Below are 69101 nucleotides of genomic sequence, written 5' to 3'. Positions count from 1 at the left end.
GAAAGATGGGTTTCCCCTTCACACACACTTTTACATCAAAAAGAGCCATTAGGTTCCCAGAATTAGGGGTGACCTTAACATGACCTTGAGATATGCCAAGGGCTGGTAGGTGTGGAGGATATTTCTTTGCATTTTATCTAACCCGGCAAGAGCTTTTTCAGAGGACTGTTCAGACTTGAGAGGGTAAAAGTATTCCAGTGGCTTCCTTGCAGATCTGAGGAAGGAGATATCCCCTTCCACAGGGTGTTTTGAGCCTCTCCCAGCAGGGAAATCTGAGCTGGAGACTTATCTTGAGTTCCACCACTAGGGGGAGTTACTACCCCACAGCAAGGCCCCAAAGTCCTTCTGAAGACACCTGACGGTGTTCCCCTCCTCAGTACATTGGACACCTGAAACAGGGACCTCCCGAGGTCAAGATCTTGTACTTGTGGTCTATGAGACCTATTTGTGGCAAGAGTGAGCAGGCTGCCCATAAGGCTGAATGTGTGTTCTTTCCAAAGTTTCTAAGCACAGACCTATTAAAGACAGTAGCAATAGAAGCCACAGTAACAGTTAAAGGCAAAAACTACACCCAGTCCTGAGGTTTTTACATGATGGTTTTGAGCCTTGGTTTCTTCCTCTTTATAGGCAGTAGCCACCTTGAAGGGTTACTGTTGCCATGCTGCAGCCTGTGTAAAGAATTCATCACGAAGCGCAATGCCCTGGGTTCAGTCCCCAGCTCCGAAAAAAAAAAAAAAAAAAAAAAAAAAAAAAAATTCATCACAAGGGCTGGGAGATGGCTCAGTGGTTAAGAGCACCACTTGCTCTTCCAGAGGTCCTGAGTTCAAGTCTCAGCAGCCACATGGTGGCTCACAGCCATCTGGGATGGGATCCGATGCCCTCTTCTGGTGTGTCTGAAGACAGCTATAGTGTAGTCACATACATAAGATAAATAAATTTAAAAAAATTCATCACAGTAACTGGCACATAGCCATCGACCAAAAAAGGCCTGCTGGCATCATTCACACTCTAAAGAGATGGCATTGCTCCCATGCTCTGACCACTGATTCCTTCTTGGTGGCTTGATTGTCCCCAAGGTGATGTCTTTGACCTCTTCTTCAGATCTCTCTTGCTTCTGTACCCTAGTTATTGGTGTCTAAAGAACGTGTCATTGGATTCTCTGGCCACCAGAGGGCAGATGAGCCACTTAATAAGTCAAATAGGACTCAACTGAAGCAGACTGTTCGCGGCCAGGGGTGGAATCTAAGTTGAGATAGAGAGGACTGTGGTTACTGTCGCCACCAACTTCTTCCAGTTCCGTCCTTTCTTTTCCCACTTTATCCCCACAAAATAATAAACGAAGGTAAAGAACAGACAGCACTCCCCGTCTCCTGACATCATGGTGTGTATGGATCTCTGAGCATGTGCTCAGAGAGAGAAGACACTGAACAAGTTTCAAGAGTCAGATCTGACCCGTTGGCTTTGCTGTGCAACGTTTTTTCACGCTCACGTATCCCAGCATGCAGTGCAAATCCCACCTCGTCTCTCCAGGGTCCTTGAGTCCCTGCACCAGATGTTGAAACTGATCAGGCCGCTGCTGTGTCCAGCAAGGGCCAGTTCTCTACTTGTGCGTGTTGGAGCCTGCGGTCCAGCAGTCCTCAGACGCTCAGCCATAGGACGCTCTTGCCTCATGAAGAGAAGGAGGCCTGAGAACTTTTGCTTATGTAAATTATAAGGAGCTGCTAGGCGTGATGCTGTAGCAGCTGTAATCCCAGCACGGAGGAGATGGGAGCAGGAGGGTCAAGAGTTCAAAGCCGGCCTAAACTACATTGAGAGTCTAAGACCAGCCTGAGTTAGGTGAGACACTGTCTCAAAAAAGAAAACAAAATGGCAATGTTCGTGATATTAGAAATCAAAACCGGGGTTGGGGATTTAGCTCAGTGGTAGAGCGCTTGCCTAGCAAGCGCAAGGCCCTGGGTTCGGTCCCCAGCACCAAAAAAAAAAAAAAAAAGAAAAGAAAAAAAAGAAATCAAAACCAAGGAATTTAGAGTACATATCATTACCCTTTCTGAATATAATAAAATGAATCTACTTGACAGTAATTTAAGCAATTGTTATTAAAATGACCACTCTTTGGAGCAGCATTATAGTTTAATGACGAGGAATACTGTTTTCCAAAGGTCTTCAATGTTGTGCTTAACAAAAGCCAGTTGGACTCTCTATCAGCTTTTGTGTTCAACCTGGCATGATATCCCAAGTCGTCCTAGAAGCATCTTTGGGGGAGGGGAGGCACTATAAATTTAGGAATAGGAATAAAAAGGTAAAGAGCGTCTTGGTAGTGTTATTATGAAAGGAACTGAAAACAGTTGCTATTGCAGAGTCTCCGAGACCCACAGGGGCCCAAGACTACCCCTTGGGGCCTATGCTGTACGCTTTCTGAACACCGCCCCCTGAAGAACCACCCCCCCTTGTTCTTTACCTTATAGTTTCCTAATAAGACAACTTTTTGCTCCTTAAATCTCCAGCTCAGTCTTCATAGTTTTCCCAGATTCTCTCTTGACCTTTGTTATCCTGTACTCCTGCCCCACCCCGCCTGCCCCACCCCTCTTGCCGGCTTTGGGTAAAACTCACACTTTCACCGCGCCATAGAAGAAAGGGCAGCATGTGTTTTGAGCTTGTTTACCAGACTGGAACAAAGTAGGGCTTCCATAGATCCAGCCGAACGTGTGGATGGGTGAACATGGCATGGCTGCCCACTTCTGTGAGCATCGGAAATAGCAACTTTTCCACAATAAGCATCGAGTGTTAACAGTGTCGCAGGTCTGTAATTCCAATGCTCCAGAGGCAGGGCAGGAAGATTCCAGGGGTCAGGATAGCCGGAACTTTGTGCAAAGAGGCTTTCTCAAAACCGACCAACCAATCAACAAACGATTTGCTGAGGTCCCTTCGAGAAAATGAAATAGAAATGTTTATGCAAATGTGAATCCTTCCCTTGAACTTGGGAAAGTGGAGAGTTAAGTCCATGAGGCTTAAAATCCAACAGGCCCACGACCTCTTCATAAAACCTCTCCCGAATCTCCTTTCTTCTCTCTTTGACCAGATCGGATCTGACAATGTATCTTAGGCTGCTCAAGTCCTTTGGCTCCTCCTTTTGTCCTCCGGTATTCTCTATTTCCTTTTCAGATTTGTTTTATGGGCATGCATGCTTTTGTCTACACGTGCCTATGTGCACCATGCATGTGCCTGGTGCCCAAGGAAGTCAAAAGAGGACATCGCATCTCTTGAGACTGGCTGTGGGTCCTGGGAATCAAACACGGTTCTCTGCGAGAACAAGTGTTCTTAACCTCTGAGCTAGTTCTCCAGCCCCATCTACTATTTGTGATTACCTCGCCAGGTATCCTCCAAAACGTAGGTAGGTGTTGAGGGGATGGAGCGAAGGCTAACTCTCCTGCAGTTCAGCCTTTGTGCATTCGTCGGGAACTCTTTGGTTCAGTGTTGAAGACAGCACGAGTGAGGGAGGGGCAGGTAAAGAGAATGTTTGGAAAGATTAGATCCTCTGCAGGAATGTGGGGAGCTTGTCAATGCTAGCAGGGCCCATCTATTAGGCCCCAAGTCTATACAAATACCTGTAGAATTAGACCAGATCCACGCCCAGGATGAGAATCCAGGTTTATTGGGTCCAGGACACTCAAGAAGGGAAAGTCAAATATTCGATCTCAAGCTGCAAATCACCTCTGTGCTGGACTCCGGGGAGAAAGGTCAAGCCTCCTAGGTCCTAACCTGCTGAGAAAGGAAGATGGAGGGAAATCCCAGGCAGCCCTGGGCAGAGTTCTCATCTAGACCCCAGAGGAGAACAGCCAACTTGACGGTCCTTATTTCCACTTTGGAGGAGGAGAGTTCTCCTTTCTTCCCCTTGCACTGATATCCAGTCCCAGGACTCAAAGACCCATGCTACCCTCACCCAAACCCATTTAACTGAAATCCCAGCAACCATCTGTGGAAACCCGGCAGCCGATAGAACAGGTGCTCCACCCTGGCCAGCGTCCGGCTACCCTTTCTCCCTCTGCCTTCTAGCACGGCCAGGCAGATCAAGCCATCTTGACAGGGGACCCCAAAGCCTGTCCTGGCAAGGTCTAAGAGCCGAAGGCAACCGAACCAGACATGAAAGGTGGGGCTCCTTTGTGTTTGCCCCTACTCCAGTGCCCTCTCCAACCCAGGAGCCCCAGAGGCTCAAGGGAGTGGATTCTGAATCACCCCTGGGTGATAAAAGGGGGATGGGGGAAATTAAAAAAAAAAGAGAGAGAGAGATGGGGAGAAGCCAGCTCCATTTCCTCCCTGATAAGAGCCCCACCCTGAGGCACTGGCTCCCTGTTTTCTGGGCTTGAGGGGCTGTAGCAGAGACCAAAGAGGGTGGCAGATGGAGTTTAGTGGCTCCTGTTGTGTTGCAAAACTTTTCCTGGGGAGATGCCCCACATACATCTACTCACCCTAGATAAGGAACCACAACAGACCAACTCCAGACACCACCCAAATCCAACTTGGTGAACCAATGAGTTTTATTCAAGTTACAGGAATATGGGTAAAGGGTTACTTACAGGGGTAGAAATGACTCAAAGATAGCTGCATCATCAAAGTCCACCCTAGCAACAGTTCACAAAGTTGGGAACCTAGAGCACTTGCCCAACCGGCAGACAACCTAAAAAGTTGGAGAATGTCCTTTCTTGTTGCCTCAGTTGGTCTGAACTTTTCCTAAGCAGCTCTACTAGTTATTGCCTCTTCCTGGTAGCCTTTCTTGCTTGAGAGTCCTCTTTGAACCCTGGCAGGGAAGGGCATAGTGAATCTAGTCAGTTTCAGGGACTTCCTGAAGCTGTTTTGTTGTTGTTTACCTCCCTTCTTAAGCAGCTCCCTGGAGGACAGAATGTTTTAGTCTTGGAGAGACTGATATACAACACCTGCACAATCCTTTGCCCTGGAAGATCTCCAGTCGTTGTTTGGTTGTTTGCTGGTTTAGTTGGTAAATGCCCACTATAGGTCTTCCTACAGTAAGCTGAACATGGTACTGGGCCATGAGGACCACTTAGGCAGATAAGTTCTGTGGTCTTATCAGCCCTTTCTCTACCTGTCTCTCTAGTCTTGGTCAGAAAAGTCAATTAGTGGATGAGGGCATGGGCTTCCAGAGTTGGTCTTCCTGGGCCAATGAGATGGCCATCAAGCCTGATGACCTGAGGCCAGTCCTTGGGACTTACATGGTAGAAGAAGAGAATAGAATCTTATAAGTGTTTGCTGCCACACTTGTGCTGTAAGCATGCATGCCTGCTGCCCCCACCCCTGACTCTCTTCCACTCCCATACACATAAATCCCAGCAAAGGCAGGTGAATTATTCCAGAATCAGAGCAGGGGCAGGTGTGTTCAAGGCCAACCTGACAACATATCAAGTTCCAGGCCAGCCAATGCTACAGGGAGACCCTGTCTCCAAAAAAAAAAAAAAAAAAAAAAAAAAAAAAAAAAAAGGTGGCTATCTTGGTAGCATCTAAGTGACCTTGGGGGGGGGGAGTGGCCATCTTGGTAGCATCTAAATGACCTTGGGGAAATGGCTTGGGCTCAGTTTGCTCACCTGTAAATGTCAACACAGAGTCTTTACAAAGACAGCATAAGAAGAATTGTGGCATGACTCTCTGGTAGCTTTGTCTAAGCAGCAACACACAGGGGCAGTATGAAACCAAGCCCCACCTATACTCAGGGAATGTTCTCAGTCTCTTCTGTAAAAACCGTCACTGTTCTCTGAAGAAAGGTACCTCCATAACTAAAAGCGGAGCGCCATGTATCACGCCTAGTCTGTCCGTAAGTGCTTGAGGGATGCCAGCCTTGACTGTGATGTTTTCCTCATTCCCAGGGATGCGCTCCTCTAACCAGTCATGCCTTCCTTCCAACCAGCTGCCACTAGCTCCTCCCCCATACTAGGTTCAGAGGAATCAGGAGCTGAAACTCACAAGTTCCACCCTCTAAGACGCTCTTGTCACCCGTCCTGGACGCAGGGCATACACGGTGCCATACCATGTGCACTCCAGAATCAGAGTAGGGGCAGCCTCTGCAGAGGCTGGAAGATCTTGGTGGTGGAGAACTTGCCGAGGGGGGTATCTGGCCCTGACCACTGTTATCTGTGTGTCATTATCTCCTCCCACAAAGCCTTCTCCACCCATAACCCCCAACCGAGATGACAGACCAGCAACTGTCTCCAACCGCTCTGATTCGGGGACAAGGCTCGACCCTGTCCCCACTGCCACAGACTCCATGGCCACCCCGCCCTCTGCCACACTTATTGAGAACAGGTTGGCTGTCTCTCTGGGAATGAAGAAGCTATCGAGGAAGGAGACACCCCAATATCTAGGAGACCAAGGGCCGGGATGGCCGGGCTCTCTGACAGAAGTTGTCTGCTCCTCCTTCATACAGGGCTCTCTTTTCAGCCTTCCTGCTGCTGCTTCTGCAGTGTCTCCCTTCTCAAGCTGCTCTCCCCCAACCTGGAGCCCTGAAGCTGCACACCTGGCTCCCACATCAGATAACCCAACCACAGTAGTTCCCCTCACCCGACCTGCTCCCACCCTCTCCTCACCCCTCACCCTCTTCCTCCCCTGCTCTTCTACCCTCTAGCTTCTGATGAGCCTAGATAGCCCTAGAGAGGGTCAAGGAGACTCAAAGCCCCTGGTGGAAAAGGTGGGGTGAGAGTCAACCCCGATCAGCGTGTGCACGTGGTACACGCGGATGGAAACGTACACTGGGTCACTTGGAAACAGTGATGGGGAAGGGACCCCAGCCCAGGCCTTAAGGTACGAAGAACAAACCAGATACATTGAGGGGGTGGGGACTCTCAGAAAAGCACAGCCCTTGGAGCTGGGACAGGGCGGGGGTGAGGTGGGAGGGGAGCTGGGGTTTCTACATCTTCTGATTCTAAGTAAAGAAACTTACTGTCCCTTTCCCATGGATTCCTGGATTCCTGGGCTCATCTCAAGCTCGAAGGCTAGAGGTCTTCCCATTGGAGATACCTGAGACCAGGGTTGAAGCCCAGACAGAGTCTTGGGCAGAGAAATAGGGAATGTATTGTGGAGTCTCCTCAGCCCTCCCCCCCAACCCTGAGTGGAGGCCCCATCTCTATGTAGGGAGAGGGGCTTCCACGGAGCGTGTTGGCGGCTGCAAGACATTGTAAGGAGAGCATTGGGATTTGAGAATAGGAGACCAAGCTAGCGGGGTACCGGGACTATCGGTGGGGACTGGGACTAGCGGGGGACGGGGACTTGTGGGCGCCTGGGAGCTGGAGGTTGGAGGTTTTAATGTCTCTTGACAACAAATGAATCACAGGCAAATGATGTGGAAAGGGCGGTGAAAATAAAGACGTGTTATTCAAGGCCCCAATGTGTCTGCCGAAAGGCGCTGAGCGGGGAGGAACCCAAGGCTTCTTAGGCCGGATGGTGTCTGTAGGTGGGGGCCCAGGTAGAGTTCCTGTGGGGAACAGCGAGGTGATGGCTCACACACATCTCCCGTCACCTTCAGGGTGATGTGAAACAGCAGGTGGTCAACCACAACCAGCCAGCCCTTCCCCCAGAGCCGTGGAGCCCTCCAATCCCCTCAGCTCCTTGGTGAATCCCCCAACCCTTCCCTAAGCTTGCTGTAGCCGCTACTCAGACACGTGACACACCCACCGTTCCTCAGTACCTGCTCTGCCCCGTCTCTCTCAGCTCACGCCCCGGCTCTGTCCTCAATAGTAGCAGCAGGGACAACGAAGTTTCATTTTCTGCCTACATCTTAGGACCTAGAGCAACCAGGTTGGACCCAGCAGGGAGTCTGGGAGAGTACTGGGCCAATCCCCCTTGCTGTGGGCTTTCTGCCATCAAGAGAGTGAAGCTCGCATCCTTGGTGCTAGGATAGGAGGACTGAGCTGAAGAGGCAGACATTCTGAGTGAAGGAACCCATAATCTCTTGTAGCCAAATGCAGGCTTTGGTGAGTCTTCACCCTGTTTCCATGGTGTTAAGAGGTTTTAATGAATGAGAAAAACGTGTACACTCATATTGCCCTGCAGCCCCATTAACTGCTTCCCCTTTATATTTATTTATTTCGTTTCTCCTTTCCATTTCAGAAAGGGTCTCTCCATACAAGCCGGCCTTGAACTTGGAACTGTTCTGACTGCGGCTCCCGAGGGCTGACGTCACAGATGTGCACCAACCATGTCCAGCTCTGAGTGTGTCCTCTTTTTTTCTTTTTTTCGGAGCTGGGGAGCGAACCCAGGGCCTTGCGCTTCCTAGGCAAGCGCTTTACCACTGAGCTAAATCCCCAACCCCTGAGTGTGTCCTCTTAACCCCTTGCTGTGCTCCTATGTTTTTAAACAGTTTCCATCACAGGGCACATACGGCTCTGTATTCTCCCACGATGCCATATCACATTCATAAACATCTTTTTCACAGCTTCATAATTTTCTACTAAGTGGAAATACCGTACTCCACTTCATCATTTTTCCAACTGCATGTTCATATTCAAATTATTTCTAATTTTCCGCATTACGAATAGCTCGACGTTGAGCGTGACGGTGTACATCCCTAACTTTTGACAACAGAGACTTGGCTCAGAGGTACACTTGGGTGGGGTAACTCAGCAACGGGGGCTGGGGAAATATCTCTCATAGTTCTCACCATATACTGCCAAGCTGACTTCAAAGGCGGTCTGCCACCGCTAACAGCAAGCACATGCCACCGACCTCCCTGGCGTTTGAAATGGCACCCGCCTTCTCTTTGTTTGATTGGCATTATTTCGAGCGCCTTCGGGGTGAGCATCCCCTGACTTTGTGTGTTTCCTCTTTCCCTGAAGAGTCTTTTTTCTGTGCTTTGAACTTCATTCTACTAATGCTTTGGGGCTGCCTATCAATTTGTGTGCTCTCTCTGTGGGAAAGGTTTTTAAACGCTGTCAGCTGAACGACTGCAAATCTCTCCTGCACATTCTCTCTCCTGCACATTCTCTCCCCTCTCAGGATGCTGACCCGGCACTACTTGCTCTATGTCGGTTTCTGCCTGTTCCTCTCGGCCTCCCCCCAACCCCCAGCTTCCATTCTTCAGCCTATTGGTTTTATTTGGTCCCCACTTCTGGGCTCCAGAGCACGACTGTCTCCTCTAGATCTTCGAGTGTCTTCCAGGCACCTCAAACCATTCCACATTTCCCCACAAACCTGTCTCCCCGTGGAATTCCCTAATTCACTTCAGTACCTTTAGTTTGGGGCTATTTGGAGAAGGGAAAGAGGAAGTGGAGGCTATCATTGGTCTCTAAAGATTTGTTTATTTTCTTTGTATCAGTTTGCCTGCATACATTTAAGTGCAACTCCAGTGTGCCTGGTGCCTGTGAGGTTAAGACATTGGATTCCTGGACCTGGGTGATAGGCAGGGGTTAGCAGTCATGCAGCTGCTGGGAACTGAACCAGGGTCCTCTGGAAGAGCGGCAAATGCAGCAAGAACTTTTAACTGATACGCCCTCTCTCCAGACTCAGGCTAGTGTCCTTAGAGAAGCAGGGTCCTCCCAATCTTCAGCCCAGAGGAAGAGGCCAGGGAAGGGGATGCGAATGCCAGCTGCTACGTGACTCAGTTTCCCTGCTTGCATAGAACTGATCTCATCATTAGAACTGATCTCAGGTCTAGAGAGGTGAACAGATGTTGAAGGCAGATGACCAGCCACTCTACTAAAGCAAACGCCACCACGACACTGACCTTGCCAGCTGCCTCCTGGGTTCTTTCTAAGGGACCTAGGGCTTAAGGTCAACGTCATAAAACTGCGTTGTCCCTACAGTAGCCACAGACATAAGGACCAGCCAGAACTGAAATATGTTGTAAGTCAAATGTACACCCTGGATTTCAAGGACTTGGTAGGAAAAAAGGAAGACAATCGTTTTCTCTTTTGGTTATATGAGATGACACTCCCAATGCATAGTAAGTAAACATACAATTAATCATCTATTTCTGAACGTGTAGGTATGGCCACTAGAATATATAAAGTTGCACGTGCTGCCTTTACTCTGCTTCTACTAGATGGATCCGGTCTAGACCATCCAGCAGGGGAAACACGGGCTAAAAGCCAAGGAGCCAGTGATGACCCAATGGATTTGAGTACCAAGCTCCCTAAAGATATGGGCCAGGCAAAGCACCCACTAGATGCCTGCAGACTCTTAGTACCCAGCTTCCCCCACACGAAGCAGAGCAATACGTTTGCTGGGAAATTCCTTCCAGCCTGACTTGCTTCTGAGCTGGAGCTTAGCTTCCTGGAGTCTGCCCTGTGCACAGCTCCAAGGGTTACCCTAGCTTTCTATCTCCTCGAAGCTCACAGGTTAGTTCTCCAACATTCCTCTTAGACCAGGTCCTGCCTCTCTTCAGCCTCCTTTCCAGAAGGCTGGAGGCGTCTTTCCTCCTGTCTGGAGTCCCCAGTCCCAGCCACTTGAAATTCGTCTCAGCCTACCTACAAGCGTTAGGGGTGGAGGTGAGCTCACCTTGACCCTGGGCCTCCAAATACACCACTTGAAGCTTAGGTACATTTTGTGCTTGCTCCATGCCTAACCTTTTTGTCCACTGGTCGGGAATAGAAAGGGAAGAGAAGTGGGTAGAGAGGAGACAGGCACACTCCATTAGGCACCCTTTCTCCTCATTCCTGCCTGTGCCCAGCTGAGCCACGGGAGGGCAGGGACTAGGCCCATCTGCCTGCGCAGCCTGCCCCTCCCTCCAGCCTAGCTGACTCCACCTCTCCCAGGTCCTGGCGGGGATCCTAAGGCTCCAGGCAAGTGGGGGGAGGGGAGCCACTCCTACTTTCCCAGCAACTGCCACTGCCTCTTCCTGTTTTGCTAAAACTCTGGCTCTGGACCCAAGTGGGAGGGGGACATTGCCTGTAGCTCCTGCCCCCCAAAGGTCAACCTGGTTCCCTTGGCCCTCTTAGCTGGTTATTTATAACCCCCTAGGCCCTGCTGAGGAACTGGCCCTCTCCTCCCTCAAATGTCAGCAGCTGTGGCCATTGCCCTAGGGATGAAGCCAGATGCGCAAATCACTCCAGATGTGCAGTGCCACATTTTGGAGAAGAAGCCAGGCGCCTTCTACAGTTCATACCGTGTCCCTTGAGTCTGCCCCAGGCTCCCTTCAAGGCCAAGAAAATCCCTGAGTATCTCAGGAGGGTCAGAAATGTATCAATGTTTCTATTTCGCTAACCTTCCTAGGCTACTTTGTATACCCCAGAACCTGCTGGAGTAAAGACCCTCCAGACTGTTTGATTCACTTGTAAATATTCGTTCAGGACTCATCTGATACCGACTTTGTGGGGAGACACAGACTGAGGGAGACAGAAGAGACAAGAAAGCGCGTCCTTCTGTTCCTGACGTTGGCATCCACACTCCAGCCTTAGCACAGCAGAGCATGCGTCAGGCACTGTGTTCAGCACTGCACGTCCTGATCGCCACAGCCCTAATATGGCAGCACTTCTGGCCCCCGTCTACAGAGAGGGAGCCAAGCCTCCTCCAGGTTAAACAATTTGCCTTAGATACTGGAGAAGAGACCAACTCTAAGCCAGGCCTCCAAATCTTTACTCTTAGCTACAGTACAGCACCTCCATGTCTTTCCACAGTCCTCTATGTATCCTCAAATGCTCAGGGAAACTCCGGAGCCCTAGTTTCAGGGCTCCTAAAGAGGTTGTCTATACTGAGCCTCCCTTACGGTTACCCCATGGGCCCAGCAGGAGAGAGAGACCTGGCAGGGTAGGGACTGCTAGACTCACCGTTAAGCCTCTCCTCTGATAACCAGGGCCCAAGGGACCAGTGATTCTGATCCAGCCTTCCTTGATCCAACACTCAATGGCCTGATGAACTGGTGGAGCCCGCTCTGTAAGCCACTACCTCCTCTGTTGCCCACGTTGCTGGCATCCATTGCTGTTGTGGGCATCCTTCTGAACTGTGGGTTCTTTTTGGATGATGATGGCTTCCTCATGGTAGGTGGCTGCTTATCCTGCCTCTGCAAGGGTTTCCTGAAGTATGCGACAGTAGATCTTTCTGTGAGCAGATGGAGAAGAGCCTCTCTTTGCGGCCCCCATTACACTGACACACACAAATACAACTCAAATACACACACACACACACACACACACACACACACACACACACACACACGGGGAAGAACAAAAAGAATGTCCCCACTGGGCAAGAAAACCTCTCCTCTCTCCTACATTCTGAGGCCATGGCCCACAAAGAGGAGATCTGTACAGAACGGTCTTTCTCTCCAGTCTATGCAACCACTAGGAACAGAGGGTCATGCTGGGAGATATGACAAGGCCAATGTCAAGTAGGCCAGTGGGTGGACCACAGTGTCCCTGCAGGGGCCCACTGGAGCGAGTAATTGCAAACTGGATGCAGAAAGGTATTTTGCAACTCAGATGGATTCCTTCTCATGATTAGAGTATGGCCCAGTGGCTGCCTCCCTGACCGTAATCTCTCCTGGCACTGGTGGCTGGGGCCGGGCTGCTGGCTTGTAGAAGTACTGACCTAGAAGGCTGGAGCAGAAGTCCCCCCGCCCCACCGCTTGTTGGCCATGTCACCCCTGGCAAGCTATCTCCCCTCATGCCTCAGTTTCTTCATCTGCAAGGAATGGTGTGGATTAGATCAGGAAGCCTCAAACTGAACTGGATGTTCCAAGGGCCTGAGAGTTTCAGAGCATACTGGGAGGACTAGGAGGGTTTCATAGCTTTAAGGTCATGTCTGGTCAGGAGGCTTTGCACATTAGGTGACCTTATAAATCTCCTGTAGCTCAAAGAAGCAGACTCTAGTGAAAACAACAGTCAACACTATGAAGTTTTGCTGCTGTGGGACCGACTTTATCAGAGGGCGGATGGAAGACAATTTATTTTGTCATAGTTCCTACCCGTGATTATTATTTTATTGCCCCATTATTGCCCTGAGGATGGGGTGGTGCCTCCATTTGCTTCATGGTGAAGGAGGTCCTGGCCTCAGGGGTCCTGGCTCACCTCGGGGGCTGGGGGTGGGGCCGAGCTAGCAGAGCAGGGAGGGGTGGGAAGGGCCTTCTCTGGTGGGTGAGTCCTCTTGGCAGGGGTGACTGGAGTTTGGCTAGATGCGCTTTGGCATCAATTTCTGGACTGAGAGAGTCTCTTCCCCCACCCACCTTCCTCCCCTACTTTCCCAGCTCAGCTACTCAGCCTGGGGACTGCCCCTTCCCGACTTCCTCCTCAGGCTCCCTCCAGCCCGTGCCAACCTCATTCTTGAGCCTCACTAATCTGTTTGCCACCCCTCAGCTCCCTAGCCTCGCCCTTGCACATGCCTTTCTCCCTACCTGGAATGTCACCTCCACCCCCACTGATTCACACTTCTAGGCTCCCTCAAAACCCAGCTCAACTCAGGACTTTTTCCTGGATCCTGGCCGCTTTCAGCTCTGATCTCCTCAGACCCGAAGCCTCTCCTACCTGCCACGTACTCATTAACACTTGGGATAACAGAATCGGAAAGTGACAAAGTGACTTTAGACTCAGAGAAAAGGAGCAATGACCCAGAGCAAGGCACTCATGCAGTAGAGGGGAAACTGAGACCCAAGAGGCTGTGACTGAGCCAAGATCAAGTAAACCAAGAGATATTTCGCATAGCTGGCTTTGTGAGAGGTTCTCAAGTGTGCTGTGTGTGTTTGGTTTCTTCAACACATGGTGGTTTTGTTTTTATATGTAATGTTCTTTATCTCCACATTCCTCTGCCTGTGTGTGTGTGGGTGTGTGTGTGTGTGTGTGTGTGTGTGTGTGTGGGGTGTGTGTGGGGGTGTGTGTGTGTGTGGTATGTATGTGTGTGTATGTGTGGTATGTATGTGTGTGTGTGGTGTGGTATGTATGTGTGTGTGTTGTGTGTGTGTGTGTGTGTGTGGTGTGTGTGTGGTGTGTGTGTGTGTGTGGCTGGTGTGTGTGTGTGTGTGTGTGTGTGTGTGTGTGTGTGTGTGTGTGTGTGTGTGTGTGTGTGTGTGTGTGTGTGTGTGTGTGTGTGGTGTGTGTGGGGTGTGTGTGTGGTGTGTGTGGTGTGTGGTGTGTGTGTGTGTGTGTGTGTGGTGTGTGTGGGGTGTGTGTGCGGTGTGTGTGGTGTGTGTGTGTGTGGTATGTGTGGAGTGTGTGTTGTGTTGTGTGTGTGGTATGTATGTGTATGTGTTGTGTTGTGTGTGTGTGTGTGTGTGTTATCCAGGAACTATAATAAACTATCATACTAGCTCAAACACTGACAAAGATTCTAAAGCTTACACCGGGGCTGGAGAGATGGCTCAGTGGTTAAGAGCACCGACTGCTCTTCCAGAGGTCCTGAGTTCAATTCCCAGCAACCACATGGTGGCTCACAACCATCTGTAATGGGGTTGGGTGTGTCTGAAGACAGCTACAGTGTGCTTATATACATTAAGTAAATAAATAAATCTTAAAAAAAAAAAAAAAAAAAAAAAAAAAAAAAAAAAACTTACACGGGCACTGTTCAAGCCACCCGATGACACGAACTACAAGTCGGTGGTGTGAACGTTCGCATATATTATTCATTGATTTCTGACCAGCTGCATGTGTGAAGTAGGTAGCCAAGATCTCGCTAGTTCGAAGAGCAGGAAACAGAGGCGTAGACAGCACCCAAGAAGTTCACGTCTGATCTGACCTAGAACTTAAGTTTCCCTCCTGCTCTCAGCTCAGGATCCTGATAGCCACAATGCTTCCCTTTCCAACTCTTTCCTTATGCTTCTTGTGGGGGTCGTCGAGGGGTAGCCTCTGCTAACATTTGCAATAGTTTCCTGTTCACTTTGGGGTTGAAGCCACTGTCCCTGGCTTCCTGCCCCTCCCCATCCTGTTCCAGGGTCTTCTCCCTGTGTCCCCCCACCACTTTGCCAGCACACAGACACACACGTATGTTCAGAACTGCAGGTGTCTAGGGCAACAGACCGCAAGACAAACCACATCACCTTTGTTGATCTGGAGGGAGGTGAGGGGAAGAGGGAAGAGACTTGGGTAGTTCTCAGGCTGTTCCGTTCCCCCACAGTCATTAGCCCTCCCAGCCTGAGGTATCTGGAGGGATAGCCATGGCCGCACTGCCTTTGTAATTCAACCATTCCGCTCTAGCCTAGAGACATATAACGCTTCTTGTCTCAGAAGGGGAACGCTAGAGTGGGGTCTCCCTGCATGCTTGCCGAACCCCTAAGCCACACCCCCACCTTACCTGGAATATTCATACAGCCTGTTGATGCTGCCTGTGCCATGTGTACCAGAGGAAGATGGAGGACAAAGACGAGTCCATGCGTTCAGGGAGACTGGTTATGTGGAGTGGCAAACAGAGATGAACAGAAACTTCGAGTAACCAGGCTACACCGGAGCAGGAGCCCCTGGCACGGCTTCTCTACAGTTTGGCGCAGTCACGCAGGCTCTGAATCAGACACACTAGGATCAGGCCAATTGCTGGCTCTGTGGCCTTGGGCAAATTGTTTGCTCTTTCTGTACTCGGCTTCCTTCACTGCAGCATCTGTGCCATAGCGAGGTGTAAGCATAGGTTCCTGAGCAGCACAGGACACACAGGAGGTTTATTTATGTGTGCATGCACGCATGCACACAAGCATGCATGTGTATTTGGGTAGAGGTGTCAGAGCCCCTGGACCTGGAGTTACAGGCAGTTATGAGTCACCTGAGTGGATTCTGGGAACTGGACTCAAGTCCTCTGCAAGGACAATGAGCACTCTTGACTACTGTGTGTGTGCATGAGTGTATGTGCCTGTGTGTGTTTGTGTGTGCACACACATGCACACACATGCACTCCTGCATGCTTGGTGTTGGATGTGTGTAGGTGCATATGTGTACAGTGCCGGCAAACACATCTGCAGGTGCATGAGGTTAGCAGGATGTCCTCCTTAATGGCTCTGCTCTTTATTTATCTATCAAGGCAGGGTCTCTTGTTGAACCTGGAGCTAGCCAGCCACCTTGCCGACCACCCTCCTCCAAGAATCCCGCCGACTCTGCCTCCAGAATGCTAGGGTTACAGGCAGCTGCCGTGCCTGCCAGCTTTTATATGGGCTGTGGCTATTCGAACTCCCCTCCTCACGCCTGCACATCAAGCCGTCCCATCTCCCAGGCCTGCTCCTTCTACTTTTATTTGTAGTCCCAGGAAACCCTTTATTTGGAGTTGAGGCCTTAACCTACCCTGTTAACCCGTTGGAATTTGAACCTGGGCTCAACCTAATTCCACATGATGCTGTCCCCTGAGGACTCCTGGGGTGGCCTTGGGGAGTGAGGACACCCTGGTTGGCCTTGTGATACACGTGTGAAAAATAGATGCAGGTTGGGGAAGACTTGTAGCTGCAGTCAGCCCCTGTAGAAGGCTCGCACAGGTGCGGTCTCCAGTGCCCTGACACTGAGGGCTTTCTCCCACTTTGAATCTCTGCCTTAAGTCAGCTCCCAACGGCATTTGCTGAACGAGCAAATGGCCTGTAAGTTGTTGAGCAACTTTCGTCAGGTTTTTTCACTTTTACGGGCCATACTCCATTTATGAGCATAACAAGCATAATTAAGAATACGAGGTGGGGGAGGGGAGCTGGAGAGATGGCTCAGTGGCTGAGAACACTTGCTGCTCTTGCAGAGGTCCTGGGTTCAGTCCCTAATACCCACACAAGAGCTCACAACCATTGGTAGATTAACTACAGCTCCCATGGGTCTGACGAGCCTTCCTGGTTCCAGGGCAGACAACCTCTACTGTCCTCTATGAACACCATATACATACATGCATGCAGACCATATGCATAATATAAAAAGAAACAAATCTTCAAAACATAAAAGAAGAATGAGTGGCCTCATATTTGTCCGAAGGCCAGAATGAGGCTTTGGCAAACACTTGGTAAGAGGTAGCCGACCAGGGCAAGAGGAAAAGAAAAGGGAGAAAGAAAAGGATGTGGGGGCTTTAAGGCAACAGAAAACAGAAAGGGGCATGCAGGCTTTTCGTTGTCCAGAGACCCCTGGTTGGGGGAGCTTTGAAGGACTCAGGGCAGATCCTATAGGGCCAATCCCTCCCCACCCCTTTTTCTTTCTTCCTTTCTTTCTTTCTTTCTTCCTTTCTTCCTCTCTTTCTTTTTCTTTCTTTCTTCTTCTCTTTTTTTGGTTGGCTTTCTGGTTTTTTGGCTTTTTTGAGTCAGAGTTTGAGATAAAGTGTAGCCCTGAATGTCTTAGAACTAGCTCTATAGACCAGGCTGGTATTGAACTCATAGAGATCCACTTGCCTCTGCCTCTGCCTCTGCCTCTGCCTCTGCCTCTGCCTCTGCCTCTGCCTCTGCCTCTGCCTCTGCCTCTGCCTCTGCCTCTGCCTCTGCCTCCCTAGTGTTTGGATGAAAGCTGTGCTCCTTCACTGCCAGGCTCGGAGCCTGTCTCTTCTACCTGGTGTTCAGCTGAGCAGGCTATGAGAAGTCTGGATTCAAGGGCTTTTGAGAAAGCTCCCATAGTAACCACCATAGCAAGAAGAAACATGCAGTTTTCTGTCCTATATCTCTAGAAGGCTAACATATGCCACTAAGGAACATGGGACTTAGCAATGGCTTGGGAATCCATTGTGAGGCAGGGGATGTTGGAGTCCTAGGTAATTCTGGCAGCAGGAAGGCCCCGGTTCAGCATCCCAGAACCATACAGCACATGCTGGTTTTCCTCTCTGCCTATGTTTTGCAGGCAGTGATCCCTGGTGTGAGCCGAAAGCCTCAAGTGAGCATTGTGAGCATTGGGTGGTAAGCACTGGGTGGTGAGCAAAGATGGTGGTGAGCATTGAGTGGTAAGTATTGTGTGGTGAGCATAGATGGGTGGCCACGCATCCTTACTCCAACCACTCAGGGGTTAGATTAAAGAGAAAAGGCAGCTTCATGAGCAAATACATGAATACCAGTAGAAATGAATGATCAAGAAATTCATCACAGAAACAGCTTTAGGAAAGGAAGGCAGGTACGTGGGGGGCAATGTACGATGATAGGAGGAGAGAGGTAAACAAGGGCGATTGGGGAACTCTTGTGAACAGGTTCGTTTGATTTTTTTTTTTTTCCTGAAGGCTGTAGGTCTCGAGGGAAGCTTTGGAAGCAGAGTGCTCTGGTTTGCTCAGTTAATGAGCAAGTGTCTGGAGGAGTCAGGATGGACAAATCACTGGACAGAGGGTTTATCAGAGACAGCTAGCTGGAGGGAGATCTTGGAAGGTCTTGAATATTCATGACCCCACGAAGAACTCAAGAGTTTGAATTCTCTGTGAGAAACAAAGCACTGCTGGGGTAGCGCTTTCAAGCCTTTTCTTGAAGGCTTGCGAGAAAGAAGAGATTCAGACTGGTAGACCAGATGGCTGAGGGTCGGTGTGACTAGGAGAAACAGTGCTGGGATGGAGTCCTTCAAGGAAAAGAGGAGCCTTCTGGCTGCAGAAACCCTGAAACATTTCAGAAGGGGTCAAGGGATTTCAACAACAGAAGGGAGAAAGGCAGGGCGGGCATTTACTCTGTAGGGAGTGTTTTAGGCCAAGGCAAGGAGGTGGGTAAGGACAAGAACAGATGGGAACAGCTAGCAGACAAGGGTTGGCTACAGTAATAATAATAGTAGCTACCTCTGAGGAAAGTACCAGGAAAGACAGGGCAGGGATGTGTGTGGTACCACACTGCAAAAGGCCATGGATGCTAGGGAAAGTTTGTAATACCCATTAACAGGTACAGAGGGGTTAAACTTAGCATGAACCTGTGAGCCAAGCTGTTCATCAGTGGCATGGCCAACATCTCTCTAGGCCACTCTTGACTCTGGCTTCCAAGATAACACATCTCCAGGTCAGCCTCAGTTTCCCTTTCTAAAGGTTCTTGGAGTTCCTAGGACTCAGAGAGTCCACTGGAACCAGAAGGAAGCTGCCTTTCAGTGGCCAGCACCTCCCAGGCAAGGGAGCCTGGTGTTCCTGGTGGATGACCTCGCTCCCGTCCCAGTTTTCTGACCTGCCAGATTGCTGGAGGCGACGGGGCTGACAGGCCAGCCAGGAAGCACAGTGGGAAGGTCCTCAGCCCCTGACCCTTGAATCTGACCTCCTCCCATCTAAGAGGAGATTGGGGGAGAGGCAGGGAGGGCTCCAGTGCAAAGCCAGTCCTCAGCTGAGTTTATTAGCTGAGGGAGGGCTGGAGGCGTCTGCATTCCGACTCACAGACTAGAACATTTCTGTGATCCGCTGTAATGCACTGGGGGACACTGGGCACATTGCTGAAGTTTGACTCATAGGGACCAGGAGGGGGGGCAAAGGAGGGTCATTGTGGAGGGAGAGGAATGGAAGAGGAAGAGGAGAGGGTGGAAGGAAATCCCTTGAGAAATTTCTTTTTTAAAAGTTTCAAAAACTGCATCACCCCCACCCCCTTTTTCTTTTAATAGGAACAGACTGGACCCTTCTGCTCCCCTCAGCAGACAGTGGGGAGGGGGGAAGGGGTGCCACTGGGGTTGGACTGGGCAGTGTTTCAAATCAGACCCTGAAGCGTTCCTGAGGCGAGTCCCGCTTGAGTGTGTGAGGGGGTAGGATGGGGCGGTGGTGTCCGTCTGGGATTTCTTGCTCGGGACTCCAAGCGTGCCCTGCTCTGCCTTGTGTGTAGCGCTCCCCTCGTTGACTTTTAAGTGTGTAGATGTGGGCACAGGAGTCCTTCCCCGAAGCACAAACCACCCTGGCTTGTGTAAACATGGATGCACACTCGTGTACGCTGTGTATGCACGGGTGCGTGCACTCAGGTATCTGGGTTTCCGGGAATTGTGCGCGGGGCGCAGCGCCGCGCGGCGGCTGGGGCTTCGGCGGCCGCGCGCCGGTCCGGCTGCGTCCCGCGTTCCGGGTTCGGCGCTGCCTCCCGGGCGGTGAGCCGCGCCCCGCCGCGATCGGTGTCTGCCGCCAGCCTGTGTGCCGCTGAGCAAAGCCCGGGTGGTGTGTCCCAGGGCCGCCAGCGCCGGCCCCCTCCCCCCCCTTGGCCCGCTCTCAGACTCAGATAAAGCATTTCCTTCCATTGTCATCCTACCCGGCCGGCCAGGCTGCCAGGGCCCTCCCCTCCCGGCCCCTCCCTTCCTCTCGCCGTCTCACAGTCGCTCTGCAGCCTCCGGCGACCGGGGATGTGAGGCCGGCGCCCCGGCCCCCCGCCCGCCATGAGCCCCCCGGCTCTGAGGGCCCCGGCCCCTGGATGCACAGCCCGGCGCGGGGTGAGTACCGGGCGGCCACCCCTCCCCGCCCGCCCGCCCTGCGCGCGGCACCCTGCGCTGCCCGCCCCGGCTCAGGCTCCGGTTGCAGCTGGGTCTCCGCCGGTCCGGCTGGCCAGGTCCTACGCGCGCCCTGGACCGCGCCCGCTTGCTGGGGCTCTGGCTCGCTCGCGGCCCGGGCTGGTTCCGGGGCCGAAGGGCTCCGGCCTCCTGCGGGGCGCCCACATCCGCCCGCTCCCGGGCAGCGACAGGCCCCGGGGAGGCAGTGGGAGGCCCGGGGCCGCCTGTGCATGGGCCGGGCGTCCCGTCACCCTCCTCCCCGGGATCCCGGAGGCACGGCCGGCCGCCGAGGCCCAGGAGGGGGCGGTGCTCCGGGGCGGAAGGTTTGGAAGCGGGAGGGCAAAGGCTAGGACCCACTGAACTGGGGCAGGATTTGCGGGGCTGGACATCAGCGCCCCCATTTCGTGGAACCGAGAGGGCCCTACTCAGATCCCGTAACCGGGGTAAACGTCCCCTGGAGGGGTAGTGGGCTGGGAGATTTCTCGGAGCATCACCCCTTATCCTTGATCATCCATCTCAGAGAAGAGACAGACACCGTGCCCAACTGAGCTGTAAGGGCAATGCCTTAAAGGTGTGGGGAAGTGGGGGCCGCAGCCTGAGTACTGAGAGGTGGGGAGCTGAATACCCCCCCCCCCCAGTCTTATAGCGCTGAGAAGTATGAGAACCCGGGCATATCTGGCAGCTGAGCTGTCTTTTAACCACTATGAATTCTCAGCCAGGAAGTTGGAAGAAAATCCTGGGTCCTGCAGGTCACCTAATGAGTCCCACTTCCTTCTCACAAGCTGCCCGTTTGGAACTCACCTGTGGCTGACCATCCGAGTCCTTTAACTGTCAATGCTGGCTGTCCAGCATTCTCCAAAGCATCCTGCATCATCTGGCGCCGGTTGGCTTGCTGCTAACTATCCCTTCCCTCATCCCAACTCAGCATCTGCTTGAGGCCCAGTTTCTGCCTGCCAAATTTTTAGGGTGATAATAGGACATTGGCCCTTGGTGGCCCTGGAGAGAGCTCAACATCTGGAATCTGGAGCTAGTCCTCCAGACTTTTTACCTAGACTTATGAGATTTTGCTCAAATTTCTGGCCCAGCCATTGCCGACTGTGACTTTAATTGGTTTCCATCCTCTAACTTGTACTTAGGTGACCCATTTCTTCCCGAAAGGACCCCAGTAGGCTGCCATACGTGCCTCCCCTCTGTGCCAACGCTCTTGCACCTTCCCAGCAGCTGCAAAATCATCCTCCACTCTTACCTCCTCACACTCTGCTGCCTGCCGTTTCCCCTCCGTAACTAAGAACTTTTCTTTACGGTCACTCCTGGGGGAAACTGAGGCACAGGGCAGTCCCACCATGTGATACCCAGATAACTGAGATTGGGCCAGGTCCTGAACCTGATGGGGCTGGGGCTCGTGTCTCTGTCTTTAGTTCTCCAAGCTAGATACTCGGAGCTGTGCTGTGGAAAGGTTGGGTACAGGGTGCATCTGAAACCCCCCCGTTGCTCAGTTTAGTCCTTGGCTGGGGCATTTTTCTGTGTCTCAGGGGCATAAGCTGAGCTTTGAGGCAGAAGAGGTTTCTCTTCTAAGCAGGTCACCTTTGCTTACGTATACTTTTTTTCAAAATTAACATGACAGGGTGGCGGGCATGGGGTGAGGGGTGTCTCAGTTCACTTTTTCCAGAGCTCCGAACTGGAGGGACCAACCACAAATAATCAGTCAGTGTTGAGCAGGGAGTAAGGGAACAGGTAGAACATCCTTGTCTCGGGGATAACGGCTCTCAACTATGGTTCCTGGTGGCTCAGCCGTGCTAGGATGGGGAACGCGGACCCTTTTATACCTGTAGGCACACTTTCCGGGGCTGAGAATATGGAAACCTCTGAAAACCTTTTTGCCTTCTTTGCCCTTTGCCTTTCCTTAAGAACTGATAGTTTTAAAGTTGACAGAAGCCCCAGAGAAAGATGAGCTAATAATGCAAGGCCCAGAATCACCCAGCCAGGTGATGGCACCAACCAGACCGGCCTCTGCCAGCCTGAGTTCTTCCTTGGTCAGATGTGGTCTGGAGGCTGCAGGGGACTGTGGGGTATACTGCAGAGCTCCAAGGCATGTCCCCTTGGAGGCGCCAGCTCCGGGGCTTTGAATTTGTATATGTTGGATTTGTTCACTAGATGGGGCACTTCCTCTGGGGCAGGAAGCCTTGACTTCCTGTGTTGGGCGGTGGGTAGGGACCAGGAGTGAGGGGCCCGCTGGGCCATCCCTGATGTTGTTTGGAACCACAGAAGGGCAGAGCTTTCGCTTGTAGCCGCTTCCCTAATCCAGGGGAGACAGGAAGGAGAGCTCCGGCTGGGAGGCCCAGGTTGAGGCTAGTGAAGGCTCTAAGTGCCCCGAGATGGGGGCGGTGGGTAACACAGCAGGAAGCCTGGTGAGCAGGTGACTCTACCGGGTATTGTGTTCCTTATAATATTTTCCCTGTTTCTGTGGTAACATTCCATGGAGGCCTCAGGCCTTAGGGCTGCAGGAAGGCGCTCCAGACAGCCCTTTCCTTAGTGGCCCACGTACTGGGAGCCCCCACATCTAGCTATTCCCCTTAGCCTTTTCACTCTGTAGGCCCAGGGCCTGGGAATCCAGTCAACTGGCCTGACTGAGTACTGACTTGGGGCCCTATAGTGTCTCCTGGTGGGCAAGGGAAGAGAACTGGGCTGGATTTGGGGATGTCTCCAAGCAGATTGAAACACCAACCTTAGCCTCTGCCTCCTCATATCCCATCCTTCTCTCCACCGCCCTCCTCCAGTCTTTCAAGGGGTGGTGGACAGCACTGCCTGGGGCAAGGGGTGGGGAGGCAGGAGGGATGTTTTCATCAGCAGAGCATGGCTCCTTTAGTTCTGGACTTGTTCCCAGAGGCAAAATAAATTCAGGCTAGCATCTGTTTAGTGGGAGCCTCCGTGTGATATGCGTGTATGCACTGGGTGTGTAGTGGGTGTCTGTGTTTGCCCAGGGCTGTGTGTGTGTCGATGTGGTGGTTCTGTGGCAATCTGTGGTCCATGTGCTGGCTCTGTTGGGTGTTTGGGGATATGAGCACATGTGGCGCAGATGTGTGTCTCCAGTGTCATGTGCACCTTTGTAAGTTATGGCTCTGTGTGGGGCATATAGAGCCTATGGAGAGGTTTTAGGGGAAGTGTACCTATGTAGAAGTTTGCTTTTTCTCACCTGTCCAGATCTTGACCTGTAAAAGCACTGTCCATGGTTTGTTTTCTTTCTTTCTTTCTTTCTTTCTTTCTTTCTTTCTTTCTTTCTTTCTCCCTTCCTTCCTTCCTTCCTTTCTTCCTTTCTTTCTTCATTTATTTATTTTTTTTTTCAGAGCTGGGGACCGAACCCAGGGCCTTGCGCTTGCTAGGCAAGTGCTCTACCACTGAGCTAAATCCCCAACCCTTCTTTCTTCATTTATTTGTTTGTTTGTTTGCTTGTTTATTAATACATGATTTCTCTGTAGCCCTGGCTGTCCTGGAACTCACTCTGTAGACCAGGCTGGTCTTGAACTCAGAGATCCACCTGCCTCTGCCTCCCAAGGCTGGGATGAAAGGCAGGTACCGCCACCATGTCTAGCCTCTGTCCTTAGTCTTTAACGCCAGTTCCTGGACCAATTGCTTCAGGATCCTGTGAAGAATGTGTTTAAAAACACCCTCAGGCCCCGTCCCTACCATCTTTTAGAGTTTGCAGGAGTCTAGGGAGATACCTTGCATGGTGGGTGATTGTGGTGCTGAGCAGTGCACGCCTGAGTTAGCCTTTTTGTTTATTTCTGTGGAATAGACCTGCAGAAGGGTATGCGGTGCATCTGAGGTCACGGGGCTCTTTAGAGAAAGAACTCAAGACACAGTGCAAGCTTCCTAAGACCGGTCCGGGACTTAGTATGGGCACCTGTGTGTGTATGTTCATGTCCCGCTTGGTGAAGGGGACCAGGTGGGTTGGCTGGTGTAGATAGATGTCTGACCTCTGAGTGGCATTAACTTTTTCTTTGGGGTTCCAGCCTTTCTAGCCTTGTTCTTGTTCCCCTCTTTCTTCCTGTGGGGAAAACATTGGAACCCTCAAGAATCACACTGGCAGCCAGGGAAGGTCATGTGCCAAGCTGGTCACTCGGCGGTTCATCCATTTGTTGTAGACTTGCAGAGCTCTGTGTCACACACTGGGCACAGATGTGCGGCTAGCGCAGAGGCAGACCTCTGACCTCGGGGTGCTACAGCTCTGCTGGAGAAAGAAGAGATGATTAGCTCTACGAAGAAAACAGACCGGATCCAGCAGTAAACAACCAGATGGGATGGGGCGGCCATGGGAGGTCTCGGTGACATTGACAGCTTTTCTCCTCAGACTAGAAGTGAGTCCCCACAGCCTGCTAAGCCATTCTTGGAGGCTCCCTGGACGTAGGTGAGGGATCTGGACTAAGGTCCAGCTAGGGTGAGAACTGGACTGTCAGCCTGGTGGATAGCAGACTCCTCTTTCCTCAGGCAGCCCCTCCACAGGTTGTCAGAGGGACAGAGAAGCAGGAGCAGCCAAAGAGGGCTCAGACTAAGGTTAAGAACGTGGGGGGCTGGGGATTTAGCTCAGTGGTAGAGCGCTTACCTAGGAAGCACAAGGCCCTGGGTTCGGTCCCCAGCTCCGGGGGAAAAAAAAAAAAAAAGAACGTGAAAGAACGTGGCAGACTCTGTCAGAAACTCCCAAGCACCGCCCATTCCTGATCTTCTCGCTCCACCTTCCTTCCTTCCCAACTTGGGGGACCACTGTCCCCGGCTCCCGTCCCTCCGGGTGTAGCTGGCTGCCTCTATGGCCACTGGGATTTATTTATCTAGCTCAGGGTCACCAAAGAGAGGGCGTGAGTCAAGGCTCAGAGAAGACTTGTGTCCTGGGAGATAACAGAACCAGAAATAAGGGTAGGGGCTCAGGCAGAGCTCAGGAGAAGCGCCCGGCGGGCCGTTCAGTGTAGGGGAAGTCAGAAGAGAGTAGGGAAGACCTGAGCATAGGAGGTTCTCTTTCTGCGTCCTTACAGCTGCTCCCTAAGCTAGATGACTCTCAGACCAGAGGGGCAGAGGGGTCTGGTTCAAGCCACCTGCTCTACTTCCGCCAGAAGGAAGTGCCCCCTTCGGTCCACCTGCAGCAGGCCTGCCCCTAAACCCCTCTCTGGAGGTTAACTTTCACATCAGCTATTTGGGTATAACCTTCCTACTCTGAGGCCTGCAGCCCTCAGACCTCTTCTCCTCCCTCTCCTCAGCAGAGGGTTTTCCCTGGGAGACCCAGGGCTTCCCACTGGCAGCTGGCACAAGACAGTGCGGTCTCGAGGGATTGGAGGAGCCTTGAAGGAAGAGAAGAGGTCTGCGAGGTCTGCTTCCCTTCCTTTCGTCCTCTCTTCTGGCCCTTCAAGTGCCTTTATTCCTTGGCCTCTGCCTCCCAGCTTTGCCAGCCCCAGCTGCAGGCTCTTACTGGGGGTCGGGGAGAGGAGTTGGTTGATCGGACTCAGTGTCCCCACTCTATCTCCACGCTACCTCCCTTCTCATGTTGCCATGGCGGGATGGGAAACCCTGGCGGTCCGAAATCCTCAGCTTCATGAGCTGGGAGTAACCAGGAACTCCCATTCCCTCTTGCGTTCCTCTTAGCTCCCCGCGGAGCTGGATCTGAGGAGCCCTCTTCTCTTTCCTACGGGAGCCCTCGACCCAGAAGTCCCCGTTTCCCTTCTGCAGCCTTCGGGATGGCGGGGAAGAGCAGGGCAGGCTGGGAGGTACAGGTTCGGAAAGAGTCGGGGTGGGGGAATTCGGAGACTTGGGCTGTAACCGACTTGTTTTGCTTGCCCCACAAACCTGCACGTCCGGGGCATCCGCTGCGCCCTCCGGGGCCTTCAGGTTGTAGAAGTGCTCTCAGAATGACAGAGTGGTGCCACCGGGTTGGGGCAAGAGGGTGGGGGTAAAGGGGGGAGCCCCAAGCAAGGGGGAGCTGGAGGGTTAAAAATAGCAGCAGTCGGGTTTCGGTTAGCAAATGTGGAGGCGGGGAGCTGGAGGCGCGGCAAACAGGGCCGTGCTTCCCCTGGGCCTCGGAGTGAGTCACCGCGGAGAGCTGGTGAGGCAGCACCCTCTGCAGGGCTGCACGCAGGGAGCCCAGGGCTCAGAGAGAGCTGGCTGTGGGCCAGAAGGGTTGTGTAAAATGGGGAAGACTCAAGCCCGGGACCTGGGTTCGAATGCAAGTGTTGTAGCTGTGGGGCTTGTGCAAGGATGCTGAGGCCTCAAAGTTTGTTTCCTCCTGGCTTTTCCACATTTGTCTGCAGGCATCTGGGAATGTAAACTCTTGGTGCGGTCTAAAGAACCCCACAGATGTTAGCTCCGATCGCCCTGTGCCACTGGCAAAACCCAGCAAGAGGCTCTTCCAGTAGGGACAAGAGGGAAGAACGGTTGTCTGGGCTGAGTCTCTCTTTCTCCAGCAACAAGCGAAGCTTGGGCACCTTCTTCTCCGTGACTGGGTTTCCTTATCACTAATGTGAAAATAATAATGTTTTCACTCTCACAGGGTTGCTGTGGAGACTAAAGGAGATGGTGTAAGTGACTTCTGCCACGTCTGGGAGGACCCCAGTGCACACTGACTGGTCCTCCTTGTTATTGATGTTATTGTTCATATTTTTAAGGTCAGGAATAGGGAATGTTGGAGCCATGACAGAACGAGTCCCAGCCCCAGTTCACAGGAAAAAAAAATCAGGCCAGATTCCCTGCTCTAGACTCCTCCGCCCTTGTGGGCCTGGACAGCAGGGGTGTATAGCCAGCAGTAACAGGGTGGACCCCTCCTTCTCCTTCACTCCCTTCACAGAGAAGCAGGGTGAGGGGGGACCCTAGGTTTTCTAGCCAGCTGGCTTGTCAAAGGAACTGCCATGCCACCCTGGGCAGACAGCTCCTGATGGCTTCTTATGTGGAGGACCTTGCCAACATCTGCTGTCGGTGACCTTTCTTTTAGCTCCTCCCTGGCAGCCCTTAAGACGAGGGTGAAGCAGAGGAGGGATGGCAGGTCAGTGAGAATAGTTGCATTCCCGGTGCATTGGCCCTGGAAGAGACATGAGGCATTGCTCTCAGGAAACATCCATTATTCAGCTGACAGGCATCCATTAAGTAAGGCCTGACGTTGCCTAGCCTGGGCTAGGCCCTCAGGATGATTCATACGGGGCAGCAGCCCCAGCATGTTGATAACATGGATTCCCTGAGGGTGTGGGGTCCGAGAATATGTGGTGTCCTTGAAAGCCCTGTTGCCTAGTTTTCATGAGACCCATGGTCATGGGTCGGCTTGGTTCCCAGGGTGCGAGCATGTGTGTGGTGTGCACAATGAGCTGTCACCGCGAAGGTACTTCTGTGGAGACTGCACAGGGCAGTAGCGACAATAGGAAGTAGCGCCTACGGCACTCGAGGGACCCTGGACCCTCAGCACACGCCTTCCCGCTTTCTCATGTCCCCCCGTAATGGGCTGTCCTTTTTGCCTAAAATGAGACTGCACCATGCATGCTGTTTTCTGCGCCCGAGATCTGCGCCTTTCTGTGCCGTGTTGTGGTCTCACCCAGTCCCCGTTTGTTCTTGCTGTTGCTTTGTTCAAACCAGTTGTCCGGGACCGTGCATCTGGCTGTGGAATTCCCTGAAAACTCTGTAAGCACCCTAGCTGGATATGTTCTAGAAAGGTCTGTGGTAAATGCCAAGGGCAGTCCTGGCTGCAGAAAGGAATGGGATCACCCGGAGAATCTACCCGATACACTTCTGCCATTTTTCCAAAAATAACGGGCAACAGGGGAGGGGGGTCCCATGGCATGACTGGATTTGGGGATGTCTGGGGTATTCGCTGTCATTAATATTAATGTGGCATCTCTGAGTGCCAGCATTCATAACTTGCTGCTATTCACAGACTCCAGATACCTCCCATTTGCTCCGTCTGTACTAAATGCCTAGCCCTAGGCCAGGGGGCGACAGGGTCTGTGGCCAGTGTCTCCACCTTCCTCAAACCGAGGGCTGTGTTGGCTGTCCAGAATGAGGGTGCTCCTCTCTGTTTCCACCCTTCCACCTGCCCCAGGTCTGCCCAAGGGAGAGGCTACATCCTTCCAAGGGAATGGACTCTAAGTACCACCAGTCCTAGGGTGACTCGCTCTGGTTATGCAACTGGCACTCTCTACAGGACTTGACCGTTTCCAGAGTGCTCTCACACACAGCATGTGATTCCTCCAGGGCAGCCCTGGGAGGGCTGCTTGTTTAGTTATACCCTGCTGGAGGGAGCTTACAGGAAGCTAATAAAATGGTAAGATGCCCATCAGAGATGGGGGAAATAGAAGATGAATAAGGAAGTAAGGATGAGCCCTCCTGGAGACAAAGGCATGAGGGACTGGGGCCCGAGAGTGTGCTTTCATTGTCTAGTATGTTTTGGATGGACTATCTCATGCTTTGTGGAAACCAGTGCTAGGGGAGGTCACTCTACTGTTCTGTGTGTGGCTTGGTGGCCTCACCACCTATTAGGAGGTGTACTGATCCTAAGCTCAGACTCTGGAAGGCCAGGCAAGTTTCTTTCTTCCTCTCCCCCCTCTCCATCCTCCCCCTCCCCCTTTCATTTGCTCTGTCTCTCTCCTTCCTCTTGTCTGTCTTGTGTGGTGCAGGGGATAAGCCTGGGGCCTCTCTCCTGTTAGACAAACTTCTATGGCTAAGCCATACTACCCTCTGCCTGTCCCTTAACCTCTTCAGGCCCCGGGTTTCTTTTGTAGCAGCATGGATTTTATAAGGCTGTGGTAGGGGATACTTTGTCAGCATTAACATAGCGCTCAACGGCCATTATTAACGCTGTCAACTAACGGTTAGACCAATATACTGAGTAACTCGGACCTTTTCCCTGCCATCTCAGCAACAGGCTGGGAGGCCTTTGGGTGGCTCGGATGGAAGGGTGGTAAGGAAGGGCCTTCTCCAGGCATACAAGCCGCAGGGAGAGGCAGAACTTAGGAGCTAACAGGAGTGGGGCGCACAGGTGGGCCCAACCCAGCAGCAACCCTCAAGAGGGTGAAGACACCGGCCCCAGAAGCAGCACTGGGGTGCTGACTGTGCTTCCTGTCACGGGGGCAAGCAGTTGAGAAAGGCTGGCCGGGATTGGCTGCTGGGTGAAGTGGGCACCAGGGCTTGGGGAGGAGAGAGACAAGGCAGAGGCTGACAAGCCCTAAACTCATAGCCTCCACATTACACACGGAGCCTCGGACCTTGCCTGCTTAGGCTCTTCTCCTTGTGATAGAAAAAATCCTGACTAGACTTTAGAGTGAACTTCCAATAAGATTAGGGCTCCTGCAGCAAGGGAGTTGTGGGTGAATGGAGAATTTTTGTGCCCCAGGGCTTTCAGGGTTTAGAAATACTGGGGCAGTTTGGACTGCCTGGGAAGCCTGTGTGCTCAGGAATTCTTCAAGTGGACAAGGGCAGTGCAGAGCCAGGTTGCAAGGCAGGCCCTGGGAATAGGAAGTCATGGTGGGCCCTTAGCTATACTAAGGAGGCAACTGTGTCCTTGCTCTACAAGGAAGCTCAGAAAGGGGTTGGGGATTTAGCTCAGTGGTAGGGCGCTTGCCTAGCAAGCGCAAGGCCCTGGGTGGGTTCGGTCCCCAGCTCCAGAAAAAAAGAAAAAAAAGAAAAAAAAAAAAAAACTCAGAAAGGCTGAGCTGCGGAGGGTCTAAGAGGTGACTCAGAGTCCCGCTGTTCCTTAGCAGAGAGCAGCAAGGCCTCTGGGTGTCATACTCTTACACAAATGGCCTGGGACCCCTGCTTCGGGATTCATGAGAGAGGCCACCAGAGGTGGGATGAAGAGCCGGGTAGGTGACAGAGTCAGAGGGGACACTTTGCCGCTCCTGGGAAGTTTGAACTGCCACTGTCATGGTTACATCTACTTCCTGTTTGATTAATTTCAAACGGGGGTGGGGTGGGGGCGGGGAGGGCGGCTGGCTCCTGGCTCAGGCTACCACTGTGTGGGGCTGTTTACAACAGCCGGCGTGTGGGATTCCCAGAAAGAGACTCCAAACCGGACATCCTGTGGCTGCAAAATACCCAGGTGTCAAGAGCTAAAAATAACCGCCCTAAAGCTCCAGCCACCCAGCGTTAGAGGGGAAAGGGCCCCGTTCGCTGAGTGAGTGGGCATGCGGGGGAGGGGAGATGAGGGTGCTGAAGCCTGCACTCCCAGCCCTCAGATCTGTGGATGTCAGGCTACCTACCATACCACCAGCCTCTCTCTCTCTCTCTCTCTCTCTCTCTCTCTCTCTCTCTCTCTCTCTGGATGTCAGGCTACCTACCATACCACCAGCCCCTCTCTCTCTTTTCTCTCTCTCTCTCTCTCTCTCTCTCTCTCTCTCTCACACACACACACACACACACACACACACACACACACACTGCTGACCCCATCTGTATAGGCGCATATCCCAAGCTGTCCACCTGCCATTCCAGTCTGTGTCTACAAAGAACCTGTGCGGCTTGTTTTGCACCTTCTGTGAGAGTCTCTGGGAGGACTTGAGAGCGTCGAGAGAGCAGTGTTTCTCAACCTGTGGGTCATGAGGGCTGATGGTCACAGGGGTCGCCTAAGGCCGTCCAGGAAACACAGATATTTACATTATGATTGGTAACAGTAGCTAAGTTACTGTTACAAAGTAGCAAGGAAAACTAATTTTATGGCTGGGGTGGGGGTGGGGTTGTCACTCCCAAATGAGGAATTGTGTTACAGGGAAGGTTGAGAGCCATTGCTCTAGAGGAAAGATGAAGCAGGGTGCCACGGAGCAGAAAAAATAGAACAGACGCCCCTCTAACCCCTAGGCCTACACTTCTGTTATTGCTTGGTTTCTACTGACTCTGGTTACTACAGGTGACTCTTTGGGGCTGTCTCCCTGGGTACCCACAGGTCAATGAGACAGTTTCTGGCCCTGACTTGAGTAGGCCTGAGCTTGCATCTGGTACACTGACGCCTTACGTTTGCCCCGTGCCAGCCATCTTCGAGGCATGTGTTAGCTGAGAGCAGGATTCTAGAGTCAATATGCTTTGTGACGTGGCGCTTTTAACTACCAATTGTATGCTACATGTCCCTGAAGGTATGCGGTATGTGCGTACAGGAACACAAGGAGGTCAGAAAGGCCCAGGTTCCCCTAGGACCGATGTTATAGATAGTGGTAAGCTGTCATAGTGGGTGCTGGGTACCGAACATGGGTCCTCTGCTGAGCCATCTCTCCAGCCCCTAACCTCGGATTATTTAGAGCTTTAGGGTTTTAGTCTACCCATCAGTGTACTAGAGATGAAAACAGTAATCTCGTGGGGTTTGCTACAAGCATGGGGTGTAGTAGCAGATGAAAGGCATTTGGAGCAACTCGTACTAGCGCACAACAGTTTGGGTGGAGGGGAGTGGGGTGCCACTGTTGTTGGGAAGGGCAGGAAGTGATGGCACCGGGAATACACATACCGGAGACAAATGCCTGTGGTTGAAGAGGGAGGGTGCACTAAGACCAGATACCCATTTGGAGTGTCGGATGGGGGCTCCTCCAGGTTCAGGGCAGACAGGAATAATGGACAGACAAGATGGCTCATGGCTGACCGAATTTGGAGTCACCCCTCACACTGGTCTCTCTAGACTCCTGCTGGTTATGAACTAGCACCCTACACCCCTCCCTCTGCCATGACAGCGCTGGCCTGAGCGAACTCCTGATGCTTCAGGATTGCAGATGGGGCAGCTGAAGCTCTACCAGATGTCACACATGTGGCTTTCCCCATCTGACCTAGCCACAACCCTTAATACTATGGGCCTTCAGTCCCTTCCTAGGCTTCATTTGGGAGCCCACTATCTGTCCTCTGGGTTCTGGATAGATCTCAGCAAGCAGCAGCTCAAAGCTAAGAACACGGCGCTTTGGAAGAGAGGAAGACCAGAAACTGCTAAAAAAAGGTGGGGTTCAAGGAAAATTTCAGGGAGTCCAGGGTCAGTGAGAAACTTAGATCCTGTCATATGTTTTTAGGTTCTTTCGAGTTTTCAAGAAGGATTTATTTTATTTTGTGTGTGGGTATTTTACATGCATGCATATGCCTATCCCCTTGGAACTAGAGTTACAGGCGGTCATGAGCTGCCTTGTGGGTGCTGGGAACGGAACCCAGGCTCTCTAGAGGAGCAGCCAGTGCTCCCAACAGCTGAGTCATCTCTCCAGTCCCCACCGGATATTTTAGTAATTATAAATAATGTGTATACTTAAAAATTATTATTTTTTAGGTTATAATATGAAGTAATGCATTTTTAAAAAATTGCGTACATGCAGGTGTATAGCTCATGTTCATGCAGGTGTACATATTCATGCGTGTGAACACATGCAGGCATGTGTGGTCATGTGCATATACTCATACACATCTACACATGCAGCTATATAGGTTCATGTTTGTGAAGGTATATATGTTCATGTGTGTATGCCCATGCAATTGTGTGTGTTCATGTCTATATATGTATATGGGTGTGTGAGTGTTCATGTGTTCATGTGTGTGGGATGCACATGTGTGTAGAGGCCAGAGGCCAGCCTGGGGTGTTGTTTCTCAAAAGATATCCATCTTGTTGTTTTGACTGAGGGTCTCCTGCGATGACTGGGCCAAACTGTGTAGCCAGTGAGTCCCAAGGATCCCTGTCTCCCTAGTGCTGCTTTCTAAATCTGTGTCATTATACCCAGCTGGCTTTTATATTTTATTTTATGAATATAAGTATATTTTATTCATGAGCTAAAATGTATATTTTAAGTTTTTATTTGAAAAATAAAATGTATGAATGTTTGGCTTGCATCTATGCCTGTTACCGCCTGTGTACAGTGCCTCCAGAGGTCAGAGGTCAGAGGTTGGAGGGTGTCGAAACAGTTACAGACAGTTGTGAGCCACCATGTGAGTTCTGAGACTTGAACCCAGGTCCTCTGGGAAAGTGGTGCTCTTATCCGGGGAGCCGTCTCTGCGACCCCCTTTACCCAGCTTTCTAAGCGGGTGCTGGAGATTCAGCTCAGAGCATCCTGACACCACAGGCACTTTACCAACTGAGCTGTCACCCTAGCTCCTGAACAAATACTGTCAAGCCAGTCACTTTTTATTCCTAGGAGTAGATGTTAGTTTAGTTTGAGGATAGCCAGGGCTGCATAGTGAGTTCCAGGCCACCCAGGGTTATGTTCAACTAGAACTCTGTGTTAGGGAAAAAATACTGTCCAAAACAAAGCAAAAACAAGCAAACAAAACCAAAACGAACAAAAAGCAGAATTAACTAAAGATGGAGGTGTGCCCTGTGTCCTACATACCTCGTCATTTAGCTAGCCGAAGCAAGAGGGTCGAGAACTGGAGGCCAGCCTGAGCTCTACACAGAGCTTGTATAGGTCTGCCTAGGTCTTTAAGATTCTGGGCTGTACTTCTCTCTCTCTCTCTCTCTCTCTCTCTCTCTCTCTCTCTCTCTCTCTCTCTCTCTTTCTCTCTCGATTTACTTATTTCATGTATATAAGTACACTGTAGCTGTCTTCAGACACACCAGAAGAAGGCATTGGATCCCATTACACATGGTCATGAGCCCCCATGTGGTCGCTGGGAATTGAACTCAGGGCCTCTGGAAGAGCAGCCACTGCTCTTAACTGCTGAGCCATTCCTCTGGTTCATTCTGGGCTGTATTTCATGTTTCTTTTCTTGCTTGCTTGGTTTTGAAAGAGAGGGTCTTACCGTGTAGCCCAGTCAAACCTCAAAGGATTGATCCCCCTGCCTCAGCCTTGGATTACAGGAGACGGCTGTTTGAAACTGCTTGAAAGCAGAAGCAGGCTCATAATCAGCCGTCTCCTCCTCAGGCCCCAGCTGGTGACCTCTGGAGGGGGTTAGCACCTGCATTCGGAGCCGCCCCTCACACTGCTCTGCTTAGGCTCCGCTGCTTATGATCTAGCGCCCTCCACAAACCTCCCTCCGCCATGACAGCACTGGCCCGAGTGTCCAATCTCTTGCTGCTCCAGAATCTCCTAGCATCCCTAGGTTCAGTCAGATGCTCTGAAGAAGAGCCCTCTCTCCATGGCTCTCACAGGCCTTCGAGGCCCGACAAACATGACGTTTCTTCTCCTTGTTTATTCTTGTACTCTCCAGGGGCCCTCTTGCCAACTCTGTCAGTCTCCACAAAGAATCAGGCTTTCTTCTTCCTGTGGCATGGCTACAGGGAGACTCTGAGCTGCAAGCTGGGGTGTAGGGGGCTCCTCGGCCTGGAACCCAAGACTTTGGCTTCCTGCTTCCCGTCTGCTTTCCTCTTGCAGCTGAGGCCTGGCCTTCCTATAGCTTCCTTTCTAAGTAATATCCAGGGACCAGGAAACTAACCTAGGCTCAGGCTTCTTGTCACCTATGGGACAGATTGAGACTGCAATGTAAGGCCTAGAATCCCAGCATGTCCAGGGGCCCCGGCTGGATAGAACCCTGCGGTGTTCGCGTCTGGTCTGGAGATTACTGAACTGTGATGTCCCCACAGGGGCAGCATATGTGAGGCTCGCGGTTCTGGGTAAGACTGATACTCAGGTTCAGGAAGGGAACTTGGTGCATCCATGTTCTCCACACTGAGTGAGCTGCTTAAGCCTGATTGCAATTGCTTCCCAAAGAAAAACGGTGGAGATGAGCTACAGACAGGCTCCTGAGGAGAGCCCCAAACCCAACCAAGAGCTGTGTAAAGGATCAAGTCCTGGGCAGTGTTCTTGGTCCCTCAGGTCACTTCTCTCCTACTTTTACATGTGATTTGACCCCAAGTGAGTGACAGCTAGAAATGTATCGAGGTCACTGAGAAGGGGGATCCCCTAATCCAGGCTTGTACTGAGGTACGGAGTAGCCCCTTTTTCTCTTCAGCTCAGCCTCATCAAGGCCCCAGGAGATGCCTTTCCTCTTCGAGCAGAGAAATATTCCCAGTGTTTTGAACTCCATGGCACTTGGCAGAGAGCTAGGGAGTAAAGGGGGTCCTTCTAGAAAGTGCTTTTGGGTTCAGCCTCTTTGTCAGTATGCATGCACACACGTCCATGTGTCCCTTCTGGACCAGAGTTTCTGTCATAGGTCGCTACCACAAACTATCCCTTCCAGTCATCGTAACAAACCACAAGGCCCAAGGTTATTCATTTCCCTCCCATCCACAGAGTGCACAGCGCCCAAATCTGTGGTTAGCAGGGGTGCGAGGCACGGAAGGTCTTACTGTGAGGGGGAAATGCAAGTGAATTCCCAGGATGCAGGGAATTCTGGGCCTAACAGGCTATTCAAGTTTGTTCTCTGGTGCTGTGGTAAGCGCCATGACCAAACATAAAAGCAATTTTGGGGAGGAGAGGGTTTATTAGGCTGAGGGTCCCATGTCAGGGGGCCGTCCATCCTTGAGGAAAGCCAGGGAAGTGATTCGAGCAGGAACTGGAGTCAGGAACTGAAACAGAGACCGTGGAGGAGTGCTGCTTCCCGGCTTGCTCTCTCCGGGCTTTCCCAGCCTGCTTTTCTGCACAACCCAGCACCCAGGGGTGGTGCTTCTCCCCTCCATCAATTTGAAATTAAAAACAAAAACACCAGTCTGACAGAGGTAACTGTTCAGCTGAGGTGCCTTCTTCCTAGGTATGTCAAGAGCACAGCCAAGATTAAAGGTTATTACACAGAAGCTGGGCAGTGGCACATGCCTTTAAACCCAGTCCTTGGGGTTGGAGATTTAGCTCAGCTGTAGAGCGCTTGCCTAGGAAGTACAAGTGCAAGGCCCTGGGTTCGGTCCCCAGCTCGGGGGGGGGGGGACCACACCAGTCCTTGGGAAGCAGAAGGAGACTGGTCTCTGTGAGTCTGAGGCTAGCCTGGTCTAGTTCTGGGACAGCCAGAGCTACACAGAGAAACCCTGTCTCAAAAAAAAAAAAAAAAAAAAAAGTCAACGTAGAGGACGCCACTGCTTTTGGAACAACTGTTCCTTGGGGATCACAGACCTTGAGAGATATTTGAATCTTAGGCAGGAAGTCATGGGAGGATCACTGTGCGTGATTCATTAGTTCCCAAAAGGGCCTTAGAAGGTGTGACTGCAGATGAGAGTGACTGATACACGCTACCATTGATACTGTAGGTAATTAATGGCACGCAGAGGCGTGGGACGCTGTGAGTAGGTGAGGGGTGAAGAGAGCAGGTCAGGATGAGCCCCACACGGATACAGGCTCGGGCAGACTTCCAAAGGCGGCTTTATGAATGTGCAAGGCAGCACGTCAGTCCAGAACTGTGTACCAAGGCATGGGTGCCCACGTAGACTGGGCCGTTGGCTTAAGTCTCTTCTGCCTGGAGCTGCCCACTAAGTACAGGACCAGAAAGCAGCATCCGTCAGAAAGGAGCCTTCCGCACTTGGTCTGGTCAGAAGAGCATACCCACTGAATGCTGCCTCCAGAAAGCTCCCAGACTCCTTGATCTTCCTGAGAGGGCCTTCAGTCCTTTGGCCCTGAGCTGGGATGGTGGGAGGGCGTGTTCACTGTGGGCAAGTGATATGAGAATTCGGACCTTCTGCTCCTCCCAGCCCGCCTTGGTCTTTCCGTTGCCAGGCAGCCTACGCACGGTTCTATTGTAGTTTTGTGGATTCTGAGTGAGCTTAGGAGCCTGGGAGAAGTGACCATTTCCAAAGAAAGCATTCCAAGGCCCAGGTAATCTCAGAAAGAGGCCTGGGGCTTAGTGGGCCTCTTTTCTTGGACAATCAAGATGGCAGAGACACAGAATGGGCAGCTAGGGGAGAGAGGGCCCTGTACTGGGATCCTTGGGGCTTGCATTTCCAGCCTTTCACAGCTCCTACCACATCTCCCCTGACCTGCAGCCACAGCCCAGTCCTTTCCCGCTGACGCTGAATTTCCTGAGTGCTTCTCCAGGCCTGCTCTCCCCAGCTCTCTCCTGACCTCCCCAGCCACATGCTCCCACTTCTGGCCCGAGCACCTCCCAGCCTGCCTTTTCCCCCTCAGGCTGCTGGGAGCATGCTTTGGCTGCCCAGGGAAGATGGTATCTTCCACATCAGGGAGGGCTGAGGGCACTGCTGGGTGAGCTTGGGCCTCCTGAAGTTCTTGCTGTGCACTGTGCCCAAGCAGCTGAGTCACTCAGTAGCTGGCTACAAACGGAGGAGTCTGGAGTGTCAGGGAGCCTGCCTCCCTCCCTCTCCTCCCTTGCCTCACCTCTCTTTCTACAGATGGGACCCGGGTAAGCCTGGGTGCCTGCTGCCCTTGTTTCCCTGGCACAGGTACAAGTCAGACCTGGGAGAGACTGGTTGGTGGGGGGATGAGGATGAGGAGTGGGAAGTCTGGAAAAGGTGGGCCTGAGGTTTTGAGGTAGCTGGGCCAGAGAATTGGAAGGTGGGCATTGGAGGAAAGGGACAAAGTTGGGTCTCCAGATGAGTAAGAACAGGAGAGGCATTTTTGGGTCTAGCCTAGGAAGTACTACGGGAAAGGGAAAGCTAGACGCCATGCCTGTCTTTGTTTGGGTATAGTAAAACGGAAAGGAAAGTTGTGCTCGGACACCTCCCACCCCCACCCCAGTCAGGCCCCGCCCCAGTCAGACCCCGCCCCAGTCAGACCCCACCACAGTCAGACCCCGCTCCAGTCAGACCCCACCACAGTCAGACCCCGCCCCAGTCAGACCCCACCACAGTCACCACAGTCAGACCCCGCCCCAGTCAGACCCCACCACAATCAGGCAGGCAGCAGGTGAGTTCTGTTCCTGTTTTCAAGTCGTTCATCCCCCTATGGGCCCTGCAGGGAGGAAAGGTGTCTCTTATTGACGAAATGACTTTCTCCTGGGTCCTCCCTGCTGGTCTGGGCCTTCTCTGCCGTCACTCACTTGTTCTTCCCGGGAGACTGGACTGCAGTGGACTAACTTCCTACTGCCGGCCAGATTTAGAATGTACCCATGGAGCGAGGTCTAGAATGGAGGACCTTAACTCCCAATGGAAGATACCCATGGAGGACCTTCTAAGTACTCTCTCTCAGCAGAGAGAACTGGAAGACCAGAGGATCCTCGCCTTAATCCCAAAAGCTGTCCCAAAGCTTAGGAAGACAAGGGCACACCGAAGAAGGGGGTGGTGCTGGTAGCGACATGTGACCTCTGCTAAGTGAGAGGAACCTGCGTTCATCCTACTGCTCTGAATGAACCTCATCCCTGTGAAGCTCCGACCTAGGCCACTGAGGAGAAAGCAAGACTTCCCCTGTGGTTCTGGTTACTGTCCCCCAGGTTGTGTTCTAAGTCGGGGTGATGAGCAGCAGCAAACCAGAGCCCAGCCTTTGGAGCTTATACTGGGCCTACTGCCGCCGCTGCCGCCGCTGGACTCTTACGGTGCTGTGAACAGCCAACGTGGAGTCCAGGAGGAGGGCGTGTTGCACACTGGCCTGCGTCCAGCCGGGCTCTGAGCAGCAGATGGCATTTGGGAAGTAGAATGCAGGAGTGCAGACAGCACTAGCAGGAGACATTGTGAGCCAAAGGCCAGGGGGGTAAAGGGTGCTGGCTTTGTTGTGGGATAAAAGGCGCTGCCTGAGTTGGTGACTTCCTTAGGTGGAGCAGACCAAGTTGAGGGCGGTGTCCATGGGGAGATGCTTAAAGGATGTTTCTCCGGAGAACTTTACCACTCCTGTACCCTGCCGTGGGGCTACCCTCTGGAGCCCCCCCAAATGTTAATTCTCCCAGAAAGTGCTCTGTTCCCAGTGTCCCTCTGTTGAATGAAGGATGATGGGAAGCCAGTACACAGAACTGGGGAAGGCTGTTCATGGGCCAGGAATGCTCCTGAGTTTGGGATGAGACTAGACCAAGAACAGGGCGGGGCCTCAGGTTTACTGTGGGGAAAACCACTTTGTGTTGGAGGGCTCCACTTCTCTCATGGGACACCCTTTGTGTCATCAAGGCCCAGTTCCAAAGACCTCCTGAGGAAGCCAGTACACCAGAACTGGGGGTGGCTCCAGGCTCTCAAAGGCCTCTCATGGGCCAGGACTCAGGAGCCCCAGAGGGGACTTTTGTTGCACACACGCACCACAACTGTTAAGGTTAGGACTTCTATGGCTGTGTCCAGACTTTCTCATTGGTGGTTTGCTGGGGACCTTACCATTCCCTACCAGACCCCAAAGGAGAGCTGTTAGGCTCTGTGAGGTGAAGGCCTCTGTGGGGAGTTTCCCCCTCTCTTGCATTCTGGTCCTTTCCCTTTGGTAGGACCACCCCCTACCCGGAAGCAGCCCCACCTCCCAGCATCCCAGCATCCCTGGCCGCTTAGCTTGGCTGCTGGCTATGCTGGCACAGCCCCTGGCCTGCTGGTGAGCTATAAATAGCTCCCGCACCCACGGTCTTGGCAAGGTGCTCCTGGCGTGGGTGCAGAGGACAGTGGAGAAGAGGCAACTGAGCCTGCTGTCCTTGCCAGGTCCACAGCTGGCTGGAGTGAGAAGCAGAAGCCTGTACCACAATCTCATGGGCCTAGTGAGCTGAGGAGAACCTTGAGAACAGGGTTCAGTAGGCCCTACATGGGCAGCCAGGGCTCATTGTGAGCTCTGGGCACTATGTCTGGAACCCAGGACCGGAACGGTACGGAGAATGGGAACACGAGTGGCCACTGAGGGTGTGTGAGGCCCATGAACTCGGGGGCCGAGGCGAGTAGGCCTGCCTGATCGCTCCTGCCCTAAGCCGGGCTGACCATATCCCTAGAAGGACAAAGGCAAGGAGGGTATAGAGCCTAGAACTACGCTACCATTTCATTAAATCTTGAAACTTTAGCCCCAAGCCTGTAGACAAGCATTCTGGAGGAAGACACCATGCTTCCAGTCAGACGGCCCCCTTTCTAGCCATTAGCAGACAGAAGGGGACGTGTCTGTGGTCTATGGACCTCCTTTTTCACAGGTAGAGTGGAATCCAGTTCCCGCCTGTAGCTCGCCAACTGGCCTAAGGGAGGAAGAGACTCCCCGAGGGTATTTTGACTGAGGTTGAATCAGCCCCAGAGGATTCAGTAGTCTGTGACCAAGTTCCTACAGACTACTTTCACCTGACTCTGCTGTCTGTCCCCAGGCTGCCCTGCCCTCCAGCCAGACACACCAGGCTCTCAGCCCCAGCCCATGGACCTGCGAGTGGGCCAAAGGCCCACAGTGGAGCCGCCACCAGAGCCTGCACTGCTGACCCTGCAGCACCCCCAGCGCCTGCACCGCCATCTCTTCCTTGCAGGCTTGCAACAGCAACAGCGCTCAGCTGAGCCCATGAGGGTAAAGACAGAAGTCCGCTGACACACCCCAGCCTCCCTAGACCTTAGCTCTGTCCTTTTCTCCTGCCCCTCCTGAGCTGCCAGCTCTGTCCACAGCTCTCCATGGACCCGCCGCTGCCGGAGCTGCAGGGGGCACAGCAGGAGCAAGAACTTCGGCAACTTCTCAATAAAGACAAGAGCAAGCGAAGTAAGAATGGGGCTCGTCTCCCCTCTTCTCTGTCTGGGCATCTGGGAGGGATGAGTGGGAAGGGCACCATTTACTTGGATGCCCTCTGTTGACTCTGCCTCTGAACAGAGGTAGGTGTGGGAGTGTCTAGAGGCTTCACAGGAGGGATGGGGCCTCAGGGTTAGCTAGCTTTCTTGCCTGAGGAGTCCCTGAGACATAGTGTACTGAAAATGTGGCCCTGGCAATTTGCAGAGAATGTACCCAAGAGGCTTTCTATCCACCCGTTGCCAGCCTTCCCATTTCTCTGCTCCACAGGTGCCGTAGCCAGCAGTGTGGTCAAGCAGAAACTGGCTGAAGTGATCCTGAAGAAACAGCAGGCAGCCCTTGAGAGAACAGTCCATCCCAGCAGCCCCAGTATCCCCTACAGGTAGCTCGCTGTCCCTCAGGTCCTTTTTGTACCCCCTCTTTCCTACATACTCACCTGTGGGTGTGTACTTGTGGGTATGCACCTGTGGGTATGCACCTGTGAGTGTGCACCTGTGAGTGTGCACCTGTGGGTATGCACCTGTGAGTGTGCACCTGTGGGTATGCACCTGTGGGTGTGCACCTGTGAGTGTGCACCTGTGAGTGTGCACCTGCGAGTATGGCACCTGTGGGTGTGCACCTGTGAGTGTGCACCTGTGAGGTACCTGTGAGTGTGCACCTGTGGGTGTGCACCTGTGAGTGTGCATATGGCTCCTCTCCTTCTCCACGCCCATCACCTTTTTCTTACTCTGTGCCTGAATATAATCTCTCCAATCCCCCTCAACCCACACCTGCCCTCCTCTCCCCTTCAGTTTTCTCCCTACATCTCACCTGAGGCCCTTCACATGCACAGAAACTCTGGTTCCTAAGAAGGCTCCTGGCACAGGTGGCACCGGGTCTCCCAGGAGCCCTAAGCGCCAAGGCTTGGGCTTAATACCTTTAGCGTGGTGACCCACTACTGCCACCTGGAGATGAGTCCTGTCATGCTGGCTCCACACTGCCCAGCTCTGTTAGTGGCAGGCAGGCTTAGGAAAGCACCTGTGCGGAGAGAGATTGCAGGGCCTCGGGCATCCTAGGCTTCTGAAGTAGCCTTGACACTCACCCCACAGAACTCTTGAGCCCTTGGACACAGAGGGTGCTGCCCGCTCCGTGCTTAGCAGCTTCCTGCCTCCTGTTCCCAGCCTGCCCACTGAACCCCCGGAACATTTTCCCCTGCGTAAAACAGGTGAGCTGGGCAGATAGAGACCTCGGAGGGGCTTAAACAAAGGGCTTCAGATTTAGATCAGGAGTATGGGGTTGGGGGTTTGGGACAGTTGGCACACTGCTTGTTACACACACACACACACACACACACACACACACACACACACACACACACACACACACACACACACTGGCTTTGCCTTTTCTCTCTTTAACCCATAGAGGAGGGGTGTTAAAGGGCACAGAAGAGGCCCGGCATGGTAGTGCAGCACTCAGTAGGCAGAGGCAGGTGGATCTCTGTGAGTTTGAGGTCATCCTGGTCTACATCGTGAGACTCTGCCTCAAAAAACGGAAAGAGAGAGTAGAGGGAGAGGTAGAGAAGGGTGGCTGGCCTATCCTCAGAGTGACACTAGTCCCTCCCCCGCATCCTCCTGTCCCCCCGCCCCCGCCCCGCGCCCCGCACTCTCTCCCCCTCCCCCGCAGTGTCTGAGCCGAACCTGAAGCTGCGCTACAAACCCAAGAAATCCCTGGAGAGGCGTAAGAATCCCCTGCTCAGGAAGGAGAGCGCCCCACCCAGTCTTCGGAGGAGGCCTGCTGAGACTCTTGGAGGTAAGAGCCCAGCGAGGGGCTCAGGAGTCCCCTCCACGCTGTGGTCCCTTCTTCTGGCCGGGTTCCTCCCACGTGGGATTGCTGACTTTGTACCTGGGGCGTCTCACACACCTGTCTGCGGGAGGGCGAGTTGAGGCGAAAACCTAACCCTGTGAGAGTCTCCAGAGTTAACATTTGCTGGGGAAGTGAGAGCTGCATGAAATGACTTCGCAGAGGTGCTGTGCCGGTCGGCAGCTTTCTAGACCCCCAGGAAGAAGACAGTAGTACACACAGAAAGAAAGGAGCTGTAACTCGGAGTCCTGCCCAGGGCCGGCCATTCCTGACCCCTGACCGTGCCTTCCTTTTTCCTCTGCCCTCAGATTCCTCCCCCAGTAGTAGCAGCACACCTGCGTCAGGGTGCAGCTCCCCCAATGACAGCGAGCATGGCCCTAACCCTGCTCTGGGCTCAGAGGTAAGGCCTTGTTGGGCACTGGGTTCTCTTGGGGCAGTTCTGAGTCTCAGCCTCCCCCCCCCCCCCAACCCCCCCCCGCAAGTGGCCTGGCTGGCCTGAGGCTTCAGGGGCTGGGCAGTCTCTAGCAGGACCTCTTGGGTGTTCTGGGGACGGCATACCAGAGGTAGAGTTCCAGGACTGGTGACCCGTCACCCTGCTCCCCATGGCAGGCGCTCTTGGGCCAGCGGCTGCGGCTGCAGGAGACTTCTTTGGCCCCGTTCGCTTTGCCGACAGTGTCCTTGCTGCCCGCAATCACACTGGGGCTGCCTGCCCCTGCCAGGGTGAGTGGCTGGGGCACCCTGCCCCCGCTCCGTGCTTCTTGGCCTCTTTCCTGCCTGTGTCCTGTTACACCTTCATCTTCCTCTCCCGGAATCCTCTCCAACTCTGACTTTACCTTTCTTTCAGGCTGATGGTGACCGCAGGACCCATTCAACTTTGGGCCCTCGGGGTCCTGTCCTAGGGAACCCCCATGCTCCCCTCTTCCTGCACCATGGTTTGGAGCCAGAGGCTGGGGGCACCTTACCCTCTCGCCTGCAGCCCATTCTCCTGCTGGATCCCTCAGTCTCTCATACCCCACTGTGGACTGGTGAGTCTTGCTGCTTCTCCCAGAATGGGCAGAATTTATGCACCCCACAAGGGGCCGAGCTCTGGGAAAACCCCATCTTCCAATCCCTCACTGTCTATATCTCCTTGCCAAGTCTTACCTCCACTTGATGCCCTGTCTCCTTCCGTGGCTCCCAGGGTTCCTTCCTTACATCCATTTCATTCTTTCCAGTGCCCGGGCTCGGGCCCTTGCCCTTCCACTTTGCCCAGCCCTTACTGACCACCGAGCGGCTCTCTGGGTCAGGCCTCCATCGGCCACTTAACCGGACCCGCTCAGAGCCCCTGCCCCCCAGCGCCACTGCCTCCCCTCTGCTGGGCCCCCTCCAGCCCCGCCAGGATCGGCTCAAACCTCATGTCCAGCTGATCAAGGTGAGGGGAACCGGATCTGGGTGGTGCTAAGGCATGCCTAACTGAGCCCCCTGTGGACTGAAAGAAGGGTACTTAGGCAGAAGAAGGGCCTGGAGGGCTAGAGAAATGGCTGCCAGAGACCTAGCGAGGTGAATGTAGCCTTTTCCAACCCTCTACCTGCCACCCACGCTCCTCTCTATTCCCCTTCTCAGACAGCCATCTCCCCTCCCCAGAGGCCTGCCAAGCCCAGTGAGAAGCCCCGACTGCGGCAGATACCCTCGGCTGAGGACCTAGAGACAGATGGTGGGGGAGTGGGACCTATGGCGAATGATGGCCTGGAACATAGGGAGTCAGGCCGTGGGCCTCCTGAGGGCAGAGGGCCCGTTTCTCTGCAGCAACACCAACAGGTACGGCTGTGCCCAAAGACCCTGAAGAATGTTCAGTCAGAAGGCTTGGGACTTGGCATAGGATGGGGAAGGAAAGGGGATAGGAAATCAAGACCCACGCCAAGATGCTGATGCGCATGCGCGCGTGCAGGTGCGCGCATGCGTATGCCTGTACTCCAGCAGCCCGCCTGCTTTCTCAAGTAGACCCCGTACCTGCTTCTTGGCCTTTCACAAACCACACATACTCCGTCTTCACACTTCTTTCTGCAGCTGGCTCTCTTGTATCCAAAGGTCGCTGGGGCAAGACGTGGGAGAGCAGCAGGTCCCTTGCCTTAATCTAAGTATAGTATATTAATAGTATGGGGGTCGAGGCAGTGTTCATTTGCCCGACCACTGCAGCAGAGCTAGACACGCAAGATGCCTTGAAAGGCAGATAGTGGTCACCTTGAAGCTCTGAAGACTGAAAGGGTGAAAGCGAGGTGTGTGTTGGGCGGGGGAGGGGATATGTTCTGGAGGCTGTGAAGGAAGGAGCATCTGTAACAGGCCTCTGCTCAAAGGTCCCTTTTACAAGGATAGCAAACCTTTTCAGTGAAGACTTACCTAATCATGTTGTGTGACTTGATTCCCCCTTGCAAATTCATAGAGGCTTGGGACTCTATGAATTGGGAAATGCAATGGGATTCCACCAGCGGCAGCACTCGGTGGTGACGGTCCGCACGCATTTAGCGTCTCAAGCAGTCGCTTGTGGTTAGTGGCATAGTCCTATAAGAGGTGATCTCTGACAATAGACTCTGGGCCCAAGAAGTTCTTGTGAGGTCGGAGCCTCAGTCTGAGTACGAGGCTTCAGGAAGGTCAAAGAACTCACTTCTGGAATTTCTCTAGAAAAGGAGTCTATCCGGAGGGTCCCTACACCTTGGGTAAAAGCAGGTGGCCAAATCCGAGAAAATGGAGCCTGTGGTCATGTTTCCTTCAGGTGCCACTCTGGGAGCAGCAGCATCTTGCTGGGCGGCTCTCCCAGGGAAGCCCCGGGGACTCTGTGCTGCTACCTCTGGCCCAGATTGGACACCGGCCCCTGTCCAGAACCCAGTCTTCCCCAGCCGCACCTGTCTCCCTGCTGAGCCCAGAGCCCACCTGTCAGACCCAAGTCCTCAACAGCTCAGAGGCACCTGCCACAGGTAAGACCAGAGAGGGACTTCGAGGAAGGCAGAAAGAAAAGGAGGTGACCGGGGCTGGAGTCCACGTCTGTGAACTGCCTTTCGGGACAGTTCCAGGGGCCAAAGAGCATTACTTCCATTTTCTTTGAACTTTATGGGGCCCATGAAGCCTGCAGATCCATCAGGATTTAAGAAACCTAAGTTGACAGTGACTAGCTTTTCGTTAAAGGACAAAGCGGGCAGTCGGGGCCAGGACAGGAATTTGAGTCTCCCACTGCGACCAGCCCTTTTAAAACAAAAGCAAACACAAAAGCAAAAGCCAAGAAAAACCAAGAACGTTACTTACTACTGCTGTGCTTGTCAGAGGAGCTCAAGAGTATGTCAAACATTGGAGAAATACAAGAAAATAATAATAATAATTAATAATAATATAATAAATATTATATTATAAATAATAAAAGAATAAGGGAATCACCAAGTATCTCACTGCCCTAAACTCTGTACTTCCTTCTCGGTTTTAGCTAGCTATCGTACCTGCCTAACGTCACAGACAGGAAGCTGTATTTTGCACCCGGCTTGACTGAATTTTTTTTTTTTTGATTGATTGATTTAAATTTCTTTTTTTTTTTTTTTTTCGGAGTTGGGGACCGAACCCAGGGCCTTGTGCATGCTAGGCAAGCGCTCTACCACTGAGCTAAATCCCCAACCCCAAATTTCTTTTTTTTTAATAGTGCTAGGAATCAGACTTAGAGTATTGCTTATGCTGGGCAACTGTTTGGTCTCCAGGCTGCTATTACCAGCTGTGTCCTCTGTCTTATCACACGGCATCTTACTACAAAAATTCTTGAACCCTTAAAACCGAGATTCTCGAGTTTTATCTTTTCTTCTTCTTTTTTTAAGTTTAGCTTTTTAAGACAGGCCGGCCGTCCCAGGCCAGCTTTGAACTTGTAGCTGTTTTTCTCATAGATTCCCAAGTGCTAGGGTCACGGGGATAAAGTCACCATGCCCAACTCAGTGTTAACTTTAATTCTTTTTTTTTCTTTTCTTTTTTTTCCCCCCGCAGCTGGTGACCGAACCCAGGGCCTTGCGCTCACTAGGCAAGCGCTCTACCGCTGAGCTAAATCTTTAACCCCTTACTTTAATTCTTAATAGTTGGGTGTTTAGGGGTTGGGGATTTAGCTCAGTGGTAGAGCGCTTGAGCGCTTGACTAGCAAGCACAAGGCCCTGGGTTCGGTCCCCAGCTCCGAAAAAAAGAAAAGAAAAAAAAATAGTTGGGTGTTTAAACATTTTTGGTTTTAATTTTAATTTCTTTCTCTTGTTTTTGTTCTTTGTTGTTATTAGTTTTCCTTGGTTTTGTTTTGTTTGTTTTTTTTAGGTTTTGTTTCTGTTGTTGTTGTTGTTGTTGTTTTGGCTTAACAAGACAGGCTTTTTCTATGTAGCCCTGGCTGTCCTTGGAACTCCCTCTGTAGACCAGGGTGGCTTCAAACTCACAGAGTTTGCCTCTGCCTCTGGAGTGCTGTGATCTAAGGCATGACTCACTAGGCTTTAATTTTAATTTTTTTCATTTGTTTTTGAGATAGACTCTCATTATGAGGTCTTGGCTGGCCTGCAACTTTCGAGCCTGTGATCCACCCACCTCTCCCTCCCAAGTGCTGGGATCAAAGGTGTGCACCACCACACTCGGTCTTTAAGTTTTTACTTTGGCCTGGGGTTATCTCTCCCGGGTCACTTAAGGAGTAGAATTTCTGGGTCAAACAGTGTGAGCATTCTAAAAGTCTCTGAGATGAGATACACAGACACAGACTCTTCCAGCAGCAGTGTGTGTGTATAAGGTTGGGTTCTGGAGACTTCCCTTGGGGCAGACTGAAATACAGTTCCTAATACCCCAAAGGGTTAATTCTGGGACCTCAACACTATCTTGTAAACCTATGAAAACCACAGATGCTCAAATTCCCCATGTAAAGCACCACAGTGCTTGCGTTTAACCTATGCATATCTTCCCACATATTTAAATCATGTCTGTTTTGCTTTTAATACCTAATAGGATGTGGATGCTATGCAAATCGTTTTCATGCTGTTTGCATATTGTTTTCAAGGTAAAATAGTTTTCTGAGTGTTTTCCAGTGCATTTGGGAGACTGACCACGTGGCCAGCGACTGTGGGATTCCTTCTCCCAGTCTTTAGGTTGCCCTGGAATTGTTTTTTCTCTCCGTGTTGGGAGCCCCTGGCTTTGTGACACCCAGAGGGAGATGTGTAGTAATAAATATTTAAAAATCCCAATGCGGGGGGTTTCTCCCCGCCTTTAGCCATTTATGTTCCCGGATGAAAGACACAGACACAGACACAGCCTTTATATTTTAATATGTCTTAGCACAATAACTGACTATCCATGTTGTTAGAATCCATTTTCCTACCGATAACTCCGAGTTACTACTTAACTAATTTCTATGTTCCATCTTGTCTGCTCTTAACCCAGTTGGGTAGCCCTCTGGGCCACGTTTTCTTGGCCCTTAGCCTATGGCGGCTCTCCTTCCCCCTCCTGTGCGGTCTTCTTCCGAGGCTGCTCCTAGTAATCTCTCAAAGCCCACGAAAACTCAATCCCACCTTTGTCTCTTCTCCCCAGCTATTGGCTGCTGATGTCTTTATTTACCAATCAGAATTAACTGGGGGCGGGGTCCCTCAGTGTCTTATAAGTGGGCTCTCTTTGAGGTAAGCAGGTCAACCCACTACAGAGATGTCCTGTGTTAAGTCTCTCTGGGTTTAGGGCATGAACTCTCAAAGGCATAGGAGGTGCGTTGGGCCTTGTGAGGAGTAAGAGTACCCAGAAGGCAATGTGCAGCGGCCGTGCGGCAGGCACTGGCCTGGTGTGGATATCAGGTTATCTGAAGCATTTAAGCCTGTGCATAGGGAAACATAGCTCTTCACAGAAGGGCTGGAAAGGAAACGCAGACGTTCACGCGCCTGGAAAAGGCAGCAAAGGACGTACGCATGTCTGGCTCCCTGGCTGTGGGCTGGTCTCCATCTGTAGCCACGGCGGAGGTCTCCCTGGCGTTCCAGCCCTGGCGTCTGCTTCTTGCAGGGCTGGTCTATGACTCGGTGATGCTCAAACACCAATGTTCCTGTGGAGACAACAGCAAGCATCCCGAGCACGCAGGCCGCATCCAGAGCATCTGGTCCCGGCTGCAGGAACGGGGTCTCCGCAGCCAGTGTGAGGTGAGGAGGTGGGACTATGCAAAATAGGATGTGGGACGCCTTAGGGCGAGCAAGGGATGGGAGAGTGGGTGATCTGGTGGTGGCCTGGGCGTGGGTGAGCAAGCCTTAGGAGCTCTGTGGGCTCTTTCTCAGTGTCTCCGAGGCCGAAAGGCTTCCCTAGAGGAGCTGCAGTCAGTCCACTCTGAAAGGCACGTGCTCCTCTACGGCACGAACCCACTCAGCCGCCTCAAACTGGATAACGGGAAGCTTACAGGTAGGGAAGGGAGACAGATGACATCTGACCCTGAGTCGCCCCAAGTTTGCCCATCTCTCCCACTTGTGTGCTCTTGGCCCAGCTGAACCCCTTCAGCTTCCTGGATATTCCCATGCCGGTTGCCGTATCCCCTTGCCTGCAATCCCCGTACCCCCTGTCATCACCCCTCCGCGGTCCATACCTCCGTAGTCCTCCCCGTCCCCGCTGCCCACCTCCACCTCCACATCTCCCTGTACTGCCTCTCCCTGCATAACTATCTTAGAGCATCCGTGTTCCTTACTCATGTGACCTGGGCCTTTCCCCACAGGACTCCTGGCCCAGCGGACGTTTGTGATGCTACCCTGTGGCGGGGTTGGGGTAAGTATGCCTAGAGATCTCGAGTGGGCATTGCCAAGGCCTTTCAGCCTTCGTTCGGTTCTCTCGGCCCACTGCCACCCCTCTGCCACCTGAGACTTGTGGTTCTGCCAGAGTCGGGAAGGCAGGGCCTTTCCCTTTCTGGTCTTCTATCTGGAAGCACCTTGTGATAGGTGTGTCCCAGTGAGTGTGGAGCCCAGGGCCTCTCAGTTAGAAGGTATTTGGTAGGTGTTGAGTGAGGCTCGAGGTAGGCTAGACACTGCCCCTTTGATAGACCCCAGGGGTCAAGCATTGGCCATTCCACACTGGCTCTCAGAGTTGGCAGCTCTGCCTGCCCAGGAGTGGGCCTCTCTCGGAGACTCGAGGTGTGCCTTACTCGACCTCCAGACCTCGTGCGGAGCTGTGGGGTACCTCCCATGTACTGAGAGGTGTAGGACCTCCCGATCCAGGACACGGATTTCCAACCCTCTAGCTTTGCTTGCCTCCGCATCGCCTGCTGGGGGGGTCTTTCTGCTGCCTCTGACATGGCTCTCCCATCGTTGTGGTGCCAGGCTAGGCGTGTGGCAGTGAGGTGGAGGCGGAGCCCAGGAGAGCAAGCGGGAGCTGTTAAGGGGGCTGTTGGGGAGCCAGCCAGTGCCCTGTTCACAACTCCCCATTTCTTGCCACTTTCTGGTTTTTCCAACTGTTGTTGCTTCTGTTTTCTCCTCCCTCCTCTCCCTTTCTGTCCTCTGTCTCTCTCTCTCTCCAGCCTCTTGCGACTCTTTCTGCCTTCCTCGCCTCTCTCCGTCCGCCTCGCCCTTCCCATCTCCCCATCACGCCCCCCGGCCCCTCCCTAGCCTTGAGGCCCAGGGACTGGGTTTGGGGGGCCTCCCAGCCTGGGCTAGGGGCCCCGAGTGGAAGACAGTGGTGCAGACGGCCCCTCCAGCTCCGACCGTCCCGCAGGGTCAGCAGAGTCAGCTGGGGCTTAAAACCCCTCCCGGCCCAAACCCCAATCCCGCCCAGGTAACGCCATGCCCCCTCCCCTGACTGGGGAGGCAGAGTGCTGGCCACACTCGAGCTGGTGCTGGGACTTACACTGGGAAGAAGTTCTCCCGGGACTGGGGGACACAGGAGGCCTTGCCTTTGGGCGGTGGGGCACTGGGGAGGCAGCTTTGTCTGCCCAGCTCCCTGCCCCTGGGGTCCTGGCCATGGGGTGGGTACTGCCTCACTGGACCCCGGCACCTACGGAAAGCACAGGATGATGCAGTCCTGACCCTGGCCCCCACAGGTAGATACTGACACCATCTGGAATGAGCTGCATTCCTCCAATGCAGCCCGCTGGGCTGCAGGCAGCGTCACCGACCTTGCCTTCAAAGTCGCTTCCCGAGAGCTAAAGGTAAGAACTTTAGATGAAAGGCCAGTAGGCTAAATCGTTGGTGCCGGGGTGATGGAAGTGAGTCCACACTCCAAGCGTTCGACTTCCCATTGCTTGTGGGGGTTGCCTCTGGGTTTTGAAAGGGAAATCGGGGCTGGAAGCAAGGTAAGGCGGTTGGTCGTCCTGATTTGAAAATCCCAGCCCTACCGAGTACGGCCACAGAACTTGGGTTGTTTAATTCACTAAGCTTTGCTTTCTTGTCTGTCAATTGGGGAGGGCGATGATGTCTTGTGCTCTAGGGATGCCTCGAGGAGCAAATGGAGTATCTGTGACGTACTGGGCACAGGGCCGGGCACGTGGTTTTCTCTAGTAGTTAATAGGTGTCACTGTGATGACAGCCAGAGCTACCAGGGAGGGTGCTGTGCTCAAGTGCAGCCCATAAGTGATGACAGCAGTGTGGAGGGGGAGAGGTCTGGACGTCTCAATGGTGCACGCTGCCGCCCCGCCCCTGCCTTTTAATCCTTAGAGAAGGCCGCTGGGATGGGAAGCAGGCTCTCGGGCAGATGAGGACTGTGGGAAGCAGGCTCTCGGCCGAGGACTGAGATGGCTACTGAACTGATAAATGCTTCTCCTCCCCTTTCAGAATGGCTTTGCTGTGGTGCGGCCTCCAGGACACCATGCAGATCATTCTACAGCCATGTAAGCCATTAGCGGGGTGGACCCATGTGGCATGAGGTGGAGGCAGCCCTCCGAAGCCCTCCTGGAGGCGGAGTAGCAGGAGGATGGGCTGGCAGGACCCTTTCTCCTTCCTCCAGGGGCTTTTGCTTCTTCAACTCCGTGGCCATCGCCTGCCGACAGCTGCAGCAACACGGCAAAGCCAGCAAGATCCTCATTGTCGACTGGGTAGGTCCTGGCTGCTCTAACATCAGAGCCAGACTTGATGAACCCTGAGAACTCTGCAGAACCCTGAGCCTGCCACTGACGATGTGGCTGCATGTCTGAGTTTGCCATTAGCCTCTGCCTTACTAAAATCTGGGTGAACGCAGCACCCAAATCATAGAACTGCCGGGAGGCAGGTGTGTACAGTGTATGCTCCTGTGGAGGGTGGGAGTTCATTTACTGTCTTTAACCTCTGTTGGCTTCTTTTGGGCAGAGCAAGCCATTTCCCCTCCACAGAGTAGCCCCCGCAGTAATATCTAAGACCAGTAGGTCATCAGTCATATCCAGACACCAAGAGTAGCCCATTCACAGCCCTGACTGTAGCCCATTTCACAGATGAGGAACGCACCTACAGAGATCGCGACCGTGACTAGTCACTCACCTCGTGAGATGGGAGACCAAGATTGGAGGGCTGGTCATTTAGCTCTGGGGCCCCTGGCTCTAACCATCAAGCTGGGTGTCCTCTGCATGGACAGATGTGAAAGGGACATTTATAAATAGATGCTGAGAGCCCTAGGGGAGTTTTTCACTTTTGGACCTATGTGTGGTCTGGTGAGTTGAGGGCAGGCAGCACCCCGTACTTCCCAGAGGACTGCGTCTGGGTCCCTTTAAGCTTGATCACTGCCTCATGTCTGTGCAAGACCCAGTGAGAAGCCTGTGTCCATACAGAGGTAATTTATACCGCTGCCCCCTCCCCACACACGCACATACACGCATACACACGCCTATGGAGAGAGAGTGTCTTTGCTAGGTATGTTTGCACAAGCCTTTAATTCCCAGTACTTTGGAGTCAGGCAGGTGGGTCTCTGTGAGCCCAAATCCAGCCTGGTCTACATAATGAGTCCAGGCCACTCTGGTCTACATGGTGAGTCCCTGGCCACGTAGTGAGACCCTGTCACAGGATAGTATGTAGATGGGGGAACCACTGCCAGACATTACCTGGGGCAACTCAAGTCATGTGAGCCCAGACATTGTAGTTTCCTGACCCCACCAGTCTAGAGTCTCAGTGCTCGGCGTAGTTACTGACCTTCAAATCCTTCCAGCATGGCCTTACCTTCATCTTCCTGCTTCTGGATTTACCTTTCCCACTGCCCTCTGTACTGTACAGGATGTTCACCATGGCAACGGCACACAGCAGACTTTCTATCAGGACCCCAGGGTGCTCTACATATCCCTTCATCGCCATGACGATGGCAACTTCTTCCCAGGCAGCGGGGCCGTGGATGAGGTAAGTGCCTGTTGGGTCCGTATCTTCCGGTCCATTGACTTTCACCCTGGCTCTCTCTGCCCGTCCTGTGTGGCCCTGAGCAAGTGGCATCTCCTTTCTGAGCCCCAGCCTCCCTATCTGGAAAGTGAAGACGTTGGATGAGCTTGGGACTCCGTCCTCCTCACGTCTGCCTTGCGTCCCATTTTCTAGGTGGGAACCGGCAGTGGCGAGGGCTTCAACGTCAATGTGGCTTGGGCTGGGGGCTTGGATCCACCCATGGGGGATCCTGAGTACCTGGCTGCTTTCAGGTAAGTCCTCTGGGGTCTAGAGGAAGCCACAATGCGTTTCCAGATAGCCTGGGTGACACCCAGAAACCCTGTCTTGAAAAACAAAGAAAACAAAAATACAAAACCAAAAACAATAGCCAAAAGGTGTGTGTTTGGCGGGACAGGAACGAGAGAGTCAGAGTCATACGTCTCGAGGACCTTTGTGCAGATCAAAACTGCCACAGTTAGTCAAAGAGGGCTGCCTGGAGCCGATGGGTCACCGGCGAGAGCAGACACTTGATGTCCTCCCATGCTGTCCACATGGAGGATGGGTTTACTTTAGGAAACTGCCCTGGAAAGAGCTTTGAGCTCTCGAAAGGAGCCCTTGTCTCCTTCACCCCAGGTCCCCACATCTGTTTAGGAAAGCGGAACCCTAGAATTAGATGTTAGTCCTTTTCTGGAGGTTCTCTCCGTGAACATTAACTCTGCAGGAGCCCCGAGTGGGACTTCCTGGCATCTGTGCTGGGCTTAAATGACGAAATGGACACCAGTGTTGGGGTCAGGGGCAGACGGGGAGGAAGAGGAAGAATGGAGTTTGGCAGCCCCGGACCAGAGGGTCTAGTCCCAGTTGATTGCTCTCAGGCAGCAAGTGGCCCAGGTCAGCTCTACATAGAGTGTGCTCAGTTCCAGCCAAAGTGCTGGCCGTTTTCAGTCCCCAGGGCTGAGTGAGCAGAGCAGGCCCCGTCCGTGTAGCTGGCTGTGTGAAGCACACACTGTGCTTGCAACCCACACTTCTTTGTCCCGTCCTTGATGTCTCTGCCTTCATCCTGCCTGTTGCTCGTTAAATTCTCCGTACGGCTCAGTCCAAGGCTGGGGAAGCAGAGCCACAGGCAGGGTGAAGCACTAATCCCATTAGGACACTGTGCTTCTTGGTGTCCTACGGGCCGGGGTCCTCAGCAAAGTTGGCAGGAGGGGCTAGCATGGGCTGGCCTGCACCATGGGTTGGGCCGGGTTGATGACGCCTCTCCTTGCAACTTTAGGATAGTGGTGATGCCCATTGCCCGCGAGTTTGCTCCAGACCTGGTCCTGGTGTCCGCTGGGTTTGACGCTGCAGAGGGTCATCCAGCCCCGCTGGGCGGCTACCATGTTTCTGCCAAATGTAAGGGGGACCTCAGCTGTGGGGCAATTGTGAGGAATAAACCAGGCCGGGTGGAGGACAGGAATGCACTGCCAAAATGCAAGGGGCAGGAGGCAGTGGCCACGGTCCAGGGCTACATGTTGTAAGGTATGGAGCAGTGCTGGAGGCTACCACAGCCTCATGGCCCAGACCTGCTTCTCAGGATCAGGTCCTAGGTCAGACCCCTGGAGACTTAGGTCTGCCAGATGGAAGCCCAGTGGTAGAAGCCCGGTCTCCAGACTGAGCTTCCGAGGGAGGAAGTTAGAAGATTGACGTTGTTCCCAGAATGGATCTGTTGGTGCAGTCCACCATGCCCCAGGGCCTGGGGACAAAGAGGTAGTTGCGGGTCCAGTGAGAGAGACTTGGGCTGACGGCGGTGATGCTGGGATTCAAGTCTCAGCCCTGCCGCCTTCTGGCTGTGGGACCTTGCATGGAAGACCCTTAGCTGCTCAAAGCATAGGATGAAACGTACGGATGGGTTTGGCATGGGGATCTAGTCTTTGAGACACTGTCCATAAAGGAAGTTGCAAAGGGGAAATGGTAGAGGTGGGAAATGGGTCCGCCTCTCCTCCAGCCCCCTACTCTCTCTCACCTTAACCGTCTAGGCTTTGGGTACATGACACAGCAGCTAATGAGCTTGGCAGGAGGTGCGGTGGTGTTGGCCTTGGAGGGCGGCCATGACCTCACAGCCATCTGTGATGCCTCTGAGGCCTGTGTGGCAGCTCTTCTGGGCAACAAGGTAAACCCCCGGTCCCCCAGCTAGTTACATTTCAACGGTGCAGATGGGCCTGGCTCTCACAGCTGTGGGACAACAGGGTAGACAAGATGGGAAGGGATAGGGATAGGACTGTCCTCTTTTGGTAGTGTTTGGTAGGTGGGACAGTGGGAACCTCGCCAGGTCAGCTCTAGGGCGGGTGTCCTCTGACCTCGTAGAGCAAGCCAACAGGTCATGCCTGTTTGTGCAAGCTGAGTCTGGGGTGCCTGATGGATTGTTTCTGCAGGTGGATCCCCTTTCACAAGAAAGCTGGAAACAGAAACCCAACCTCAATGCCATCCGCTCTCTGGAAGCCGTGGTCAGGGTGCACAGTGAGTTTTTCCCTGGGACACTTGCTGGGTCCAAACTTGGGAGAGCCTCGAGGGCCCACCATCCTGGGGCAAGGGTCTCAGAGATTGCCGTGCCAGCCAGGTCAGATGCACACTGACAGTGTCGAACAGGATTCCTAGGTACCACCACCTCAGGAGTAATGGGGGGCATATCCCCATGACTGAATAACTTAGCCCTCTAGCTGGACACACCTTGAACAAAACAGCGGCTTCCTGTGGCAAGGGCTGGCCTCTCATCTCTGGGTATAGTCTTGGATCAGGGGGGCTGACAGCACCCCTCAGGCCTTGCTCGCCAAAAGGGCTCCGTTTAACCTCTTCAGTGCTGGTCACAGGGACTAGAAAACTGTGTGAAGGGCCTACCTGGGTCTCAGACTATAACCACTTTGAAGATATCCGGGGCTTGGTTGGGGAGCCAGAGAACCGCAGATAGAGCTGACTGTGGAACCTCTTATGGGCCAGGTTCTGCCCTGAGCTGGTCTTTGTTTCTCATTGTGTCAACATAGCAGGATGATGCTTGTCCCATGGACCAGAGGTGGCTGTGAGGATGCTTGCCCCTTTTCTGCGTCCTGGTTCTCTTACCCCCATTTTCAGCACCGGGGATTGAACCGGGGACTCTCTAGGCATTTACCCTCCTGTTGGGCTACAGCCCCAGCTCCTTAGTTGTTTGGTTTGGTTTGATACTCGGTCTCTGGGCTGTCTTTCAGCGTGTGACCCTCCCACCTCAGCTTCTGCCTGCTGGAACTGCAGGCAGTCGTTAGCATGCCTGGCTCCTAGGGGTAGGCTGGGCAGGGTGGAGGCCACATGTGGGGGGCCCTATGCTCTGGGGAGCTAAGACACAGGCATATGAGCAAACCTTGACATAATCCGGGATGTAGGACAAGTGACCCTCCTGGCGCTTTTGGGATCCACACACCTATGGAGTGACCCCTTATTTTTGGCTTTTTGGAGACAGGGTCTTTCTCTGTATCCCTGGCTGTCCTGGGGCTCACTCTGTAGACCATGGCCTTGAACTCCCACAGCCTCCTGAGTGCTGGGATTAAACATGTGTGCCACCATACCTGGTTTTCTTTATCTTTTTAAATTATTTTTTATGCGTACGGGTATTTTGTCTGTGCACCATGTGTGTGCGCCATACCATTATCGGCCAGAAGAGGGCATCAGATCTCTGGGACCAGCGTCTGATAGAGTTGTAAGCTACCAAGTCGCTGCTGAGAGTCAAACCCAGGTCCCCTGGAAGAGCGGCCAGTGCTCTTAACTGCTCAGCCATCTCCCCAGCCCTCTAGAGTGGAATTTTAGCTAAGGAGGATGGGAGAGGGTTTTAGTTATCTGTGGAGCTGGCCTCTTAGCCATATTGAGTCTGCTCTGTGGCTCAGGGCTCTAGGGAAGGAGTGTGTTGTGAGAGGGTGCTTTGCTGGAGAGGTGAGGGCAGGAGCAAGGCTGACCCCCAAGCTGATGGTGTGGCCACTATTCTTGGGCTCTGGGCCCGAGTCCCCCAGCCTTGGTATTGGTCTAGGACATAACTCAGTTCGTCTTCCCCAACTGACCCAGCTTCTTGTCCTAGGGAAATACTGGGGCTGCATGCAGCGCTTGGCCTCCTGTCCAGACCCCTGGCTGCCCAGGGTGCCGGGAGCTGATGCAGAAGTGGAAGCCGTGACTGCACTGGCGTCCCTTTCCGTGGGCATCCTGGCTGAAGACAGGTAATGCCAGATCCCCAGGCCCATGGCTTTCCGATCTCCTTGGATCCTCCCACCTTGAGGACCCCAGACGCTCATGCAGCTAATCCGTCTCAGGCCTTTACAGCGGAACGAGGACGGTAACCCCACCAGGGCCTGTCCACAGACCTGTGTGGCTCCCCCAACATCCCACCCTTGTCCCACTCCCAGGCCCTCGAAGGAGCTGATGGAAGAGGAAGAACCCATGAACCTCTAGGGTCTCAGAACAGATCAGCCTGCAGACGTGGCTCTCCTCGTCACTGTTGTCAGCCCTGCTCCTGGGTCTTCAGAGATTCCCCTGGGCAGGTAGTCAGGTCCAGAGCACAGCCTACCCTGACGGCTATCCCAAGGAACTTGAGAAGACCACTGGGTCTGGGATGGGGGTGAGGGAGGACTCTGGGAGGAGGCAGGCTGGGCGCCAGGGCCCAGCTGGGCTCTTCCTGAACAGATTAGGCCTTCTGGTGTCCAGGCCCCTAGCTGTGGCCTCCATCCCTCAGGACGGCACAGAGGGGGACTGGCTCAGGTGGGCCCATCCATAACCACTATTCTTAACGTGGCCTCAGCCGGGGTGGCCTTTCCCAGGTTCTGAAGGGCTGGAGGAATAGGAGGAGCCGAGAGTTTCCTCTCGCCTGCTTCCTCAGATGCCTTTCGGGTAGCACTGGGCTCTGAGAGCCATTCTGAGCTGCTCTCTCCCTGTGAGTAGTCACCTGCAAGCCTCCCATACAGTCACTGTCCAGCCAGAAGCCACCCTCTGTGGACCATCTCAGTGCCCCGGTGCAGCAGACAGGCGCTCTCTTGAGTCCTGTGTCTCCTACCCAATGGTGCCAAACCTTCATCTCCCTTCAAAAGCACAACACAATCCCAGGGATGCCTGGTCACCGCCCCCAGTATGAGCCTTCTGTTTCCGGGGTTCCCCCACCCCTCAGCTCTGACTGCTGCCCCACACAGGACTAGCTTGGCTGAGGGATAGGAAGGTGGGAGAGTAGACAGACATGGGGGAGGGGAGGTCACCCCAGAAGTCTTCAAGGCTTTTGAGGTCTAGGCCTGGGACCAAGAAAGAGTATTTGTGTGTATGTGTGTGCGTGAGTGCGTGCGTGCAAGAGTGTGTATGTGTGCGCGTCTTCCCCCCAACCCCACCATACCTTGTGTATGTATGCATGTTTTTGTAAAAAAGAAAAAAAAAAGTGGAAAAAAAAAACCTTCCAAACAATATATGTTTTATTTGTGTTAAAGTCCTTGTGAGAACGCCTCCCAGATGTTTGGACATCGTCAGTGGGTGGGTGTTCACCCATCACCCTGCGATGGGCTGGGAAAAAGGACAAGTCAGGGCCTAACTAGGATTGTCTAGTCCCTTCTCCTTCCATGGCTACCTCATGCGGGAAGAAACCACTCCAAATATATGCTCGCCAACCCAAGAGAAAAAGGAGATGGCCTCAGGCTGAGCCCTACACATTGGGCCCCGTGCGATTTGGGATCAAGTTCTCAGACTCAGTTTGCCAAGACACCCCCAGAAGGTCATGAAGCAGACACACCTGGGCTTAAGTCCTAGCCGGGAGATCAGTAAAGTCTGTGCCTCCTGTATCAGTAGGGGCGTCTTCCAGTAGGAGGCTCTAGAAGGAGACACCATTCCTTGTCCCTTCCTGCTCTGAATGACATTTTGGGCATATACTGTGAAGGACAGGTGAGGCAAGACACAGGCCAGGACAAGTGTACCCAGCCTGGGAGGGAGGTGCTAGCTTCTGTCTTTCTGGTTCTGAATCTGCACATCCTTGTCACCAGGTACCTTGGAGCCCCAAGCAATTGGCTGGGGTGGAAAACAAGAAGATTTCCTTTTCTGTCTGTCTTGGCTTAGAGTGTGGGGCTAGAATCTGCAGGGATGGTGGGTCTGTGGGCATCCTAACCCTGGCTGGGCAGAGCTCAGAGAGCAAAGGGGACCTGTGCTAGTCTCCACATACCAAGAGGGACCAGAGATGGGGGAGGGGCTGCCCAGTAGCTGCAAACTTAGGGAGATGACCAGATAGTTAGAGCACCCCCCCCCATCTTGCCCACTCTTGTCCCCTCTCAAGACCCCCACTCCCAATGAAGCACCCTGAGGCTGGTTAAAATGGCCGCTGTATTTCCGTTAGTGACACAGGTAAGGCAGAGAGCTGGGGGCAGTGCCCAGGTGGGATAGTAGATGTGCAAAATGGTGACCTACCATAGAAGGAGACATGTAGCAGCCCCTGCCCTCCCTCTCCACTTAGGTAAGGCTTTGGGCCCATGTCCACTCAGAAGAGCTCCTTCGGGGGGAGAGAGAAGGTGAAAGGTCAAAGGTGGGGTCTGGTGCAGGGAGAAGGTCCTCACGGTCAGGGTGGTCTTGTGCAGTGAGGGGCAGGGGAGATGTAAGGCTGGGGCCTCAGTACAGATGGGGAGGTCCCCACCAGGTTGCCCCCTATCCCAAAGCCCTTCTAGGTGCAGGGGTGTGTTTCCTGTGGTCCTCAAAGTCTAGCCTCATCTGAGGGGTCCTGCTCTGGTGTACGTGGTCATGTGTGCACGTGTGACACACGGGAATGGTTGACTGGCACTAGCACCCTCATGGGAAACTCTGGATGGGAAGGTAGAAGGGACAGACACTGGCTTCTGTTCAACTATGCTGCTCAGGGGAAGAGCCAACTGCCACTTCCCTAAGGACCAATGGACTTAGCTGCCCGACCCTTGAGGACAACAGGGTGAGGGAGCTGGGATGGAGATCTCTGCTAGAAGTCCCTCACCTGACCAGACCTTTGATGCCTCCACACACACAGCTTCAATGAAGTCTGGGGTAGCAAGGAAACCTGTCCCAGCCCCTGCCACTGGCCACAGTTCCAACCCTACCCATTGAATTCATTGTCATGGCCTTGCTTACAAAGATCCCTCGGAGTGCTAAGAAAATAGATCCATTTGGAAAGGTCTAAGCTGCCCTGTAGCCAGGCTAATGGGCGTATTGGCAGTTCCTCTTTAACAGCTCTATGCCTTCCCCCAAAGGGGCCCAGACAGATTCCTGGGAAACAGAACTGACCCATATACTCTGCCATGGTTCTGGAGTCCCCAGGGGTTGGGGCGAGCTCCCTTAATGACTCAGAAACTGAGTCCAGCTCCCGAGGGCCCCCAGGCCGTGGTGACCTCATTCCCTGGGTTAGAAATCACTGAGGATGCTGATGTCAGCGAAGTCAGCCCGGTAGCGGTGGGCGTAGAGGCTGAGTAGAAAGGCCCACTTGAAGGAAATGAAACTCCAGACACAGGAGAGGTAGAAGCTGTTCGGGTCTTTGAAACCTGCAGGGGAAAGCGACAGACGGTAACTTGAGAGATCTGCCCATAGCACCACAGCCAACCACCAGGCCAGGACCTCCTTCTTCCCACTGCATATCCTTCCAGCCCCCTGACCTCTGAACCAATGCCATCGAGAGGCAGGCGGGCGTGCAGTGCGGGCTTAGAGTAACACTGCATGTTTGGTCACAAAGCTGAGGTCATGAAAGGAGGTCAGAGTTGAGCAGCAGGTCTGTACCACCCACACTGTGCTTCTGTGGCACACACCCAGGCCGCCTTCCAACCATCCTCACACAGGAGACCGCCTCTGATAGTGCTTACCACCACCACTACCAGCAGGGGGCGCTGCCCTCCTGAAGCTAGGCAGAGATGAAAGGACCCAACACTTCCTGCCCCTGAGGAGATGGGGGCTCTCATTCCCCCCATTTTAACAGTAAGGAACCCAGGCAGGGAAGGTCAAGCAATCCATCCAGTCCCTAGAATAGCTAAGTTGCTAGGCCCTCTCCCTTCCTCCTTTCCCCGGACGGTCCTCACTCTGGTGCTGGGTGATGGCCAACGTCAGGAAGGTGCAGAAGGCGGAAAAGGAGACTGCGGAGAAGAGAGCACCCACGAAGAAGAAGCCACGTAGGCCTCTGAGCCAGGTCCTCCAGTAATCCTGCATGTACATCACGTGAGTCACCAAGACCCACAGGGCCAGGACACCTGCGGAGACAGACTCAGTCAGCAGGACCCAGGCACCTGCCTGCCGTGTCACCTGGCATCTAGCCCAGTGGCACCAATCTAGGGCCTGTGAGGTCCGCTAGGGCCGGATCTACCTGCCCAGGGACGTCAGGGCTGGCCCTCGTGACCGTGACGTGATATCTGTGAGGTGTGACGTCACCACTTGAACGTGGGGGCGTGAGACTCTTGCTGCTTTCCAGAACGCCCGGCATTAAAGAGACATGGAAAACAAAACCACGATGTTCTCTCTTATTCTATTTTCGATACCCCTTTGTTCTTTCTCTTCCTCCTCCCCTCCCCACCCCAACCTCCACTTCTTTTGAGAGAAACGGGGTCTTTCTTTCCTCGTTCTGTTTTTTCCAGACAGGATTTCTCTTTGTAGCTCTGGCTGTCCTGGAACTTGCTCTGTAGACCAGGCTGACCTCAATTTCAGAGATCCGCCTGCCTCTGCCTCCCAAATGCTCGGATTAAAAGCGAGGGCCACTGCATCCGACTTGGAAATACTGTGTCAGCCAGGCAGTGGTGGCTCACACCTCCCAGCCCTCGGGAGGCAGAGGAGGGTGGATCTTAGGATTCCAGGCCAGCCTGGTCTACAGAGCAAGCTCTAGGACATCCAGGACTACACAGAGAGGCCTGTCTTCAAAATCCAAAACAAATAAAACCAAACTATGGTTAAATATTTCTTCTAAATGCGTAAAAGGGTATCCGTTTTAGTTTCTAATACGCACATGTCCACAGATAGAATCTCCCTAAACAGGATTTGTTTGGAGTTTCACTCTGAGAACTTTACATACGGACTTCCTGATGCCTATCCGAAGCCATAGAAGTGGCGAAGCAGGCCTTCTCCTACACTCTACCTCCGCCTGCTCCCTACGGACCACACCCTCTGGGCCCTGGAGCCTGCAGCTGATCTCTTGGACACCAGGGCTCTTCTCAACTCAACAACTAAACTCTATACTGGTCCTGCAAAAAAATAAAAATAAAAAAGAACCCCTGTCCCGAGGCCCCCCAGGGCCACCCACCACCCAAGTGGCCTATTTGCTTTGGGCTACGTCTCCTACCATTCTTCCAGTGTGTGGTAAAGGGCAGCCTAACATCCCCGAGTCTTCTGGGCATGCCCTCTGGGCCTGGTGGGCACGTCCAGGATGCCAGCTGCTCTCCGTCCATAACAATAGTCTACAATGCAAACCTCCGTGCCAGGCAGTGCCTGCGGGTGCCACTCAAAGAGTGAAGCAAATGCCAATCCCATTGGCAAGGCCTTGGAGCAGGGCAGTGGGGCCAAGCAAAGGAAGAATAAAGGAAGAGAGCCAGCCAGCTGTAAGCTCTCAGTACAGCCATGTGTTGCAGGCCCCTCAGGCTCCCCCGTCCAGAATCATCAGAGGCATAGCACAAGTGCTGTGACCTCTCAAACAGAGGGACAGACATCTATCTGGCTGGGAAGGAGGGTGTAGCAGGGACCGAGGGAGGCACAGGGACCCTTGGACGGCCACCAAGCATCTTATTTCATAGGCTGGGGAATGAGCCCAGGCGTTTGTTAAACCGTCTCTGCTCTTGACACGCCTAAAATGTTTTAAACCTCTGTTTGGGTAGGAGGCGTGGAGATGCGGGTGGCAAGGGACCAGCTTAATTATCGCACTGGGGCAAAAACAAAGCAGGGACAGATAACAGAAACCAGAAAACTTAGGGCCGAGGCACCCGTTTTCTGTCTGGGTAAAAAGGAGGGGGCCCTGGGGTCCTGCCAGTCTGGATAAGCAGGGAATCCTGGGTTTCTCCTGCGTGGGCACGAGCCCACCAACCACCTAACTACACTGCTTTCCCTACCCGCTAGTCTGACGCCCCCATCACCCATCCTCTCGGTTCAGCCCGGACTGGCCCTCAGCCCTCCTCCTTGGGATGGGTTCCCATCACCCGGGAGCTCTGGGTGGAGGAAGACAGACATGCCTCCATCTGTCTTGGCAAGAAGCCACAGCAGGCCAGAGGAAGCCAGAACCCTAATCTCTCCTTCACCCTCCATGGTCTGTATTTTATTCCAGCAACTTCCACAGAAGTCTCCCTGTCCCTCCTCAAGTTTTCACAGGCAGGGAGTCAGTTGGCTTCTCTCCTTAGGGGTGCTAAGGATTAAACCCAGGGCTCTCCACACAGGGCTTGCTTTACCAGTGAGCTCCACCCCTGAGCTCCACCCCTGAGCACGTGGGCTTTTGTCACTGAGCATTTCATTTGGGGACAGTCCAGTTCCTTCCAGAGACTTGTCCTCTCTCCTCACACAGCAGGTAGAATAACTGAGTTCTAAGATCCTTCCCCACTTAAAGATTCTGGAATCCAGCTTAGGAGGGGAAAGGAAGTCAGAGCAGTTCCTCTGTGGCCAAGCAATTTCGGGGTTAGAAAACAACGCTAAACTAGGAAGTGTAAAGACTAGGAAGTCACCTCAGACCACCAGCACGATCCAGGGGTTCCCCCAAACTCTCACCTCCACATAGGCCCAGAAGTACTGAGAGCAGGAAGAAAAGGAAGAGGATGGCTCAGATGCCCCTGAACCCACCTCCAGCCCTGTACTCAGGCCTTGTCCACCCCCTGGGCCCTCCTTGGAGAGATGCGTCCTCCACAAGTGGTCACGGAGGAAGTGTCCCTCCCTGGTCCCCTTCTATACTCTTGTGGGAAGCAGCTATACCCTGCCTTTCTCTGTTCCCTTTCCTGAGATACTCAAGGGCTCCAAGGTGCATGGTCTGCATAAAGTGTATGGACAGTGGACAAGTCCCCAGCACCAATGGCTGCAGAAGCAAGCCAGATCTCATTCTGGTTCCTCTCTGCCTTCTCTAAGGCTACACTTGCCTAGGCTCTGGGTTCACAGGCCTGGTAAGGGAAAGCACTTTCAGCTGCTAGGCTGGATGAGGAGCTAGGAGGCACCCAAGGGAGCCGATAGAGCAAATATAGGCATTTGGCATATGAGTCTCAGGACACACCTCAGGTCTGTCGCTCTGCCCTGAGGACAAAGGAGACCCAGGGTCCCAGAGTGCCTCTCCATCAAAGCTGGATTGTGAAGAATACGGAGCTGTTTGGATGTGGGGGGTAAGCACTTTCCATGGTTTCTAGACACAGAGTAGGCATGCTACCTAGGGCTCTCAGTGCAGAGCTGGGGGGGGGGCTGGGGAGGGAAGGGAGAAAGAAGCGTGGGGGGGGGGGGTCCAATGATGCCTCTCCATCTAACCCATGCTTTTTCAGGGCACTGCCTTTTTGCAAAGTCACTTCCTCCCAGATTCCTGCCAGGATAAGAGTGGGTCCCCACCCCCAGACACTCATACGAACCCTGTTCCAGAAGCCAGCATGTCCAACAGCCACAGTTGACCAACACAGGCAAAACCCACTAGGATGGACCCTGTGACTCAGCAATTTCTGGGCTGCAAAATGCTGAGTCAGAAGTGGAGTGCTTGCAAGTCAGAAAACCTGCTGACGTTCCACCCCAAAAGAGGAAGGAGGGTGACTGCCCGTGGACCCCCTGTCGCAACCCATGCTGGGTCGGGAAAGAATGCCCACTAGCCATCTCCACCGAGCAGTTTCGGCTCCTCGCAACCGCCTCTGATTGCCAGCGTCCAGACTACCTGGGAGATGTGTGTCCCTGTCGAAGCTAGCTGCGGCCAAGCGCTTGTCTCTGAAGGCAGCTTCCCGGCTAGCCTGCCTCAGGTCAGGCAAAGGCATCAAGGAACGAACAAGAAGAGAGTGGGTCAGAGGGAGGCCCTGTGGTGGCTGGAACCCTTCCTCAGGTCTTAGTTGTTGTGATGAGATAGGTTTTGTCTGTATAGCCCTGGCTGTCCTGGAACTTGAGACCCACCTGCCTCTCCCTCCCTCGTGGACCACCACCTCCCGGCAACAAGCAGCCAGACACGTAGCTTAGGAGAGGGGACAGTAGTAGCACACAGCACAGTGCCCAGAGGGCAGTTAGTGGCATCTCTGTCAGTGGCTTCTCCTCCTCCCAACAAGCACTGCCATGCCTCACCTCACGTAGCTCCTTCCACAGGTCTGACTTTTTTTTTTTTTTTTTTTCCCGGAGCTGGGGACCGAAGGGCCTTGCGCTTCCTAGGCAAGCGCTCTACCACTGAGCTAAATCCCCAACCCCACAGGTCTGACTCTTAACACAGTCAGATGACCCCAGCACAGCCTTCCCTCCCTCCAGCATCCAGAGAGCTTATCTCAAGCCTCAGCATCCAGCCGTGGGCCAAGTCAGTGCCTTCCAAACCCAGAAGCATGGTGGCCAATAGGAAGTGTGGAAGAGGTCAGTAGAGGGGAAAGGTTCTGTGCCCAGACAGGCCGGTGGTGCCAGCTATGCCAGGAGGGGCAGGTGGTCCCCCCCCATACAGGCTTGAGAACTCCCAGCCAGAGCATCAAACCCAACCTTCATGGTGACCACAGTGCCCTTGCTTGGCATGCCTTAGTTTTAGGAACTGTGCTTGCCCTCTGATAAGGCAGAAACCCCACACCTGGCATCCTCTCCACCTCAGGATGGCACTCAGTGCACTCAGAGGCAATGAGTGAACTGGTTTTGTTGTTGTTTGGTTTTGTTTTTTTGTTTTTGTTTGGAGACACGGTTTCTCTGTGTAGCCCTGTCTGTCCTGAAACTCACTCTGTAAAACTAGGCTGCCGGGGTTGGGGATTTAGCTCAGTGGTAGAGTGCTTGCCTAGCAAGCGCAAGGCCCTGGGTTCGGTCCCCAGCTCCGAAAAAAAAAGAAAAAAAAACAAAAAAACAAAAAAACAAAACTAGGCTGCCTTTGAATTCAAGAGATCCACCTGCCTCTGCCTCCCAAGTGCTGGGATTAAAGGCCTGGGCCACCACTGCCCAGCATGAATTAATTATTTCGACTTATTCCATTTATAGATCTTTGGGCCAAGGATTTCAGTCATGGAATAAGATCGTTGCATTATAAATGTTTTCCTCACACATACTCTCCCCATACATATTACTTCATGTGGCTATCGTACTGTGGGGTTAGTTCTCCCAGTAGGACTTCTAATGTTTTTAGTACGCTAACCTGAATCCTTCTGAGTTCTAGGGATAGAAATCGGGTCCACCAGGCTTTCCGGGCTGGGCCATCACGTGGCTGTTGCAACCCTAGACAAATGATTTATTTACCCTAAGCCTCGATCGATTTTTCTAACTGTAAAATGGGCACAATGGTGTTACTTCAGAGGATTACCATAAGGATTGGATGAAGTAAGGGGAGTAGATTGTTTAGCACAGCGACAAGTATTAAATTATGCTAATAAGTACAGATAATATATTTGGCCTTCATACAGAGAGGTTAAACAGCATGACCAAAACTACACATTTGATACAGCGCACTGCTGGGCCTTCACCACCTCCTGATCCCTCAGGGATTAGCAGATTCCCACTGGCTCCAACCAGAGCAGATGGACAAGGGAGTAAAGGTAATGTCCAGTGACACAGGGTCCACAGCAGTGTCCTGGTCTCGGCCGAGGGCTCTGGGGCTGGAAGGGGGCTGGCTGATGAGGTTTCCCCACGAACCCGACTTAGAAGAGATGCGGTAATTCCGCACAAATAGTATGTGTGTTGCGGGAGCGAGGGTGGCCAGAGGACGGGCGCGCAGAGGACGCTTTAGTGGCCACCGGGTGGAGGGTAGATTCACAGGGTGCGGGGACGCGACAGCCCCGGAGCCGCAGGGCTGTGCGAACCACAGAGGCGGGCTGTGGGCACCCTAGGTCCTGCCACGTTCAGAAGGCACCAGGTCCCAGAGGCCCGGGCACTGCCCAGGAACCCGGGCCTGCGCTGTCTCTGGTCTCTCTGGAGTAAACAACGCTCCGGTCCCCGGGGCAGCGCCACCCCAGCCGCCGCGCGCAGCCCGCCCCGATCGCCCCGCGCCCCCCGGGATACCTGCGAGACCCCCCATCGCCGCAGTCCCCGGTTGTCGGTAGACCACCGTCCAGACGAAGAAGATGGAGAAGCCGGCCAACGAGCTGAAGCCCGAGTAGGCGGCGCGGACGCCGAGCTGCAGCCGGGTCGGGGCCATGGGGCAGCGGAGGAGCAGCGCCACCGACTCACAGGTGCAGGGCCCGAGCTGGAGCCCAAGCCCCAGCCCCAGCCCGAGCCCGAGCCAGAGCTGCTGCCGCCCGGCGCTCCGCCCCCAGCCCGCCCCCGGTGCCGCCGGCACAGCGCCCTCCCCGGCCGGAGGCCGCTCCCGACAACGCGGCTTTGCAAAGGCCGGCGACCCCTGGTGGAAGGGCAGCGTCCTGGGCTCATCCCCAGACCTCCACCTACCTACTGGGTCCTTGGCGGTCTTTTACCCGCGCCAGCTACAATGATCACTTGAAAAAAATATATTTTATATATGAGTTCACTGTCACTCTCTTCAGACACACCAGAAGAGGGCATAGGATTCCCATTATAGATGGTTATGAGCCACCATGAGGTTGCTGGGAATTGAACTCACGACCTCTAAAAGAGCAGCCAGGGCTCTTAACTGCTGGGCCATCTCTCCAGCCCCAGTGATCACTTTTTAATTTTTAATCTTTAAAAGTGCTTTTGAATTTTTTGAGATGCGGCCTTGGCTGTCTTGGAATTCCCTATGTAGACCAGGCTGGCTTAGAACTCATAGAGACCCGCCTGCCTCTGCCTCCTGAGTTCTGGGATTAAATTTTGAACAGGAAACTCAAACACTAGTTAAGGCTATAGAAGCTAGCCCGGTGTGGTGGTGCATACCTTTACATTGGTAGGGGTAGAGGATCTCTCTCCAGAGCTAGATAGTGAGACCCCGTCACAAACCAAAACAAGGAAAAATCGAAAACTGACCATGACGGCCCACGCGTGGAATCCTGGCGTTTGGGAAGTGGCCGAGGCAAGGAGATGGCAGACTTGGGGAGCTAGTTTGATTCCTTGATTCCCCCGAAATTAAATAAATAAAATAAAAAATGAGAATCTAAAATAATACAACATACAATTAACATCTTCTTTCTACCAGGAGGGTGATGGTGGTGCACACCTTTAATCCCAGCACTCACTTAGGCAGAAGCAGGTGGATCAGGGTTGGGGATTTAGCTCAGTGGTAGAGCGCCTGCCTAGCAAGCGCAAGGCCCTGGGTTCGGTCCCCAGCTCTGGAAAAAAAAAAAAAAAGAAGCAGGTGGATCTTGGTGAGTTGGAGGCCAGCCTGCTCTACAGAGGGCAGCCAGGGCTACACAGAGAACCCCTGTCTCAAAAAAACAAAATAAAGGAAAAAAAAATCTTTCTATCCGTATTCCCAACGAGCGGGTTCCCTCCCCAGAAGTTATACACATTGCCCAAGACGGCTCCACATGTTTGCCACCATTTTAGTTTCTTAAATCAAATAGTGATCAGTATTTTCAGGCCCGCCAAGGACCCACTAGAGAGATGGATGGGGGTCTGGGGATGAACCCAGGACCCTGCTCTTCCACCAGTGGTCGCAAGCCTTTGCAAAGCCGCGCTGTCTGAGCGCCTCCAGCCTGGCCGGAAGCACCAGCCTCCAGCACCTTCTGCCTTCCATTCCCACAACTCTCATGCCTAATCCCTGGCAAGCTTGCCCCAGCCTCTGCAGTGCAGCCACAGCAGAGCCGCCCAGCTTTCACCAGTTCAGCTTCATAAGTATGGACCGCGGACACGGAAGGTCAAAGCAAAGCAGGGTTCTGCACTCCATGACCCAGAGTCCTCTGGCAACACCCCCCACCCCCGTCTCCGCGCACCCTCAGACCTCACAGTGTGAGTAACTGTGTTTCAGTACAGCAACAAGTACTGCAAATCTAATCTGAAGCAACACAAATGCATGGTAGTCCGTAGGTCAAGGGTCCAAAGAGAAATGTCACTGCACGGAAAGCCAGAGGACTCCAGGGCTGCCTCCCCGGGGAAGCTGTAAGGGACAGCTCTTTGCAGGCTTCCAGACTGGCTGAGATTCCTCCCTCCCGCTCCTCCCCTTTTCTCCCCCAAGTCCCATAGTAGTCCAGGATAACCTCCCAGACTCCAGACCCTTACCTCCCTTGCTCAGCAAGACTCATCAATTAAGGCACTCACAGCTTGTAGGGACCCAGATGCGGATATCTTGAAGACTGCCCGAT

General features: G+C 53.2%; 2 protein-coding genes across 5 annotated transcripts; one reads left to right on the top strand and one right to left on the bottom strand.

The window, feature by feature from the left end:
- The first annotated feature begins 19894 nt into the window (after positions 1-19894).
- Hdac7 (histone deacetylase 7) lies at positions 19895-58238 on the top strand. 4 transcript variants are annotated; one of them, XM_032885704.1, is made up of 25 exons: positions 19895-20201; positions 40276-40465; positions 40561-40651; positions 40946-41057; positions 41764-41879; positions 42341-42466; positions 42826-42917; positions 43127-43237; positions 43362-43542; positions 43732-43928; positions 44141-44314; positions 45267-45468; positions 48527-48660; positions 48793-48913; positions 49221-49270; positions 50535-50642; positions 51265-51320; positions 51437-51524; positions 52669-52788; positions 52978-53075; positions 54074-54192; positions 54816-54949; positions 55212-55296; positions 56876-57011; positions 57198-58238. In XM_032885704.1, the coding sequence occupies exons 2-25, from the start codon at positions 40322-40324 to the stop codon at positions 57241-57243; spliced, it is 2841 nt and encodes a 946-aa protein (XP_032741595.1). In that variant the 5' UTR covers positions 19895-20201; positions 40276-40321; the 3' UTR covers positions 57244-58238. The 4 variants fall into 4 exon arrangements, with proteins under 4 accessions (XP_032741595.1, XP_032741588.1, XP_032741602.1 ...); XM_032885697.1 differs by having other exon boundaries at positions 19896-20201; positions 44120-44314; XM_032885711.1 differs by lacking the exon at positions 43127-43237 and having other exon boundaries at positions 19898-20201; positions 44120-44314.
- An 882-nt stretch (positions 58239-59120) lies between these two features.
- Positions 59121-67167, bottom strand: Slc48a1 (solute carrier family 48 member 1). Its single transcript, XM_032885727.1, has 3 exons — positions 66913-67167; positions 60846-61013; positions 59121-60317 (listed from the first exon to the last, which is right to left on the bottom strand). The coding sequence occupies exons 1-3, from the start codon at positions 67046-67048 to the stop codon at positions 60181-60183; spliced, it is 441 nt and encodes a 146-aa protein (XP_032741618.1). The 5' UTR covers positions 67049-67167; the 3' UTR covers positions 59121-60180.
- Positions 67168-69101: the final 1934 nt, after the last annotated feature.

Source organism: Rattus rattus, chromosome 1 (assembly GCF_011064425.1).
Source record: "Rattus rattus isolate New Zealand chromosome 1, Rrattus_CSIRO_v1, whole genome shotgun sequence".
In the NCBI taxonomy this organism is placed as follows: domain Eukaryota; kingdom Metazoa; phylum Chordata; class Mammalia; order Rodentia; family Muridae; genus Rattus; species Rattus rattus.
This window is presented reverse-complemented; position numbering and strand designations above follow the sequence as displayed.

Excerpts from the sequence above, each read along its gene's own strand:
- Hdac7 (XM_032885697.1), top strand. The coding sequence starts at position 40,322 with ATGGACCTGCGAGTGGGCCAAAGGCCCACAGTGGAGCCGCCACCAGAG. Across the intron at positions 44,315-45,266 it reads CTCTGCAGCAACACCAACAG|GTGCCACTCTGGGAGCAGCA; the intron begins GTACGGCTGTGC and ends TGTTTCCTTCAG. Across the intron at positions 57,012-57,197 it reads GGCATCCTGGCTGAAGACAG|GCCCTCGAAGGAGCTGATGG; the intron begins GTAATGCCAGAT and ends TCCCACTCCCAG.
- Slc48a1 (XM_032885727.1), bottom strand. The coding sequence starts at position 67,048 with ATGGCCCCGACCCGGCTGCAGCTCGGCGTCCGCGCCGCCTACTCGGGC. Across the intron at positions 61,014-66,912 it reads GGCGATGGGGGGTCTCGCAG|GTGTCCTGGCCCTGTGGGTC; the intron begins GTATCCCGGGGG and ends CTGTCTCCGCAG. Across the intron at positions 60,318-60,845 it reads GGCCATCACCCAGCACCAGA|GTTTCAAAGACCCGAACAGC; the intron begins GTGAGGACCGTC and ends TTTCCCCTGCAG.